General features: G+C 43.5%; 1 protein-coding gene across 2 annotated transcripts; it reads right to left on the reverse strand.

Annotated features, from left to right (window-relative positions):
* Positions 1-36,931: 36,931 nt before the first annotated feature.
* Positions 36,932-53,311, reverse strand: FAM50B (family with sequence similarity 50 member B). 2 transcript variants are annotated; one of them, XM_034660149.1, is made up of 3 exons: positions 53,232-53,311; positions 37,615-38,104; positions 36,932-37,581 (listed from the first exon to the last, which is right to left on the reverse strand). In XM_034660149.1, the coding sequence occupies exons 2-3, from the start codon at positions 38,019-38,021 to the stop codon at positions 36,999-37,001; spliced, it is 990 nt and encodes a 329-aa protein (XP_034516040.1). In that variant the 5' UTR covers positions 38,022-38,104; positions 53,232-53,311; the 3' UTR covers positions 36,932-36,998. The 2 variants fall into 2 exon arrangements, with proteins under 2 accessions (XP_034516040.1, XP_002924925.1); XM_002924879.4 differs by having other exon boundaries at positions 36,932-38,104.
* Between the last annotated feature and the right edge of the window lie 18,778 nt (positions 53,312-72,089).

Here is a 72,089-nt window from a genome sequence, read left to right on the forward strand (position 1 = left end):
GAAGGCAGACGCTTAACCAACTGAGCCACCCAGGGGCTGCCCTCTTTTATCTTTTCTGATCGGTACTTGCTCCTTTTCTTGAGCTTTTTGGAATATATTTGTGGAAGAAACTAAACTATTTGTCCTGTAGGACCTGGATTTTGCTAATTGCATGAATGTGATATCTTTTAGCCCGTGTCTCTGGCCTCAGGCTTTCTGGTAGTTAGATCTTGGGTTCTTTTGGGGTGTTTTTTCTTTTTTGTTTGTTTTTATTTTTTGAGGGGGGAGTCCAGAATACTTCACAGATGCTGTTTTGTACCTCAGCTGGGAACCACAGAATGCCTGGTTATTCATGCCTAGATTGTGTTGTTAAAGATTGCAAAATGGTGATTTTCTAATTTTTAAATCATTTTTCGCTTCATTTTGTTTGCTGGAATGCTTCTACAAGAGAAAATTTTCCTCATCAACTATATGATTATCTTAGCTACAGTTCATACAGGAAAGCCAGAGAAATGTTTCATGCTTTCTTCTTATTTACCAGTTTTTAAAACATTAAGTTGGTCTCCTATTATAGGAGCAACCAGCAAATTTGTGTAGTTGTTGCTGTTGTTTCTGAGTGTCAGAAAGATCAGACAGATTTGAACACAGACATGTGTTTCAGTCCATTGTGGTTTCAGTCCATTTTGGCTTTTGTTCTTACTGATGCCTAAATGGTCACAGCTTCAGCAAGTGGCAGCCTGAGAGATATAGGTTGTTGTTGTTGTTTGTTTGTTTAAGATTTATTTATTTGAGAGAGAGAGAGAGAGAGGGAAAGAGAGAGCATGAGCGCAGTGAGGGGCAGAGGGAGGATCAGACAACCCACCAAACAGGGAGCCCAACTCGGGGCTCGATCTTGGGACTCCAGGATCATGAGCTGAGCCGAAGGCAGACACTTAACTGACTGAGGCACCCAGGCACCTCTGGAGATATAGTTTTAATGATGCCTTCCATCTGGAGAGCAATGGAAGGTCTGTGGAGTTGTATAGATGTCATCCATATTTTGGGGATGTAGCTGTGGTTTGTTAATTCTCACTGCTGTGTAATTTTCCATTGTATGACTCTACCACGATTTATTTAACCAATTAACATTCAAATGGTTCCTACTTTTTCGCTGTTATAAATAACACTGCTATGAACATCTTTTCTCCTAAAGCACACGAACAGGAGCCTCTGGAGCAATGCTACATAGCTTTTTCATGTCCTGGCACACACAGAAAAAGGTATACTGTGTCACACGTGTGGGTAAACTGATGTGATATGGGGTTATCTGTATGGGCTTGGTGAAAAAAAATTCATCACATTTTTCATATATTTTCTAATTACAATGCACAATTCTCTCTTCTTCTGAATTTTTCCTTCTTCTTTTTACCCTTTTGCTATCTTCACCAATAACCCAATAACATTTCTACTCCTAGAATTTCTTTTTTCTTTTATATTTTGTTTTATTTTTTTTTATTTAAATTCAATTTAATTAACATATAGTGTATTATTAGTTTCAGAGGTAGAATTTAGTGATTCATCAGTTGCATATAACACCCAGTGCTCATTGCATCAAGTGCCTCCTTAATGACCATCACCCAGGAACCCCATCCTCCCCCCCCTTCCCCTCCAGCAACCCTCAGTTTGTTCTCTATAGTCAAAAGTCTCTTACGGTTTGTCTCCCTCTCTGTTTATATATTATTTTATTTTTCCTTCCCTTCCCCTATGTTCATCAGTTTTGTTTATTAAATTCCACATATGAGACAAATTACATGATATTTGTCTTCCTCTGATTTATTTGGCTTAACATAATACCCTCTAGTTCTATCCAAGTCATTGCAAATGGCAAGATTTCATTCTTTCTGATGGCCGAGGAATATTCCATTATCACATTTCTGTATCCATTCATCTGTTGAAGGACACCTGGGCTCTTTCCATATTTTGCCTATTGTTCAATTCCCAGAATTTCTGATCACAGGTAGGATATTAGGTACAAAGCCTTCTAAGCCAGTGTTTCTTCAAATGTAGTCTGTGAGCATCACGTAACACTCCATTACATAGTCACTGACTCATGGGAAGGGACAGATGTAGACCTTGTTCACGCCAGCCATAAGCTAGGTGGCATCAGTTTCAAGGACGAACAGAACCCCGTAGTGGTGTGAGTGAAGGGACAGTGGAGAGAGGACTGGTTATCATGCAACACATGCTTCTCTAGCAGCTTAGGTTGGGGGCAGCTATCAGCTTCAGTAAAATGATGTCATTTGCCCACCCCCTTAAATTAACGTTGACCATTTACTTCATTGGTCTTGTCTGTTTGTACTGAATTTATAAATTGGCTTTAGCTTTACAGCTATAGGATTATAGGAGGAAGAACATTATAATAAAGATAACAAAGTCCACATCCATTTTTTTTTCATTTAGAAGAAGAAGTTGATCACTTCTCAAGTTTGAGAGAAAGTGACAGTAGCGGTCTACCCAACAGCCATTACCTCTCTCTTTCTGTTTCCTAACAGAACCTTAAGTTTTTTTTAGTATTCCACCTCCCATGCAGCCATGTGTTTAGGGAGGATGGGTACTTTCATCACCCCAAAGTCCTGATGGGTCTGAGAAAATCAGGGGGACCCCATGTCCCTGGCCAGTGACTGGTTTAAACACCAGAGTGGGATGACGCAAGTTTGTCCAAGAAGACCCAAGGAATAATTTGGTGGGGGGCTTTCAGGAATGATTTCTTTACTCTTAGGAAGAGACACAGGAAGAGAAAGCCCCTTTCCTCTTTCTGTGAAGGAGTCATGACCGGAAGTGTCCCTTGAAAGTGCTGCAGCCGTCCGGTGAGCACATGGGGATAATCAGCCCCAGGAGGAAGCCGGCATGCTGAAGGGGAGGGGCAGGAAGATGAAAATGACCCAGGTCGTGATGAGCCTCTAACACTATCGTGTCATGAGCCCTGTCTCCTGACTTCTCGTTTTAAGAGATGATGTTTTCCCTGCTGCCGATCCCTTGAGAGTGGGTTTCTGTGACCCACACCTGAAAGTGTCCTAACCAGTACAGGAGCCTCGGGGGACCCCAGGAGGATGGGCTCCTGGGCCTTGGCACTGCTTGCTGTGGTGGATGGCTTTGCTGGCCCTCCACCCTCACCAGGCCGTGAGCGTGGGCAGGCCTAGTATCAAAGCTCCTGGCATAGGCCTGGCAGCCAATGGATGTCCAAGAAATAGCAGCATGATGAGGGAATGAGTACTGGTTAGAGGAGAAGGGACCTAAGTGCAGGCCACCTAAGATGTGGGCGTATGAGGCCGCTGCTACGTCCTCTTCGGCTGCAGAAGAGATGCTGAGTGTCTGGGTTTCCTCGTGCTGCACCGGTCGAAAGCAGCTGCATTGAGGCATAAGTTACTAAACACTGGAAACCAGCTGAGTAGAGGCCCGCGCTGAATGGCAAGTAGTCGGCACAACGAAGGGCAAATTAGAACGATTAATAAGAATGCAATCAGAAACTCTGCAGGAATAATGGGGAATAATAGATCATAAATGAAGTATGGGATTGGCTCTATGAGTGTATTTCCAGCCCAGCAAGCAGCGTGCTATATTCGCGCTTCTCATCAATAATAGTCGGAGAAAATAGATGTGATTTTACAAAACAATGGACCTAACTAAGGAGGCATATTTAGTCCTCTTCCAAAAGGAAGGAGGGAGCCACAGCTGACTAAAATAATTTGACACACTCCATTTCCAGCTGAAGATTTCAGAACGAGGCGAAAACGAATTTTTATCATTTTCATGTTAACTCGGTACAATTGGCTTTTATTCCCTCAGTTGGGTGAGAATTGTGATAGAAGGTGTTACAACTCTAACTAAAGGTGTATAATTAAGCATTATCAGTACTGCTTAATAAGTTTCAAAAAGTAGTAAGCAGGCAATTGCTATTATAATTATCTCTTTAGATAAAATATACAAAGAGAATGTGTGAAGGCCGTATTGTAGGCCTACAGCCTTTGCAGCTATGCATAAAACTCTAGTAGGGCACGGAGATGAAATAATCAAACACAGAGTCTTGGCCTTCACGTGGGCTATGGAACGAAGCATGCCAAGAAGAAAACTCAAGCACTTCCTCTTCGAAATAACTAGATTTTTAATTTAAAAAAGCAGTGAGGTAAGCAAGTTTGTATAAGAAACATTACAAAATGTGCAGACAAGACTCTGGCAGGAACTGTGGATGAGGACGGGCCCCAGAGCCCGGTAGAGAGAATCTGCCCCCCACCCCCGGTCTGGGAGGAGGCCGTGTCCTCATTGCTGAGTTAGTGCAGCTGGCTGAGGACCCGAGGTAGAACACCACAGAACCCGGGGCCCTGGGAACTTGATGCTCAAAAATTGCACCCCGAAAACACTGATTTTGAGAGTTGCCTCAGGGTTGGAAAAATTGACTTGACTCTGGTGAACGGAGAGCACTGTGGTTAAGAGTCCGGGGTCTGGAACCAAGAGCCTGGGACTGAGCTTGGCTCTGCCAATGACCAGCTGTGTGACTTTAGACAAGTTGCTTAAACTCTCTGTGCTTTGGTATCCCCAGGCCATGAGCTCAGCTAAGAGCAGAGTTTAGGAGGCAGGTTCTGGAAGGTACTGCGGATCTCAGCAGGCCCGGGAGCCAATCTGCCTCAGCCTGGCCTTGCACCCCTGAAAACACATGTGATGTGCAGGGGCCAGAGGGGCTTGTGTGCTGAGAAGCTGCTGCTGTCCCCAGACCAGTCTGCTCTAAAGTTGAGGTGGCTGCCATTGATAAAAGGCACCTTCTCTCAGCAAGCTGTTTCTTTTCTTTTCTTTCTTTTTTTTTTCTTTTTTTTTTTTTTGCTTTTGTTTTTTCCTTTAGTTGCCTAGTAAACATTTCTACTGGAAAATTCCAACCTTGCCTTGGATGAGCTAAGAGGAAAAGCAACGTGTCCACACCCAGGCCAGGCTGGCCAGGGAGGGCAGAAGGCCCCAGAGGACAGGCTTGTCAACGTGGCACTGAGGAGTCTGGAGAGGGGCATCGAGGTCGAGGGAGGTGGACACTGGAGGCGTTGACAGCAGCCATGGTCTCTCTTCTTCTCTCTCCAACTCCTTTGTACTTACTGCTTTTTGTGCGATAGTCATAGCACTTACCACATAGATGCATTTGCCTGTGTCTCAAAGCCAATGGCTCTCCCTATTCGTTTGAGTGTCCCCGGTGCCTGGGTGCTTTGTAGTATATAATAAATATTTCTGCATGAAACCACACGTTGTGACAGTGAAGTGGGGGATGGGCTGCATGAGCAAAAGAACAGTCACTCCTTTCGTCCCAAGCTGGGAACCCCAACAAACTGAGGAGAAAGGAGTCTGTGGGAAGACAGAAGTGGCCTAGTGCAACCTTCCAGGAGAGCGAATTGGCACACGGCCTCTGGTAGACCGTAGCAGGGGAAATTAGAGTTATTAGCTTTTACACGACTATTATTTTGGAAAACTTGAGGAAAGTTGTCCAATATCTGTCCCTAACGTGTTTGAGTCAGAAGGTGGTGAAGACGGGCGAGTTTGGCAGGTGCTTCCTGGGAAGAAAGGTGAGGGGCGGGCGGGAGGCCACGCGCACCTGCGGGTCTCTCCACAAGATGGCGCTCATCTCTTTTCTTCCTTCCCGTCCGTGAGGAACTTGGCACTTTTAAATTGCCGCCGAACAGTTAAGCCCGGACCCTTAGTTAGCTTCAGCACGGGTGTCTGTAGGCGCTGGCAAGGCTGACTGGTTAGAGGGACCAGCTCTGTTGGGTACTGTGGCCTCCGCGGGTGGGAACTCGTCACTCCTCGGCGCCGCCAACATGACCTCGCACTGACCCGCGCTCCGGAAACGCGCCCGCGGCACCTGCTCAACAGTGCCGTTTACAAGAGAAAGATCCTTGGTCCCCCAACGTCATGGGAGGAATTTTTCAACATGCAGACTGAACAACCCAGCAAAACCAATGAGGGGAGTCCCCCTACTACCCCTTGAACTGTGATACCATCCCTTTGGCTCTAAGGGGAGCACGGGTAGAATTGTTTCGTTATCAGAGATAACGTATGTCGTCACGTGTCTTCCCTTCACACAGTTTTTCAAACTCCCCCGAGGGAGCGGTGTCCAGGCATTTCATAGAACAATGGGACAAATTCCAAAGATGCTACTCCGACCTCGACAGAGCTCCAGAATCCTCAGGCCAAGCCGGGTTGCGTCGTTGCTGACGCCTCGCGGCAGGGCAGGCTTGGTGGCGCTGCAGGCGGAGGTCCTACTTGGCAGAGCAAACTTCTTCCCTGTGAATGCTACAGGGAAAACAGTTCCCAAGTTGAAAACATTCGAAACAGGGTGCGCGTAGGCGATTTTTCCAAATGTCACCAACTAATGACAACAATCTGTCATGTCTCTGCGCTGCCTTACAGTAAATGTGCCCTCACACCGCGATGAGTCCTCTAGCGATCCCAGCAGGCGGCCAGCAGGCGGACCGCGTGCCCATTGCGGACAGAAGGAAAAGAGGAGTCAGGAAGGCCAAGCGAATTGTACAAGGTCACAGAGCAGGGGAGTCCCAGAATTGGAATAAAAACCTATGCTGCCTGAATCCTGGCTCCCGCTTTTCTTTACTTGCTCTGCTATCTCTAGGTGCCAGGCACCGTTCTAGCTGTGAGGATCCCAGCAGCGAGGGATGTCGACAAGATCTCTGCTTGGGGGGGGTGCGAATACATGGACCAGTGATGGCAATAGTTGTCCTATGAAATGGGGAGAAGGGCTTTGGAGAAAAAGGAAGCAGGGAAATGGGGCACACAGTGGTGGGAGGGGTGGGGTGTGGTTCTAAACAGGGGGCTCCGGTGACATTGGAACAGAGGCCTGGAAGTTGGAGGGGTGGGTCATGCAGAGCTCTGGAGGAGAAGCTTCCAGGCAGAGGGAAGGAGGGTCACAGAGGCCTGCCATGGAGGTGGGCTGGGTGTGTCCTGGGAATGGCCCTGTGGGGAGGCGGGGGAGTGGTGGGTGGTGAGGTCACATAAATTTCCAATAAAATCCAAGGGAACAGTGACACAGGAAAAGACGATTACATTCACTATTACCATAGGTCGTCCTGAAGGAGATAACAATATTAAGTGCTGTTTGCTGGGCTTCAGCTATGAGTAGGTGCTTGGCAAGGGGCCTGCTTTATCCACATCATTTCATTCCATCCTTCCAAATGGCTGCATGGCGTAATTGTCATTATGCCATTTTATGGGTGAAAAAACCCGAGGCTCAGTTTCACAGGCTCAATGAGCCTAAACTACACCCTCTCTTACCTCTCTTGTGAGCGTGTGCCCATCACTAGTGGCCGAAATGACTTTTTCAGTGGAAAAAACATGATCCTTGCCAAAGTGCTTTATAAGAAATCCTCTTATAATAAAAATTGGTGACTATTTAAAATTTTTTTAAGATTGATGTACTTATTTCAGGGGTGGGAGCAGAGGAGAGGAGAATCTCTAGCAGACCCCCCACTGAGTGCAGAGCTCGATCTCAGAACCCTGAGATCATGACCTGAACCGAAACCCTGAGTCGGATGCTTGACCACCTGTACCACCCAGGTGCCCCCAAATCGGTGAATATTTTAAATGTTGTTTAAGACAATGGCATTTGTACATGTTACTCAGCCTGAAAATCTTATTTTTAAACAGTGAATCTAGTAATATTAAAAACTTTTTAAAAGGGAGCCTTTGATTAAGCCTTGGTTCTATTAGCAAAAGCTAAATAACATTTTAAACAGTATTTATAATCATGTGGCTTCCTTAATTGCCTGATAAACAAACAAATCTTCCCAAACACTTAAGTAATTATTATTCCTAGAAAGATAACAAAGAAAATCTGGACCCAGGATGACTTTCATATTCTCTTAAAATGTCAACATAAAAATCATAATCTAAGTCAACTATTTATTTACCTGCACACTTCAAATTAAAATTACAAGTTTGATTTGACATTCCAACACACAGCATCTTCTTAAACCTAACACAAAGAAAAATACCAAATAGCTGCACATTATTTCTCAACTTTAATATATAAAAAATAGGTTTGATTTATCTTTCTCATGTTTATACTTTATTCTGCATTTTTTTCAGTATTGAAAGTCATGTGTCCACTAAGGAAACAATTACATCATTCCAAATACATTTGGGATTGAATTCTTCAGTGAATTTTGGGGGACTCCTTACCAGCCTGCTGAGGTTTTATCATGTGCAGGGATAGTACGGAGGAAGTGTGGGCTAGAGGTCAAGATGTCAGGATGATTTTTCTCGATGCCATGCTGAGCCTGGTCCCATATGTACTCTGTCAATGTCTTGCAGTTGGTTGGGTGCACAGCCTGGCCTCCTGCATTCGGTTATGTGTTACCTACTTCTTCCTGCCAGGTCTCTGTACCACATGAATGGACTTTGCAATGCTACTTCTGGCTGACTTCTATTCTAAATTCTTTTCATATTCTACAAATGTGCCGCAACCATAACTTACAGTTATTTACATGATGTTGGGTCGGTTTCCCTGTCTCTGCAAGACTCTGTCTGACCCTAATCATAGTTTTGAAGTCAGGCCAGTGGAGAGACGTGGGCTTGTGTGGAAGACAAAGGAGGAAGTGAATCAGAAGGGCCTGGAGAGAAGCAGAGCGGGAAGTCTTAGAGACTATTTGGATGTGGGGGGAGGAAGGGCAAGGACACAGCTAAGTGGGGCCTCCAGCTCGGAGGCAGATCCGTCTGCCAGAGCGAGGATCGGTGACACAAGCGCTGCTGCCGCAGTTCTGCGATGAAGTGTGAAGAGAGGAGCCCGCTGCGGGTGGGTGAGGGTGAGCTCCTCGGAGACCAAGCTCCTTGGCACTTTGGAGAGCAGGAGTGAAGTCACAGCTGGGAACCTCTGCAAGAACCAGCGAGAGGAAAAGCAGGCGGGGGGCTGGGAAGGAGCCGGGGCACTTCTGCATGGAACAACGACGAGGCCGGGGCACTTTTTCCAACAGGGTGTAGGGGAGCCAAGAGGAAGGTCCGGGACAAAAATGAGGCTCAAATCTAGTCCATGGAGGGAGGTCAGGCACGGCCAGAAGGGCACAAAGAACCATGTGCATCCGTGCGTGCATGTGTGTCAGGAGTGCTCGGGGTCAGACACAGCTTGCTGAATGTTGCCGTGGCTCGTTCACCTCCCATGCCTGTGGGACACACGAGAGGAAATCATAGAAACAGAACATGTGCACATTTGAATAGCTGCGTCCTTCAGAAGTATCAGCTAATGCAGTGACATCATGGAGCTGGAATTCCTCTCCCTCTGGAGGAGGTGGGAAAGGACCCTTTAGGAGCTGGTAGTTGGAATTCTCCACTCCATGGGGTTTCCTTGCACCCTCAAGTACATTCAAGATATTGACGGGGCAATGTAAACGAACCCAATTTTTTTTTTTTTAAGTGAGAAGTCTCTTGCATTGGTGTTTGTTTTGCTATTTAAAACCAAGTCCCCAAGGGAAACCAATGCACATACAAGTTCTGCGATACTCAACACATTTCTGTGGTCACTCAACAGAGACACCAAGGCTTCCCACTGATGGTTCCCAACAAGGGGCCTGCACTCCACTTAACTCCCCTTCCCAGCTGTGCAGAGGACCTGGGCAACCGAAACCTGCTGCTGTGGCTTTTCACTGTGTCAGGACTCACAACTGCTTGCACTTGGCTGTTTTGCACTCACCTGCAGGGCTGACCACGCGGAGGGGGCCACTGAATGTTCCATTGCTGCCCCCGGATGAAGGCCTCTTTCAAAAGCAGAAGCCATCAGCATCATCGCTCTCATTCTGTTTGTAGAAGAGAGTTGCCATCCACACAGAAAATTATAGTTTCTACACATGTGGGTTTGGAATTCAAACAACAAGTTATTTTGTTCTGGAAACACTTTATCATAGCTTAAAATTATGACCTCTTGTGTAGTTATGATTTCTCTCTGCCACGTTACCACTATGCACAGAAAGCACAGTGAGAGGAAAGCTCTGAGTTTGCTGCTTGCGAAACTCAAAAGCCACATTAGCAACGAGGCAGTCGTCTGAGCCAGCATCTTGTCTGGAAATAATTATGCCTTGTGAACAAAGCGGTAGAAGTCTACAGTGTACGAAATAAAACATCCATACCTAAATGAAGGGAACAAAATTCCCCTATGGTTTGGACACAGGTGTGCCTAAGACTCCTAGGGTGTTAAAAGCAGGTTTTTATCCACAACCCACTGCTTCAGTGAGAAACCTTAGACTCAAAGTCATGTTTGTTACCCTATTAAGCATTGACAGATTTATGAGTAAGAAAGCTTCAAAAAAAAAAAAAAGCAACAACTAAAGAATTATCTTTTATTGTGCAATTTAAAGCCATAATTCTCATAGTATTAGAAGCATTTTAGATTATTCTAGTGTGTTACTTCTATCTATACAGGGGCCATGTGATTTTTAAAAAGTTGACTTTGCAGACCCCATTTGTTAGCTGGGAAACTGAGACACGGAAGAGGCACGAGGTTCCTCATTTGGTCTGGACTCAGTTCCTTTTCCAAATCAAAGAAAATGGACCACACTGCTGACTGTGAGAAGTTTTGATTTTAATGCATGCTGTGTTTGAGGTTGTGGGCAGTATGGGATCAGGCAGTGGGTCCTATTTCTATCATCTGACTCCTCTCTTCCTCTCTTTTCTGCCCAGCAAAAGGACCAGAGTTTACAGTCCCAGCCCTGGGGCTGAGGACACAAGGCTTTCAAAGAGCAGCCCAGAGGCATCTTTAATTTGAGTCGCACACAAAACTAAGCTCTGATGAAATTGCAAGCCTTTGAAGTGAGACAGGCAAATTTTTCATTTTACCTGATTTTCCTCCTGCCATCACTACATTGAGAAGCTGGGGGTGGCGGGGGGTACTGGGAGGAACAATACATTTTATGTGCATTTTATTACAATTAAAAATAAAATTTAAACAAGCTAGGGGGAAAGTCTACTCAAGTAATCAGAATTCTAAGATGGCCCATGAGTCCTTCCCCCATGCACACATTCTATATGATCTCCTCTTGAGTGTGGGCAGGACTTGTGAATACAATGAGATTTCACTCCTGGCATTAAGTTGCTTCTATGGTAAGGATAAAGGGATTTTTGAGATGTGATTAAGGTCCCTCACCAGTTGACTTTGAGTTTAGAAGGAAGACTGTCTTGGGTGGGCCTGACCAAACCAGTTGAGCCCTTAAAGGAGGACAGCCTGAAGAGAGAGGGTTGAAACAGCAGCTCCCTTTGGCCCGGAGCTGCTTTATCCTGGAGGGGCCGCATGTCAGGGAACAGGGGTGGCCCCTGGGGCCTCACTCATATCATCACAAGGACCTGAATTCTACCAATGGGCTTGGAAGGGGACCCTGGATCTCAGTGAGATTAAAGCCTGAGACCAACTCTTGAATTTCAGCCTGGGGAGTCCCTGCAGGGGCCCCTGCTACCTCGTACTTGGTCTCCTGACCTACAGGAACCACGAGTTCATAAGTTTTGTGTCACCGTAAGGGGCTAAGTTTGTGGTAAATTTGGTGGCAGCAGAAGATGAAGACAACCTCGTGGTCCCTGGAACGTTTCCACCAGACGTCTGCCGTGGTGCACCGTCCGTGTGCGCATGTCATAGTAGCTTCTGTGCTGGGGGCGAGAGGGAAACAGTGTGCTGCAGACGAAGGGCAGATGACCTTGTTTTATTTTGATTCACTAGATAGAGAGCTGAGGGGATCCAGAGGAAGAGCCCCAGGGACATCAGGGAAACATCTAGGAAACGCCTTTGCCTCTCTAGGGAGACAAAGGCTTGGGTTTTACTAAATCCTACTTTAATAAATCACACTAACTCTTCCATGTGTGGATCCACAGGGCTAGATCTTTTCTCCTTGTGTGGCCAGGCATGCAATTTTAATTTTGTGTATACGTTAAGAGGCATGCCAAGGACAACGGAGAGAGCTGAGCTGCGAGGGCTTGGAGCTGGGAGACATTGGCATGGAGGGTGGAAGCCAGAAGCAAGAGGACAGGGGTGACGCCTGTTACCCCAGGCAGGTCACTCAGAACCTGAGAGGATCGAAACAGAGCATGCGCAATACTGAGGGCGCCCGGACTTCCCTGCTAGGGACTCGTCCCACGTGCAGACTTTGAGGTGCTCACAGATGCTTATGACTCGTCCAGAAGGGACTGGGCCATGACCCAGGAGGGGGGAATGCTGGACAGAGAGTCCTGTGAAATCAAACCCCACATGTCACCTGACAGTGTCTCGTACAGAACAGAAGCTGAACGAGTGAGTGAACCAACACGCATTGTTGATTAATCAGGCATCGTAGCTTCAAGGGCTAGAAGTCAGGCTGGAGAGGGTAAGCTGGTCTGTGGCTTACTGAACACACAATGTGCTCTGCTCCTGCCTGCTGTCTGCTTTCGTTCCAGTTCTCCTGCAGCGCATCACCTCGCAGCAGCCCACATGATGCTTGGACATAGAAACCAAATCGTGGCACATCCCTACTTAAAACCCTCCAGTGTCTTCCCATCTCGCCTAGCATGACCCCCCACTCCTTCCCTCGTCTGTGTTGCAGGCACATGGGCCTCTCCTCTGTTCCTCACCCTGAGCCTGCCCTTTCCTGAGGCATTGCCCTTCCCACCCCTGTGGCCTTGTCATCCAGACTCACCTCCTCAGAGAGGCCTTCCCTGATCAACAGACCTAAAGTGGTTTCCCTACTTCCCCAGGATTCCGCATCATGTGTAGAATAACGTGTCAGAAAGACACAGGAGCTGGCTTGAAGGGGCTCTCACTGGCCAGGTTTGGAATAATTTAAGTATCAGAATAGGTAATTGGATTACCCATTGTATGAGATAGGAATCAATGAGTCCATAATGAAAAAAATTAGTAAAAAGGGGAGCCTGGGTGGCTCAGTTGTAACAGATGGTCTCTTGATTTCGGCTCAGGTTGTGATCTCAGGGTTGTGCGATTGAGCCCTGCGTTGGACTCTGCTGGGTGTGGAGCCTGCTTGGGATTCTCTCTCCCTCTCCCTCTGCTCCTCCCCCCACCCACACATGTACACTCTCTCTCTTCCTCTCTTTCTTTAAAATAAATAAATAAACAAACAAATGTGACGAAGGGAAATCTCTTCCTTATAGTAGAATGCCAACTAATAAAGGTAGGAGGAACAGTGGAAATGCATCATGACCGTTAGGCAACAATAATATTAGTAGTTGATACATGTGTATGTCACTGGTGGGTGGAGACTTCGTAAGAAATAGGATATTGGCAAAACATGGGACTATCTGCCTACAAAATATTAGTCAAATGCAAGGGGGAGGGTGGCAGACAGCTTGACTGGTGATCAAGGTAACACCACCACAGGTGGGAAAGGGCAGCGCCGTGAACCTTCTGAGGTGATGTGCTGAGCAGAGCCCGGCATCACGCTGATGGTATTCCTGCTGGTAGAGGGCCAGCCGTGGAATGAAAAGCCTGTGCTCTTGAAGACAGATCAAGGACACTAGAGGCAGGCAGAAACACGGGCTATTCCAGACAGAAGGACGCCAATGGAATGGACAGCTCAATGCAACGCATGCCCCGTGGGGGAGCCTGCATGGCAAAGGAAAAGGGACACAGTTGAGACTGTTGAACGAGGTCCGCAGACCGGAGAACTGTGTGTGTCAGTGTGGATTCCCTGACTTGGAGAGCGTGGCATAGGAGAGCGTTCTCGTTTTTAGGAGGTAAGTGGTGGAGTATTTAAGGGGTGATGGGGCATGACGTCAGAAAGACGATGTATCTATCTAATCTATCATCTATCATCTATCTATCATCTATCTATCATCTGTCTATCAATCCAGTCTGAAACATAACTAAACATACACAGTCATGTAATTACCTATATTCATCTGCATGATAGACTTTGGTCACTTCCCTAACGTAGGAGTTGAAGTCGCTGCCATTTAAAGAGCAGGTAAAGCCTGAGGAATCCGGCTGTACTTTCTAGTACAGACACATTCTCCAAGGGACCTAGAATGACATGGGCCATTCCCCTGCGAAGAACTGGGACTTGGGGTTTGTATTGTCACAGGAGCTGCCGCTGTCTGTCTCTGAAGACTATTTTCCATCAGATAGAATCGTCTCATTGTATCAGAGTTTGGGTGAATTTTCAAGGTTGGTGCAAAGTTGCAGCAGGCCCAGGGAAGGAAGGAAGAAAAGTGAAGAAACATTTGTTCCTATCAGAGCCAAATCAATGTGAATAATTTTCCAGTTTGTCGCTCCAAGTGCTAAACCATTCCAGGAACATGGAATCTGACCCATTGCTTAACTGGGAACAGTGTGGGCAGGGATGAGGATCTGGTTTTTATAAACAGACAACTTCAGCCCCTTAAGACCTAAGACATAGTCTGAATGCGTGAGAGAGTGTGTCTGGTACAAGACATAAATGGCATGATATAGCTTTTTAATTTTTTTCCTAATAAAAACACACTCTACAGAAATAGTTCTTTTAATTTTTTTTCTATTTCTCTTCAAGGTATCTTCATAAACCTCCACTAGCCCATCAGTCAAAATTCACCCCGGGGATTCCTCTCTTTTCCCATTGCTGTCCGTTCCTGCCTCTGACTCCAAAAACTGTTGCTTTAATCTAAGTATATGGATTTAAAATAATCTTAGGGAGAACTGAAAAAGGATTTAACATTACCGAGGATGTTAGTCAATACACTCAAACACAAATGTTTCATGATTAAACAGAATCATGCATTCCAGTAGAGAAACCCCTGGCACGTGAAAATTCTAATGTATCAATGAGTAATGGGACTAAAATCTCTTTTTCTGTGTCTTTGGCTCCATTTTGTTCCATGCTTATTTGGCTCTTTCCTTCTCATCTACATCTAATTTTTGTCATCCTGTTGAACTTGACATATCCCTCTAATTTGCCTTCAATTCTGTTTGTGTGTGTAATGCACACATCACCAACCAATTTGTGAGCAATCCTTAGTTACGTTTTATTGACTACACTCATCAATATACTGTAATATCAAAATCACTTTCACAAGCCATCTGTTGACCATATTCTTGATCTTCTCTGAAGACATATCTTGTTAAAAGTCTGATTCATATGAACCAGATGCCCAACAATAAGGAAATGGCTTATTAAATTATGGTACATCAAGATCACAGAATATTTTTTTTAAAAAAGATTTTATTTATTTATTTGACAGAGAGAGACAGCCAGCGAGAGAGGGAACACAAGCAGGGGGAGTGGGAGAGGAAGAAGCAGGCTCATAGCGGAGGAGCCTGATGCGGGGCTCGATCCCAGAGCACCGGGATCACGCCCTGAGCCGAAGGCAGACGCTTAACGACTGCGCCACCCAGGCGCCCCAAGATCACGGAATATTATGCCACCACTAACACTGTAATTTATGTAGTTGATTTTGAAACCTAGAACATTGTCATTAATATCTTGTGGAAAAAATAATAGCTACTAAAAGGTATGTGTACTCTAACTATGCTAAATATGTACTGGAGAAAGAGGTAAAGATAATATGCAAACATGGCGGGGATATGCTTTGAATGTTCTTAAAAGCATTTAATTTTGATGATACGTTATCTTTAAATTAAAAAAAAAAGAAACATGATTTGTGAAATTTCTGCAGGAAAGCGTAACCTGCAAGGTTGATCCCGAGCTTTACTGCGTATGCACTGAATGACATTTGGTCATAATGCTGTGCAAGAATCCTGGGGAGTTTTCTTTCTCTTGGTTTGTAATATTTTGTCTGCAAATAGAGTAAAGTATTTCTCATCTGTCCAGAATTCTAAATGTAGTGTCCCTGGAAAGAGTAGTGGGAGAAACAGTAGGCAAAATTTCTTCACGATATTCAGGATTTATTTATCAGGATTTATTCAGGAACATTTATCAGGATACTCATCATGTCCCCGACTCTGGGTGACACCAGGGCAGATACAGTCCCACCCCTCATGGAGTAAATGTTCTAACCAGGAAGACCCGTTCGTCCCAGGTAGATCTGTCACATTGCAACTCTACAGGGCTTTTTGTTTTGTTTTGTTTTGTTTTTCATAAGACAAGACATTTATTTTTCAAGAGCTTGGTGGACATTTGACATGCTTTACTATCTGGTGTCCATGACCCCAAATCTCCCCTACCATATGAGGTCTTGGTAGAGGGTGAATTCGGAGACTTCCTCATGTTGGGATGCATCTGTATGGGTGAACATGAGCCCTAAGCTTGGCCAATTAGACACATTATCTGGGACTCTGACTCTTGGGGGAAAGGGCTGGGTCATTCTCAGAAACAGAGCCAGCAGGCCTGGCTCCCTGCCTCTGTAGGGAGACTATTGCTGTATCTTAGGATTTCAAAGACTCCTTTTTTCTGCTGGTTCCCAAGTCTGGTCCTTCCCTCTCCTATTGATCCTGTGATCCTGTGAGCCACACTCATATCCTCCCCCACTTCCCACCAACCCCTTTTCCATCCAGTAAATTCCTCTTTCCTTATCAGAGCTGTTTTCCATTGTTTAGAGTCAATAATTCTGACACAAAGAGAAATGTCATCTATCTGGCTTAGCCTAGTGGCTAAGAAGAAGGCAGAGCTAGGGTCAAATCCTGCTTTGACCACTTAAAAATCAGGACAGGTTGCTAAAGCTCTGAATGCCTCAGTTTCCACATCCCATATTGAGGAGAATGGTATCTACCTCCTTAATGACGGCTAAATGAGAAAGTGTCTGGCTCATTTTAGGTTCTAAAAAGGTTTTCTTATTCCTCTTTCCTTCCTTTCTGTCCTTTTCCCTCAAATAAATCCTTGGTGATCTGTTGGCTGGTAGAACTTTAAAATCAAGCCAAGGAAATAAGAATTTAATAGTTCTTTGCTCCCTCATTTCCAGTTTTCTCTCCCCTAATAAATTTTCAGGATAATCACTGGCATGGCATTTATATTTCTGGAACTGGATAATTGGATTCAGTAATCTAAAATCAGCAATTTGCTAATGGAGTAATATATGTATTTGTCGACTGCAGTAAAAAGGGGAGTATACATTTTTGTTAACGATATTGAAAACCAAACTGAGTAACCCTTTCAAGCCTATGGCAGCTAAAAAAAAAAGGCGGGGGAGATACAGGGACTTTGATCCCTTGTCAAGAATGAGAATCGTGTGGGAAACACACAATGACAAAAACAAAAACCCCGAGCTACCTTGCCAAGATGTCAGGGCAACACACTGGCCCCAGAGCTTAATAGCAAAACAACAGGACGAGCAAGAGCCGGGCCGCTGATTTGTTGTTCCCAGGACTGACAAATTCGATTTCCCACCTCAGTGAGCGCCTCACTGTGGGAGCAGTGCATTCAGCCTGTTTAGGAAAGACATCTAGATTTGGTTTTTTAAGTAGTAAATGATATTCATGTTCTCTTTAAGCTGCAGAGGGAGGTAGGCCCGTCTATAATCAGTCTGAATTAGCATAAGCACCAGGGTGCTGTGACTCCTGAGTTCGCTTCAGGATGTATGCCTGAGCAAGGGACGGAGGCCCCCTGAGATACGTTATTAATTCTTCTACAGATCTGGCCAGGCAGGGAGTGGGGGTTCCTACAAATTATACTGTCATTGCTTTGGAGACAGGACCTGAGTTCACAAAAATTAGGATGCCATAGCTAAGACTTTCTCTTGAGCCGGCATCTCATTCCACCGCGCACCTTAGGGCTAGTGTTTGTAACATATTTTCTACCCACTAACTGAAATTTTATGAATAATTCAAGTTCACAAGATAATTTTATGTAGTAAGTTAACGATCATGCCGCTCTTCATTTTTCACCTAGACCTGAGGGAAATGTTCTCAAGAAAGAAAAAGGATTTAGAATAGCGCCTATCTACTCTATATGTACTCGGCATCCAAACATCAAGGATAATTGCTAAACAAATCAACTGAACAAATCACCCCAAAACTGAGTGGTTTTTAAAAAACATAATCATTATTATCTCTTCTGGTTTCCATGGGTTAAGAATTTGGGGCCGGTCCACCTGGGTCGTTCTGGCTCCCATGAAGTTTGCCATCGGTTTTGGCCAAGTCAACAGTCTTCTGGTGACTTGATCCACTCTCCAGGGGGCTCTCTTACAGTGATGGCCACTTGGTACCCACTATTAGCTGGGGGGTGGGGGAGGCCTCTGTTCCCCTCCACAGTGTGGAGGTCACACACAATGTGTCACAATGCTTGGCAGCTGGTTTCCCCCAGAGCCAGCAGGTCAACCATCTGGGTCAGTGGCCCTCAGCTGGGGGGAGTTTTGCCGCCTCACCCCAGGGACTTTCAGCAATGTCTGGAGACATTTGTTATTCTTACAACTGAGCACGAGCTGCTCCTGGCATCGAACAGGTGGAGACCAGGGTCGCTGCTAAGCCTCTTACGCTGCACAGAACAGCCGCCCGGCACAAAGGACTCTCTGGTCCGCAATGTTAATAGCACTGCTGCGGAAAACCGCTGGTTACAGGTGGAAGCTGCAATGTGCTTTCTGACCTAGCCTCAGAAGTTACACTTTTGTCGTGTTCTATTGGCACACAGGGCCAGTTCTGATTCTGTGTGAGAGGGGACAGCATAAGGGCAGGGATACTGGCAGGCAAGGACTATTGGGGGCCTCCTGGGGGTTAGTTAATACAGCAGCCAAGTCTTAAAAGTCACATCTTTGTGTGACTGTGAGTGACTCTCCCCCGTTTTCAGCATGTCTCTATTTGCTGGAATAAGAATGTACATTTCTATAATAATAAATACACATAAATTGCATATAATGCAAAATGAACATCAGAAAGCGATGTATCAGATCCCTCTAACACCACCTAGTGCTTTGTCAGATATTGTCCACTGAGAATCACTGGGTCACTGGCCCCAAGTTACAATCCAACATTGCAGGATGTTTTTAATAAGGGTTAGACGGCAGCCACGAGGAGAGGTTAAGATTCCAATCGTCCCCTTTTTGGTGAGATGATAGAGGCGTTTCTCCCGAACATCTAAGGACCACTTCTTCTTAGGAGAGAGTACCATTTGGGGTTTGACAACGAGAGCTCTCCTTGGTATGCATTTTGTCTGTACGTCCTATTTCCCTATTTCAGCACTTCAAGTAAGTTCAAACTACTAAGCGACACTGTTGTAGAGAAAGTTTAGAAGTCCATCTATTTTCTCTCATCTCAGAAGGTTATTACTGGGATTGCCTCCTGACTCAGAGGATAAACTCCCTTATTCCTCTGCAAAGCTGGCTGGTCATACACTGGTGATACACTGATCTGAGGTCTTCTTCCCTCTTCTGGGCCCTAGATTTCGGTCATCTTCTGTTCTCCTGTTTTTTTTTTTCAACCTCTCTCACTTTCATTTCAGCACATAAATACACTTAAATCTTTCATTCTTTAAAAAAAAAAAAGGACACACAATATCTTCCCGCTTTCCCACATCTACCACTAGCTACTGTTCAATTTATTCCTTTCCCTTTCTAAACATCTTTAAAAGGATGTCTATACTTACGGCTTTCACTTCTTCACCCCCAACCTTCTGGTCCTCCCCAAGGTCAACGGCTGTTAAAGCCAGAGGTGTTTTGCTTTACTCTGCAGTGTTTCTTGGAGACTTCCCCTCACCTCCTCTCATTTGCTTTAGAACCCCCTGGAGGTGTACTTAGCTGAATCTCTCAGAGCGGAGATCCCGCAGGACTTCATGGTTTTAAGAAGGTCTTATGACTCATGTTCACCAGACCTTAAGAGCCACAGTTCATCCCTCAACTCTGGCCTTGTACATGAAATACCTTCCTTTCTATAACTGCATTGTGGTGCCTCTTTCAAAGGCGGAACTGGGTCTGACTTGTAACAGAAATTCTTGTGACATGAAATCATATACAATGAGACAGGAAAAAGAGAATACAAACACACACGGATTTTTTTTTTTTTTTGGTCTGGAGAAAAATTTTAAAGTTTGATCTCATTTCCTTTTTTTTTTTTCCCCTAGTTACTTACAATTGAAATCGAGATTCATCTTGGCTTCTTTAGACTTTCAGTATGAAGATGGGGGTGGAGGAGATTTGAATCTCTACCAAATAACACAGGCCAGAATGACTCACCTAATATTTGGCACAAGGGAGTGTGGCTCAGGAAGGGAACAATGGTGCAAAGATTGAAGGAAGTAGGTTTGGAAGATCAAGGTGTTTAACTCTTGTCTGTCACTTCATACCCTACAGCGTGGGACTTCTATCAGTGACATTAAATGGTTGATACAGTTACAGATCTGGTGTCTTGAAAATCACAGCTTCCTTGAGAAAACAAAACTAAACTATTGTGTCAAACCAAACCAATGTCCTTATCTCCTGGTTAAAGATTTCTTAAACCTGTAGGTTGTAGATTGGTGGCTGGATTGGTGGCTGACAGAGCCGGGGATGCAGCTGTGGTGGAGACTCGGAGGCCGATTGAGCCCGAGGTCAGCATCGGCAGGAAAACACAGATTCCTGGGGTCACTATTCTCTCGGAAGCAATGCTTGGGAACTGTGCCAGGACCGGCCGCTGTGTCCTCGTCTGAGTCCCCTGTGACTCCGAGCAGGTAGGGTCCTGTGTGCAGAACGTTGGCGGTTCTGGGTTGCCTTTCCTCCCTGCAAACAGCCTTTTCCAGCTCGTCTCCTTGTCGCTCAGGCCCCAGCACTGTCGCCATAGCCTAGTTCTCCGGTGCAAGCAGAGGGAGGAAGACTTGGTATCTTGCAGCCCTGATCAGACAAGAGCGTCCTCGGAGGATACTGCTCTGCACCGGCTCTCAAAAGCAGTCCCGGGCCCTGGGTTCCTCGGCATCCATAGAAACACGGAAGGAATTGATCTCGTGGCACCTTATCTGGCCCAGGTGAAAACCCGGGAGCTGCCCAAGTACCGCCTTCTTCAACACACTCATCCAAAGCCGCACAAAGGACCCGTCTGCATGGCGTTTTATTCTCCCCCATCAGCTTTCTGATGGGTGCCATAAAATGGCCCAGAGGACTTAGTGTCTATTTTCTCTTATTTGAAGTCTACTTCATGTCGGAGAGACAGGAGTAAAGCTGCTTTACGTTCAAGGGTAGCTGGAAAAGGTGGCTGGATTGATAGGGAGGATGTAGAGATGATAAATGATAAATGAGACATTTGCAGTTTATTGCATCATTAACAGGAAGGAAGGGTGCGGTGCAATTTCTGAGCAGGGAGGCCCTCTGTCCTCTGCAGGTGGAGGGAATCAAGTCTGGGCCCCACACTAGGCTTCGAATGGGCCCTTGGGAAAAGAGGTGTGACTTGGTGGGGAGCCGGTTTAAATTCTTCAAAAAAATCAGAACAATATTGTAAGTGCACAAAGGGAGCTGGGTGGGGACAGGGAAGAGTTTTATAATTTTTTAAAAGTTTCCTCCCCCCTCCCACTTTCTATGCCTAAATTGAAATCAGGTATTTCCCCCACCCCCAGCAAAATCCATTGAGTTCAGAAGAATTTCCATTTCATAGCAATTTTATGGAGGGTTCTAGAGCCCTCTGTCTGCAAGTTTGAAAAGGCTGTGCCTCAGGGTTAGGGGACTACAAACTGTTTTTTAATGGTCCCAGAGAGAAACGTCACTTGACAATTACTTGATTTGAAAAGAGACTTTGTTACTCTCCCCCTTCTAAAAGATTCAGTGTTTAGATTAGTAGACCTTCAACTTTTTAAAAAGTAGGATTTTAATCCTTAAAAATGGGTTCTAAGCCTCTTTCCTAGGATTTATGATTGCACATCTCAATTACCACAAAGGAATGCATGAGAGATGCTGCCACCATACCGAGAAAGCCTAATTTCAAAGCAATTGCAGAGAAATAAAAGAGGCCTGTATTTTCTTTACTTTGGCCTGTCATTACTGAGGACACTAATTTTAAAAATCTAGAACACCAAAATACTGCATGTTCTAAATCTGCTTATCTTTGAATATATCAGTGGCGCACACACACTTTTTTCTATAAGAATGAAAGAGAAATTGAGATAAAAATATTCTGTGGGAAGTTCTTTGTAGATCTTGGATACCAGTCTTTTATCTGTAGTGTCATTTGCAAATATCTTCTCCCATTCCGTGAGCTGCCTCTTAGTTTTTTTTGACTGTTTCCTTGTCTGTGCAGAAGCTTTTTATCTTGATGAAGTCCCACAAGTTCATTTTTTCCTTTGTTTCTCTTGCCTTTGGAGATGAGTCATGAAGGAAGTTGCTGTGGCTGATGTCAAGAGGTTGCACCTATGTTCTCCTCTAGGATTTTGATGGATTCCTGTCTCACATCGAGGTCTTTCACCCATTTGGAGTTTATCTTTGTTTATGGTGTGAGAGGGTGGTCAAGTTTACGAGAAACAAATAATCAAATCAAAAAATGGGCAGAAGATAGGAACAGACACTTTTCCAATGAAGACATACAAATGGCTAACAGACCCATGAAAAAATGTTCAAAATCATTAGCCATCAGGGAAATTCAAATCAAAACCACATGGAGATACCACCTTACACCAGTTAGAATGGCAAATTGACAAGGCAAGAAACAACAAATGTTGGAGAGGATGTGGAGAAAGGGGAACCCTCTTACACTGTTGGTGGGATTGCAAGTTGGTGCGGCCACTCTGGAAAACAGTGTGAAGGTCCCTTAAAAAGTTAAAAATTGAGCTACCCTATGACCCAGAAATTGCACTACAGGGTATTTACCCCAAAGATACAGATGTAGTGAAGAGAAGGGCCATATGCACCCCAATGTTCATAGCAGCATTGTCCACAATAGCTAAATCGTGGAAGGAGCCGAGATGCCCTTCAACAGATGACTGGATTTAGAAGATGTGGTCTATACATACAATGGAATATTACTCAGCCATCAGAAAGAACAATTACCCAACGTTTCCAGCAACATGGACAGGACTGGAGGAGATAATGCTAAGTGAAATAAGTCAAGCAGAGAAAGACAATTATCATATGGTTTCACCCATTTATGGAACATAAGAAATAGCAGGGAGATTGATAGGAGAAGAAAGGGAAGAATGAAGGGGGTCCAAACAGAAGGGGAATGAACCACGAGAGACTATGGACTCTGGGAAACAAACTGAGGGCTTCAGAGGGGAGGAGGGGTGTAGTGATTGGGCTAGCCCAGTGATGGGTATTAAGGAGGGCACATACTGCATGGAGCACTGGGTGTTATACGCAAACAACGAATCATGGAACACTGCATCAAAAACTAAGGCTGTACTGTATGGTGACTAACACGACATAATAAAAAATTTAAAAAAATATTCTGTGGAATGCTTTTGAAGAAAACATGGAGACTATAATGGGAAATTTTAAAAGCAGATTACAAAATTGCATATATGACTTAATGATTCAAATGTATCTCAAGTATGCATATGCCTGGGATGAAATGAATGAAAGAAAAAAAATCACAACAGTAACCGTGGTCTTCTTTGAGTGGCACAATTATGAGTGATTTGTTTCCTTTTTTATATTAAAAGTTCTCCATAATATGCATGTTACATTTATAATATAAAAAATAAAACCCAATAAATGCCATTTAAATATCATATACAAGCATTAGAGAGGGCAAATGAATCCAGGTTAAACAATATGACAGGACAGTTAAGCTAGGATTTTTTTTCTCCTTAACACCCGTTGCTTCGTTACTTACCCTTGCCTGTGAACTGACCTACTTCACCCTCCAGCAGTGCCCCCTGCTTCCCTCTGTCTGCATGAGGCAGCAGGTCCCCGGCAGACTTGAGGTTATTCAAGCTCCATAAACCCACAAATGAGCATGCCCCATTTGTAACTGCACAGATGTTAGACACGGTCCATTAGAAGAAGTGAGACAATGCCATAGCAATTTAACCCAGGGAAGAATAAAGAAAGCGTAAAAAGCCATATGCTTCTCTAGAATCACAAAGAACATCTGTCTTTAAACTCATGAGGCTGGGTATCACATCTCTAAGAACAAAGCCCTTTGCCATCCTTTCTGGGCCATACTTGGTTCTTCTAGCCAGAATCCCTTTTCCAGTGTTGGCCTAGGACTCCCTTTCCGACTATGTTTACAGCTCTGGAAGAGATTCTGTAGTGGTCAACTTACTGGCTATTGGTGTCTGGTAATGAGGTCACTCAGAGTCTGTGAAGTCAGCCTTTTCAAGAACTAGTCCGAAGCCTCAGAGCAGAGGAACAATTGACAGAATGGGACACAAAGTCTCAAGTACAAGCTTGAGGGCAGGTATGGGGCTCAGAGGGTCCTAGGGCACGATTTGGGTTTCTGAAATAAGTGACTGATGGAAAAACATGTGTTCAGTAGTTTCAAGAGGGAGAGCTGTCTGTAAGATGTAAGTCTTTCCTCTGGTGTCTATCACTTGTTCTCATTCTTCTTTATAGCTAGACAGTTGACACTCACTGATCTCTGTTCTCTTACTCTGCATATTTGTATCTTTACCTGCTGGTCCAGGAGGTGACTCCCCTTGGCAAAGGGTGTCTTTGTTTCTCCCTCTTCTAGATAAAGTCTCAGAGATCTAGAGATATAGCAAGTCTTGGCTATTGAGAGCACAGTATCTTTCAGACTATGGCTTAAGACACATTAGTGGGTCAAGAAAGCCATTTCATGCATTGGAGCCAGCATTTGAACGAAAAAGGAAGAGGGAGAAACAGAAGGGAACATGAATGAATTGAACTGAATTGAAAATATCAGAGTATATTGCATATAATGAGGGTGAATATGATTTCCTAGAAATTAAGTAAAACTTTGGTTTTCTATATGCTATATATGTGTTCTATATGCACCTACATATATACGTCTGCGGTGTTTGCATACCTGGTTAGGATGTAGGATGTATTTCAGGGTCATGGCCAAAATTTTGGAAGTCACTGATTATTAGGTAGATGTTACTTATATAGGGTTGTGGTATAAGAAAAAAATATATATTTGGTCTTTGTCCCTGGAGCACAGAGCTCCTGAGATCTTTGGAATTTCCTGAGTAATCAGAGTGTATGTTATTCATAATGAGTCCCTTAGACTACACCTGATTTTATGTTAATGAGGTGACTCTTGGTGGTCCTCTAGAAGCTTTAGGATGCAGGCTGGCAGCCAGAGGAACCAACCATGTGATTAGAGGGTTAAAACTTTCATCTCTACTATCTGACCTTTGGAGAGAGAAGAAGGGCTATAGATTTCACTCACCAATGGCCAGTGATTTCATCGATCATGCCTATGTAATGAAACATCCATAAAATCTCCTAAACAATGGGGTTTGGGGAACTTCCAGATTGGCGAACCCATTGAGCCAAACTTCATGGCTTCAAACAACAATATTCAACAGCTATTTTATTACCTCTTATGATTCTGTGGATCTATTGGGCTTACCTGGGTGGTTCTCCTGGGCATGCTATCTGTGGGGGTTGATGTCATTTGGGACCTCATTTGGGCTGGAACATCCAAGATGGGTCACTCACATGGCTGGCAGTTGATGCTTGCTATAGGCTGGAAGCTCAGTTTGGAGTACAACTGAAGCACCTCGACATGGCCTCTGCATGAAGATTGGCTTCTCACAGCATGATAGCTAGATCTTATGTGTGTCTTGGGAGCAAGTATTGTGAGAGGCAGGAAGAGAAGATGTGAGGCCTGTTAAAACTCCATCCACGGAAACAGCATTACTTTCCCAATATTGCACTAGTCAGAGCAGACACAGGGCCCGCCACCCACCCAAGGAGGTGGGGAAATAAACATCACATTTTGATGGAGGAGATACAAGATCACATTCCTGAGGTGGAAGAGAGATTGCAGACAGATTTGGCAGCTGGTGAATACTGGCAAATCCCATCTCCCACCCCAACCCCCAAACCTCACCTCTGGGCTGTGGTAGCTTGCTGATGGCACCAGTTCCTACCTTCCCCACACACAGCTCCTGCTTGGTAAGGATGGTGCAGCTCGTAAAGAGTGAGTTCCCCATCTCCCCACCTCCCTGACTTCATCCAAAGCACAGAGATTCTGCCCAGGAAAAATGTTGGAGCAAGCCTTAAGACTGGGAATACCTTGACCCTGCTAAGGGGTGCTACTTTCACTGGATCAGACTGTGGAACAATTTATGTCGCAAGGCATTAGTGAAAACAATGGGGCAATTAACCAGCAATTAGTGGAGGCTAACACCTTGGTATGATACATATAGAGGCAGACTAGCCAGAAGCTTAATGAGGAGGTCATGGAAAGAGACAGTCAAATGGAGCTCAGCTGAATCTGCAGTCATCCCCGGCGATCCGGAACTCCGTGTGTACACCCAACGCTGAATCTTTCAAAGAGTAAATGGAAACAGAAATTCTGGACTAGTCCCTGGTTGAAAATGGAGCAACCTATAAACTCCCTGAAGTGAAAGCAGTCTCCAAGCCACACCCAGACCCCATGGTGACAAGTGAAAATCATTGGCTGGGGGCTTAATTACAACCTCTGACCAATCAGAGACTCACTGATAACCTATGCTGACCCAGGGGTGACTGGTAGGAAACCAGGATTAAAGGTAAAATTGAGGGGAAAAAGTTTGAGCAGAGATGTCAGAGGCTGCACAGTGCAGGGAAAATAGATTTCACTGAACTGGCCAAGCCAACTCACTGAGCAAACAACAGCAACAGTCCTCAGAAGGGAGAAAATCAGTATCCCTAGTTGCTACAACATATTATCTAAAATGTCCAGTTTTCAATAAAAAATATGAGGACATGCAAAGAAATAGGAAAGTGTGACCAACGCACAGGAAGAAAAGCAGACAACAGAAATTACCTTTAATGGGTCTAGATTTTGGACATAGCAGACAAAAACTTCAAAGCAGCTATTATAAATATATTCAAAGAACTAAAGGAGTCCATGTCTAAAGAAATAAAGGAAGGTGTGATGATGATATCTCAACAAATAGAAAATATAAAAAAAGAGATATAAATTATAAAATAGAACCAAATGGAAATTCTAGAGTTGAAAATATAATAACTGAAATGAAAATTTCAGTAGAGGTACTTAACTACAGATATGAGTTGGTAGAAGAAAGAATAAGCAAACTGGCAGATAGATGGAGATTACGCAGTAGGAAAAAAGAGGAAAAAATGATTAAAAAAAAAGAAAGAAAGAAATTGAGCCTCAGAGAAATATAGGACATCTTTAAGCAACATCAACATATATATACTGGGTGTACCAGAAGGAGAAGATAGTAAGAAAGAGAACTGAAAAATATATTAAGAGAAATAATGGTTGGAAACTTCAAAATTTGCTGAAAAGAATTAATCTACACATACAAGGAGCTCAGTTATTTCTCAGTAGGATTAAAGCACAAAACCACACCCAGACACATCATAGTCAAAGTGCTGAAAGCCAACAATAAAGAGACGATCTTAAAAGCCACAAGAGAAAAGTGACTCATCATATGCAAGGGAACACTAATAAGACTGACTGAATCCTCAATAAGTTGACTTCTCATCAAAAATAAGGGAGGGGGCCCCCTGCTCAGTGGAAAGCCTACTTCTCCCTCTCCTGCCCCGCCTGCCTGTGTTCCCTCTCTTGCTGTGTCTCTCTCTGGCAAATAAATAAAATCTTAAAAAAAAAAAATAAGGAAGGCCAAAGACCATATCCAATATGATGGAAAAACCAACCAACCAACCAACCAACCAACCAACCTGTGAATCAAGAAGCTTATGGTCAGCAAAACTATCTTTTAAAAATGAAGGTGAAATAAAGACACTCCCAGGTAAACTAAAAACTGAGAAAATTGATTGCTTTGAAAAAGAAGAAAAAGTTGGAGGACACGTTCTTCCCTATTTCAAAACTATCTAAAAGCAACAGTAACCAAGGCAGAGTAGTCTTGGCATAACAACAGACACACAGATGAACGGAATAGAATTGAGAGTCCAAATATAAGTCCATGTGTCTATACTCAACTGATTTGTGTCATTTGAGTGCCAAGACTATGGGGGAAAGAACAGCTTTTTCAACAGATGGTGCTAGGACTAGATAGCCACATGCAAAATAATTAATTTGGACCCTTACCTCAAACCATATATAAAAATTAACTTAAATGGATCAAAAGACATAAAGGTAAGAGGTGAAACTCTAAAACTCTCAAAGGAAAACAGGAGTGAATTATATAAGCCTGGATTCTTCAATAGTTTCTTAGATATGATATCAAAAGAACCAGCAACAAAATAAAAAAAGTAGATAAACTGAACTACATTAAAGTTAAAAACTTTTGTGCTCAAATAATACTATCAATAAAGTGCAAAGACAACCCACAGAATGGAAAATATACTGGCAAATCATATACCTGACATAGCACTTGGAATATTATATGTAAAGAATTCTTAAGACTCAATAATAAAAAGACACGTGATCCCATTAAAAACGGGCCAAGGATCTGAATAGAAAATTTTCCGTGGAAAATATACAAGTGGCCAACAAGCATAGGAAAAGATGTTCAACATCGAAGGCCATCCAGGAAATGCAGATCATAGCCAACGTGATCTAGATAGTACTTCACACCTCAAAGAACGGCTTTCATCAGAAAGACAGATGATAATAAGTGTTGGTGAGGATGTGGGGGAGTTTGAAACCCTCAGACATTGCTGATGGGAACATAAAATGGTGTGGCTGTTTTAGAAAGCAGCCTGGAAGTTCCTCAACAGTTTACGCATATAGTCACCATAAGATCCAGTAATTCTGCTCCTCTGTACATACCTAAGAGAAGTGAAAACATGTCCACACAAAAATTTGTACACAAATGATCACTGTAAAAAAAAAAAACAAAACACCAGAAAATGAAAACAACCCAAATGTCCATCAATGTCCAATAAATAGATAAAGGAAATGTAGTATACCCATGCATTAAAATATTATTTGGCCATAAGAGGGAATGAAGTACTGATACATGCTACCACATGGATAAATCTTGAAAATATTATGGTAAGTGATAGAAATCAGACACAAAAACTGCATTGTGTATAACTCTATGGATAGGATATGTCCAGAATAGGCAAACCTATAGAAACAGAAGGTAATTAGTAAATTCTTAGGGCTGGGGAGGAGGGTGATGAGTACAGGGTGTGTTTTGAGAGTGATGAAAATGTTAAAATCATATTATGGTAATGTTTGCACAGAACCATGAATATACTAAAAATCACGGAACTGTAAATGAGTATATTTTATGGTGTATAAAATATGTCTCAAATGATACATCTATATTAGTTATATACGGCTCAGGATCTCTCATGAGATCAGTCATGTTGCTGGTCTGGACTGCAGTCATCTGAAGGCTTGACTGGGGCCGGAGGATCTGACTCCAAGTTGGATGCTCTGTTTTTGTTGGCTGCTAGCAGAAGGCCTTGGTTCTTTATTTCTTGCCAGGTCGCCCTGTTCCTACAGCTGCCTAAATATCACAAAGTGATATCTGGCCTCCCCAGGAGTGAGTTATTCAAAAGAGTAAGTGGAAAAAAGGTACAATGCCTTTTATAACCCAGTCTTAAATGTTACACACTGTTATTTTATCCAAGTCTTATTGGTTACACAAGGGTATGAAATCAAGAAGGAAAAAATCATTGGGGGCCCTCTTGGAAACTAGCTCCCACACGTGGAGATTAAAATCCCATTGCCTTCCTAGTGACCTCAGCTTCTCCAGCTCATTAGCCGTAACTACTACTCAACACTGCCCTAATGAAATACACTCGGTATCTTGTGATCCCTGAGGCCCGTGAAGGAGCATTTCTTTTCTGCTGGAGATCCAAATAAACACACACACACATGCACACCACACACACACACACACACACACACCATGTACCTGCACAGATACATATATACACACAAATATAAATATAACTATGTCTTACAATTCAAAAAGTCTATAAATTTCCAGCATGGGATTGTTTTTTCTTCATCTGGCTTTTCTTTTTCATTTTAATATCATTTATTATTATATTTACCTGGCAAAAATATATGAATCCAGAAGAAATGCCTTTCCTTGCTGCAATCCTCCAGTTAGGAATGCAGAAACTCTGGTCCCTCATTCTGAGAAATAATGAAAAACACAAATGAGACCCTGACCCTGAGATCCATGTAATGGCTCTCAAATCAATACACCTGCTTGGCACCCGTGTCAAGCTAGTTGAAGCTCTTTCCTGTTCATTTATTAATACCTTCCTAAGTGACTCAACCAATTAGGGTGTTTGAAGAAGATGGGAGATCGTGTGGTAATCCCCAAGAGCTTATTTGTACATAGGCTTTCTCCTGTGTGATTTTATGGGGAAATGTAGACGTTTGCGTGGTCGTCACACTGAACCTGCATAAAAGCATATTTGCCTTCATTGCACGAGGATCTTCTTGTCTATCCCCAAAAGCAAGTGACAATAAATCAGGTGCTTTCTAGTTGGCAAAGGGAAGAAACACAGCAGTGCCCCACTCTGCTCTCACTGATGTTTAACTTTGAAGAAATTACTTAAGCCTCTCTGTTCCTCATCTGTAAAATGGGAATAACAACCTGTCTCATAGGATCCCCATAGGAATTAAGTTAGTTAAAATAGCTGAAGTACTTAGAACAGTTCCCAGCATAATCACATAATGTTAGCTCTCATTATGAATAGTCTTCTACAAGGTTTTCCAGGCTGAATAATAGGCAGTTGGCTAATAATACATAGACCAATAATAGAGGATGTTGAAATGCAGCACTTTAGTCAGAACACAGACTTCATCTTAGAGGTGGTGCAATGACAAGTGTGTCCCCATGGTGTTAGCTTGGGGTCAGCAGCAGAAGGGGGTTGGGCTGTCTCTCGTGTTCTGTGGAGCCATTTGTACCACTCAAGGAGGTAACAATTTTCTCCTAAATTCATTTGGATGGGAGCCTCCAAAATAATGCATTCTGTCTACTTCAGTCTTGAATTCCATCCAGAAAGATTTGGGCCAACTGATGTCTGTGCATGTACACTTGCATCGTGGAACAAATTTCATCTCCATCTAAGGCAAGTAACCAAAGTTTTTGTGGTCTAGTCACTCTGGGGAGACAGGAATCATAAAGACTTGACCCATGGGCTTAAGGAGTTTACAAGGGAATACATGGAGATGAGGGGGGAAAGCATAGCACAATACAGAATATATAACAACTACAAAGTGATTTGGACAATAAAGGGAGAGGACTTACTCTGGATGAAGACTTGCCAGGGAGAGGACTGGGAAATCAAATGACCCAACAAAGGAGGGATTTCTTCCTTGGAGAAGTCCTCTTTGGACAGGCAGGAGCAGAGCATCTTGAAACATACAGAGGAAGTGAGGGACAAGAAAATGGAGGAAGCCTCATCTCAGCCATTCCCCCACGGAGTGTCTGGGATAGTTGTCCTGGATTTTATGTAACCACCCCTACACTTGACCTTCTGCTAAATATATTAAACGGAATAATCAAGAAAGCAAACTATGAAACTATGGAACAATTCCTTCTGACAGAAAGTGAGTTCCATCTGCCAAACTTTCAATCATGTAGTAAGGTAAAATGAAGAAAAATTTTAAATATTCAAGCTCTTTCCATTTACCATAGAACCAAAAATCATACGTTATCTCAGAATTAACTTAACCAGAGAGGCAAAGGATCTATAATCTAGAAACTACAGATCACTCTTGAAAGACCTTGAAGAAGACACAAAAAGATGGAAAAATATTCCATGCTCATGGATCGGAAGAATAAGCGTAGTTAAAATGCCTACGCTACTCAGAGTAATCTATGCTTTCAATGCCATCCCGATCAAAATACCGAGGACATTTTTCAAAGAACTGGAACAAATAGTCCTTAAATTTATATGGAACCAGAAAAGGCCCCGAATCTCCAAGGAACTGTTGAAAAGGAAAAACAAAGCTGGGGGCATCACAATGCCGGATTTCGAGCTGTATTACAAAGCTGTGATCACAAAGACAGCATGGTACTGGCACAAAAACAGACCCATAGACCAATGGAACAGAATAGAGAACCCAGAAATGGACCCTCGGCCCTTTGGGCAACTAATCTTTGATAAGCAGGAAAAACCATCTGGTGGAAAAAAGACAGTCTCTTCAATAAATGGTGCTGGGAAAATTGGACAGCTATATGCAAAAGAATGAAGCTTGACCACTCTCTCACACCATACACAAAAATAAACTCCAAATGGATGAAAGACCTCGATGTGGAGACAGGAATCCATCAAAATTCTAGAGGAGAACATAGGCAACAACTTCTATGACATCGGCCAGAGCAACCTTTTTCACGACACATCTCCAAAGGCAAGAGAAATAAAAGATAAAATGAACTTATGGGACTTTATCAGGATAAAGAGCTTCTGCACAGCCAAGGAAACAGTCAAAAAAACTAAGAGACAGCCCACGGAATGGGAGAATATATTTGCAAAGGACACCACAGATAAAGGACTGGTATCCAAGATCTACAAAGAACTTCTCAAACTCAATACACGAGAAACAAATAAACAAATCATAAAATGGGCAGAAGATATGAACAGACACTTTTCCAATGAAGACATACAAATGGCTAACAGACACATGAAAAAATGTTCAAAATCATTAGCCATCAGGGAAATTCAAATCAAAACCACACTGAGATACCACCTTACGCCAGTTAGAATGGCAAAGATAGACAAGGCAAGAAACAACAATTGTTGGAGAGGATGTGGAGAAAGGGGATCCCTCCTACATTGTTGGTGGGAATGCAAGTTGGTACAGCCACTCTGGAAAACAGTGTGGAGNTGGTAATTGGAATAGGCTGGTGATGGGTATTAAGGAGGGCACATATTGCATGGAGCACTGGGTGTTATACGCAAACAATGAATCATGGAACACGACATCAAAATCTAATGAAGTACTGTAGGGTGACCAACATAATTTTTTAAAAAAGAGAAAGATATGAAATCCATACAGGAAAACTGTGACTGTTTGCAAATGACATGAAATCCCTAAAGATTCCACAAAAGAACCGTTAGNTTACTGTATGGTGACTAACATAACGTAATAAAAGATTATTTTTAAAAATAATAAATAAATAAAAATAAATATTCAAGCTCTAAAAACAAATACTTCTCAAATAACCATCATCATCAAGCAATGAGAGAATGTACTTCATCAAAAAGAGAAAGTAAATCCAGAAAGAAGACAAGAAGACCCAGGATATAGGAAACATGGAATTTAACATATAAGGCAGGTAGAGGGTATTTCCAGGATAATGGTGAAGGGAGGTTCCAGAATGTCAGCCATGGACCATGGAGAGAAACCAACCCAGACTGAAACAAATCAGAAGACTGCAGAAGATCTCTTTTTCAAGAGGCCAAACTTATTAGAATGCTCAATGCTTCCTAATATTGAAGGGCTAGGAGTACTCCTGGTTTCTGGTTTGGGCATGTAAAGAGCTTAGAAGTCTCCATTTCATCCTAATAAATAAATAAAAAGTCAAGCAAACTGAAAAATCAACAACTCTCATTGGAACCATTGGAGAAGTAAGGTCACAGAAGAGACTGCTGCCCTAGAACTAGAGAAACAGACAGATAAAAAGAATTCCAACTTACCAAAGAAGAAACCCATGAGCAGAAACCCCTGCAGGAATGTTGCTGGTATACAGAAACCTGAACTGTAGTTGACAATTACTTCAGGCTGAGTGTGGTCAACTCTTAAGAACTCCAAGGACCTCATACTTTTGTTTTACCTTCAGGAGGTCAGCCAGGTTCCCACAGTAAATATCAGAGAAAAATTCCTTCCTGCTTCCTGCAAGGAGAGGGGAAAGGAAACAATTTGGAATACAACAGAGTACTCTGTTCTTAACAAGGTCTGCCCTCAGAAGAAACTAGTTAACTAGAGCCTAATCTGCTGGGGTATTATCAGAGTTTATTGACTTGAGAGAAAGGAAATACTCAATTCCAGCCCACTTTTGCCATCCTGTTTCACTTAAGGGGGAAGAGAGAAAAACTGAGAAACACTTCTGAAGTTCACAGTCCAGGGGCACAGTCTCACTAAAAGACTTTTACCTGGTATATCATGTCTAGCTCTCAAGAAAAAAATGACAAGCCATACCAAAAGGCAAAACCATAATTTGAAGAGACAGAGAAAGCATCAGAACCAGATATGACAGGGCTGTTAGAATTATCGGAACTGGGAATTTAAATAGTCTAAGGTCTCTAACAGATAAAGTAAACAGCATGTGAAAACAGATTAAGCAATGTAAGCAGAGAGAGGGAAATCCTAAGAAAGACCCCGAAAGAAATGCTAAAGATCAAAAGCACTGTAACAAAAATGAAGAATGTCTTTGATGGGCTTACTAAGTAGACTGGACATGGCTGAGTAAAGAATCTTTGATCTTGAAGTCATTTCAATAGAAACCCCCAGAACTGAAAATCAAGGGAATAAAGAAAAAAAGAGAAAATAATAGAATGGCCAAGGACTGTAGGACAACTACAAAAGGTGTAACATGTGCATAAGGGAAATACCATAAGGAGAAAAAAGAAAGGAACAGAAGAAATATTTAAAATAATAGTGACTGAAAATTTTTCTAAATTAATGTCAGACACCAAACCACAGATCTAGAAAGCTCAAAGAACACCAAGAAGGATAAACCTTATATATATATACACATATACCCCCTAGGTGTATCACTTTTCAAATACAGAAAATCAAAGATAAAAAAAATCCCAAAACAAGCTGAAGGGAAAAAAAACACCTCGTCTATAGAGGAACAGAGAATTACATCTTACTTCTCAGAAACCCTGCAGTCAAGAACAGAGTGGAGTGAAATGTTTAAAATGTTGAGAGAGAAAAAAAAAACCCACATCACCCTACAATTCTGTAATCTGCAAAATTATCCTTCAAAAATGAAGAAGAAATAAAGATTTTCTCAAACAAAAATTGAGGAATTTTTGTTTCCCGGTAGACATGCCTTGTAAGAAATGTTAAAAGAAGCTCTTTAGAGAGAAGGAAAATGCTATAGGACAGAAACTCACATCTACATATAGAAAGGAAGAGTGTTGAAGGAATAAGTGAAGGTAAAATTAAATATTTTGTTTCTCTTATTCTTTTTTTTTTTTTGAAACTTTTTTTTTTTTAAAGATTTTATTTATTTATTCGACAGAGATAGAGACAGCCAGTGAGAGAGGGAACACAAGCAGGGGAAGTGGGAGAGGAAGAAGCAGGCTCATAGCAGAGGAGCCTGATGTGGGGCTCGATCCCATAACGCCAGGATCACGCCCTGAGCCGAAGGCAGATGCTTAACCGCTGTGCCACCCAGGCGCCCCTGTTTCTCTTATTCTTAATTGATCTAACAGGTAACAGTTTGTTCAAAATAATAGCAACCATGTATTTGATAATGTATGCTTATGTATATATCATATATATATGTGTGTGTGTATATATATATATATGCTTATGTATGCTTCTGTATAAGTTACATGAGTGACAGCAATGATACAGGGGCCTGGAAGGGGGAACTGGGATTGCTTTGTTATTGTAAAGTATCTCCACTACCTGTGAAGCAATATAACGTTATTTGAAAGTAGACTCGTGTTAGCTGTAAATGTATATTGCAAACTGGGCAACCACTAAGAAAAGTTTAAAAAAAAAACTATAACTGATATGCCAAGAAAGGAGAGAAAATAGAATTATATAAAGTGCTCAGTTAAAAACCATTAGAAGCAGAAAAAGAGTGGAAGACAAAAATAGAGGCAACAAATAGAAAATAATAAGTATGTAGACAGTAATCCAACTCTATCAATAATCAGTTTGAACATCAGTGGTCCTAATGCAACAATTAAAACACAGAGATTGTCAGAGTGGGGTGGAAAAACCCCAAAGCTCAGTAATTAAATATTTTAGGGGTACCTATATGGCTCAGTCAATTGAGCTTCTAACTCTTGATTTTGGCTCAGGTCATGATCTTGGGGTCATGGGATTGAGCCCCGTGTTGGGCTCTGCACTGAGCATGGAGCCTGCTTGGGAGTCTCTCTCTCTCTCTCCCCCCCCACCAGCCTCTCCCCACCCCATCTCTCAAAAAATTAAATTTTAAGATAAATATTTCAACGCAATATTTTTTAAAAATCAACATTAACGCAAGGAAATACACCGTGAAGAAAACCTCAAAATTTTAAATATTGACAGGATCTTTATGCGCAGAGCCATATTGGAGCTTGAGGCGCAAGACATAGCAGTCATCCTCATCTCTGGGCTGTACTAACCAACCCTTAACCCCTGGGGCTAAACAACCCAGCTAAAGGCCGCTCAAGAGGGGGCTGCCTCCCCAGTTAGTGAGCCACCCCCCCCCACTCCCCTGATCTTGGGGAAAGTTATGGGCAGGTCAACCTTTGTTCTCACATGGTTCTGAAATGGGTCCTAGCAGTTCTTTAAATAAATTAACCAAGACCATCAGAAGAATAACAGCAGACATTTATTGAGTTCTAAGTGCTTTACACGTACTAACTCATTGAATCTTCACATGGATCTTATGAGGTGCAATTCTTATCCCTCCTTACAGGAGAGGAAACCGAGGCACAGAGGTGCAATTAATCTGTCCCAAATTACACAGCAAGTAAAGAAGCTGACTTGGGAATCAAACCCAGGCAGTTTAGCTCCAAAGTCCATGCTTGTGACTACTTGCTAACACTTTTTTGACCCAGGTTAAAAATGCACCCGTTATTCTCATTCTGTCCCACAGTGTGCCCAGTGATGGTTTCAATATAGCTCAACAGAGTCACCTAATAAATCCACACAGTAACATTAAAAATTCGCACCCACCCCCCAAACAACCAAACACCCCAAAATAACATCAGCAATAGAACGCTCCCACACTCGAAAATAATGCGAACCCTCGGCTCTTTGTTAAATTTGGGGCAAGAAATTAAGGTCACCAAATTAAGCTGGAAGTTACGGGGAACAGAGATCCGGGTACAGAGTTTCCTGTGTTGGTTGTCGCTGCCCTGGTGCGGGCGGGAGGCCACCAGGGGGCTGCGAAGGCGACGCGTGCCAGGGCTCTGCAGGACCCGGGAGGGGTAGGACCGGGAGCCTCGGGGGAGCGGAAAGACGGTCATCGGATCGTGTACTTGTCCCACTTCTTCTCGGGGTCGTAGGGCTCCCAGCGGCTGGCGGGGAAGATGTGCTTGTTCTTCTCGTACCAGCTGCGCAGCACCACCTTGCCCGCGTGCGACTCGTCCTTCTCCATGGTGGCGTCGCTCAGCAGCCGCACGTCGTCGTGCACGTCGAAGTTGAAGAGCGGCCCGCTCTTGCCGCGGGCCTTGGTGACGATGAAGTCGTAGAAGGTGTGGTAGTGGGGCAGGATCAGGTCCTCCTTGATGTACATGAGCTGCTCCACGCCGGCCGCGCGCAGCTCGCGGAAGTCCTTGCGCAGCCCCTGCAGCGCCTTCTTCAGGAACTGCTGCACCGTGCAGCCCTTGTGGATGCGCACCGTGCGCCGGTGCCCCGAGCCGTCCCAGTAGCTGAACGTCACCTCCATCTCCTCGCGCTTCACCTTCTCGCGCCTGGCCTCCCACTCCTGCCGCAGCTGCTCCCGCAGCCGGTTCTCCTCCTCCTCGCGCTCGCGGTCGGGCAGGAAGCTCGTGTCCACGTCTGGATTCTTCCCCAGGTTCTTCTTCCTCTTGCTCGCCCCCGCGGACCTGGGCCGCTCTCCAGCCGCCGCGTCCGCGTCCCGGTCGCCCTCGCCGCCCTCGTCGCCCTCGTCGAGCGTGAAGGACAGGCTGCAGATCTGGCGCTTCTGCTCCTGCTTGCGCTCCTTCTCCCGCAGCGCCTCCAGCTGCAGCCGCCGCTCCTCCAGCTGCTCCCTCTGGGCCAGCTGCATCTCCCGCTCCTTCAGCAGGGCCTCCTGCTTGGCCTTCATGTCGCTCAGGGTCACCAGGCCCACCGTGCTCGACTTCAGCTCTGCCTCCACGGCGTCGTAATGAGCCGAGAATCTCTTGTCCACCTTGGACTTGATGATGGTCTCCTCGGCGATGCGCTGCTTCAGCACCTCCATCTGCTCCTTCTGCTTTTCGCGCTTCTTGATCAGGTGCATGGCCCGGCCGGCCTCGCGCATGGTGCCCTTGTACTGAGCCATGCTCACCGCTCCGCACACGCGCGGACACGCCCGCTTCCAGGTCCTTCCCAACGCCTGGGGTTCTCGGGGCGCGCTTATGGATTCTGCAGCAATGAGAAACACCGGAGTTAGAAAGGGACCAAAATGATGGATACCTGAATACTTCACGGCGGCGCATTCTAATGGAACTTTCTGTGATGATGAAGACATTCTGTAGCTGTGCTGACCCAGTGTGTAGCCGTATGAGGCCGTTGAGCCCTTGAAATGTGGCTAGTGCCTTCGGGGCCCTGGCTTTTTGTTTTATTTTAGTTAATTTAAATCTAAATAGCCGTATGTGACGAGGAGCTCCCATGCTGGACAGTGCAAGGCTGGGTTGAGAGCTGCACGTGGAGAGGGTGGGTTTACAGAGCAAACTCTTTCCTGTCTGGGTCCCCTCATCCGTCCAGGTATCCTGTCAAGCACAGACATGCACGAGTCGAGGCACCAAGAAAGCAGGCCTGCAGTGGCTTGGATTCGGCTGCTGACCAGAGGAAAGCAGGGTCTGAGAGGAAGATGTCTATGCTGGCCCTAGGGGGGTAGGCACCTATCCCCTCAATCAGACACACACCTCTTCTTGGGGATGCAAGGGAGTGAGGAGAGAGGAGTCAGACAGAAGCATCTTTAGTGCTTTCCCAGAGGGTGGTGATGTTGGCTAAGCTCCCGTTAATATGTTAGCAGTGAGGCAGGGGCATGGTAGTTGCTGTCCTTTCTTGAAGAATAATGTCTGCAGAGTATTTGTGGAGGCGGCCTTATGCCCGTGCTGAAGTGTGCAGAAGCAGTGTGGGTGCAGCCCCGCTTGTGGTGGAAAACAGGACAGCTAGGGATCTAGAAGGCAGAAGAGACCTAAGTACAAAGCTGCCTTGCTGGTGTTGCCGCTGAACAGAGTGAGGCTTCCCCCGACTTTTATTGGACTCACCTTGAGCTGACCATCCTCCCTCGGGACCAGTCTCAACCTGCCTGAGGCACCACGGCTCCATCATCCCCTGGACCCTCACCCCTATAAACTCCAGACAAAGTCTCCTCCAGCCATCCCCCCTGCCCCTTAAACTCTTCTGCTCTGCCCTCTAGAAGGCAGCCCCTCACCAGCAAACTCTTCTAAATCCTCCGCCACCTCGGGGAAGCTTCCCTTTACCTGGCAGCCTGCTGTTCCCCGAGAAGGCCGTTTCTCCCTGCTGTTCCCTAAAATACAGGTTGTTCTCCTCTGGCACCCACATCACCTCAAAGTCTAAAAGTGCAATGAGTGTCTTGCAGTTTCCAGAACATTTCCTCTACTTTTTTTTTTTTAAACTCCCAGCTCCCTTGAAGCTCATGCAACCCAGTGACACCACCCCAGCTGTTGCTGTCATCTCTGGAATTCCCTGTCCTCCTGAACCCTTGAGGATTAGCACCTGGTTCAGCTGCCTCCCCCCTCCCCCCTCCATCCATCCTAATGCTGGTGCCATCCGCAGAACCCACCTGACACCAAACCTCCTGTAATGACCTCTTCCTTTGCCACACCCTAGTTCTCATCACTACCAGCAAGTGTCCCATCTCCCAAATGGGAACTCTATCACCTCCTTTATTTTCAAATCACTCCAGTACCCCAACTCCAAGTGTCCTCTGATAGCTCGAGACCTCCGGTCCAAAGACCCAGCACCTCTCCCTTATCGTCAGACCCCCCTGTGCTCACTGCTTCCTTACCCACCACAGGTTGCACAGATTCCCAATCTCTCATGCTCCCTTCCTTCCTGTTATTCTTGCCTGGAAAAGCTCTCATCGTGGTTAAACCTAGCCCCCATCTTCTCAACTCCTAAAACCAGGCGGCTGGAGGAAATAGCGCTGCTGTTGCTGGCTAGTCTCACTTCAGTCATGACCTCAAACCTCCAGAGGGGACTCAAAACTGTCTGGCAATTCTAGCACGCTGCCCCAGTGAGTCTGCTGTCTCACTCTCCAAGACAACTAGTTCGTGTTTCCTCCTGTGTCTCGAACACCTCTGCTTTCTCCTACCTTCCCCACGTCCCCTAGGCTGGTGAGTGAACCTTTACAGCACACCACTGGATACAGTTCTGTCTTCTGATTCAAACACAGTGGTTCTTGGATAATCGAATCCTCCCCCCTCCCAAATTTTGTAACATAAAAACTGCATTCAGTCTAGTTAGATCCCCCCAAATGTGTCCTGTGAAGAAAGAGTTCTACACTCAAGTAACTATGGGAAATTCTGAGTTAAAGCGTTGAAGAGTCTCTTTACTGGGAATCTCTATGTTTCCACGGTGACCTTCCAAGAAGGGTATAGTATTTGATGTTTACCAAAAGTTTGGATTATTCAACATTTCTTTCTCTACAAAGTGCCCGTTCACATTTCTCAAAAATAGTGCTTCATGGGACCACATTTAGAAAAGCGGGCTTTGAACTCTATGCCAGCCTTTCAGCTAGCCCCTCCTAAAAGCAGTGGTGCCTGTGGACACAAACTCAAGAAGAAACCTTTTATGTTATGATAGTCAAATATGGCACCTACGTGCCAAGAAGAAAATACTGTGTTACCACTCACCAAACTGGCCAAGCAAAAAATCTAGGTGTTTTCCTAGACTACTGCCTTTCACGCATAGCCAATTAAAAAAAAAATCTTTCATATATTTTCCTATTGTCTCCTTTCCTACCACTGGCCTTAATGCAGGAATTGTGCTTTTTTTCCCCCCACCTAAAGCCTCTTCATAGGTGCCCCATCATCAGTCTATTCTTATTCTTGTCTATCTTCTATACACTATCCAGTGATCCTCATAAGAAATAAAAACATACCTGATAATGTCACTCCCTTTCTTGAAAATCTCCTCCCACTCTCTCTTTAAAACTGGAATGTTAAATTTTTCCTACTGGGTCCTAATCACTAAACCCACCCACCCATTTCCCAACACTCCACACCGCGCAGGAGCCGCCTGGAACATTTCAGTGTTCCTGACTACAGGAGGCCCTTTCATAAACTGTTTCTTTTGGACGTACTCTTCTTGGAACCCTGCTCTCCTGGTGCCAGCCCTCAAGATCAGCTCCAAGGTCATCTCCTACAGAAACCTCCAGCAGCCTCCACTGCCACCACCACCTGCAGATATGCAAAGTTACTAATACTGTCTTCTTTCCAGGCTCCCTGTATGATGACCTTTATTAGATATAACATAAATCAGATTGCTTGGCCACCTCCTTTTTCAATTAGATAATTCAACCAGCCACACTTTAATCCAATCAAATATAATATGTCCACATCAACTGTAATTGCCCTTTTTCCAATCTAATCAGAAGCCAAATGTCAATATAGTCCCCAAACCTCATCATTCCTATTCCTATAATCTAGCATCCATCCTCTTAACTCAATCACGGTCTTCAAATACCATAGCCAGCCAGCCTCCAGAATTAAAAAGGTTAGTCTGAAATTCTTCCAAAAGCTTGACAAGAAACACAAATAACAGAAGGAAGCAGATTTATCCTTAGAGTCTGAAATCCTGATTTTAAGAGCTTCCCCCAGAGGCTCCAAGATGATAGCTGCTCGTGGCCTCAATTCTCAATGAAAAGTACAGAACCAAGCTAAAAGCTACTTTTTCAACTCTTCTAAACTTTATCGATAATAACAATAGCAACAATAGATGGAAGGGAGCAACAGTCTGCTCCAAGGAATCCGAAATGCTGATTAAATATACAAATTTAATTCAGAGAAAACGTCACCTCCTTCCAACTAAGCCACAAGGTAAACCAAATATGCAAGCAAACAGCGGCAATTTTTAAAAATCCCACAAAACTCAAAAGCTACTGCCTCAACTATTTTAACAGAAAAAAAAGAGACTCTCATTTCCATTGCAAACAAGAAGAAACAAATCAAAAAAGAATACTTTGTGTCATGATTGGTTTGCAGCCTACCTTCTATCAGTCTGCCTCCTGATTTAAAATTATAATCCTACAAATGGCAGGTATCCTCTCTTCTCCAGAGTTAGCCTTGCCATGAACTGCTGATGGCAGACCAGTGTCTGTAAAGGGCAGCCCTTCCCAATCAGCCCACATTGGGTCTAAGACGTGCCTCCTGACAGCACCATCACTCAAGGATTCCTCCAGCAGCCATCATGTACCCTGAATTAGTTGTCCAAGCAAAGCATAGCCCCTCTCACTCAACCAGATGCCAGAAAAACCCCTCAACCAACCAGTGAATGACCTCTATGGAATTCTGTCCCCAGACCAAAAGTCCTTCATAGGATGTTTTAAAATGACTGTTAAGATTATTCTTTTGGATGCTTTCTAATGGGGGGCATGGTGTGTAGTTAAAAATGTCTTTCAACATTTGCTTGGGAGAAGTCCAGTATTTGGGGATGTTACAAGGTGGAGGGAAGAAGCTTCACGTGTTCAGAGAAAGAGAAGAGCAAAATGAACTGGTTGGAAAAAGCTTAGATATATAAGCCATGCCTGCAATATATGTTCACTAGAAAAAAGAAAGACGATGTCACAGATTTCAAAATAGATTCTGCACCAGAAATGTCTCTGAGTTTTGTGAGACCTAAATGTGTTCCTTAGTTTTTATCAAAGTAATACATATTCATGGTTTAAAAAGAAAAGTAATACTGAAAGGGTTATTTTAACAAATAAAATAGAATGAAAGCAAATTGAGCAGTTCCCAGTTTTGTTGCTCTTTTCTCTAGAGGCAACTCCTCTCAATCTTGTTGGAAGTTTCTTCTCATATTTACTTTCTTATTCCTAAGTAATTCTTATATTGATATTTTGTGGCTAATCCATTTTACTTTATTATTGACTTCTTCTCATGGTGGATGAAGATTTAATTTTTCCCTAAAATAAATTGAAATATCTGGCCGAGTCACATGAGGAAGAAGGCATTACAGAAGTTCTCAGTATTTAAACCAGATTTTTGAAAATGCAAGGAATTAATTATAAAGATAGTAGCAAAAATCTCAAAAAAATATTAACAAATTTTATCCAGCAGTCTATGAACATATACATATGAAAGTAGGCTTTATTCAAAGATAGTTTGACATTAAAATATCTACCTGTGTAATTCACATTAATAACATCTCAGATACTTGCAGATAAAACTAAAACAAAGAAAAAAAAAACATTAGCAAACTAGACCTAGAAAGGAATTTCCTTAACTTGATAAAAGCTATTTTTGAGAAACCTATGGCAAACGTCACATGTAATAATATACTTTTATGTTCTTTGCAATTTAATCAAATATAGAATCGTGGTAAGTTTGGGCCTGTACCTCCCTGGCAGTGGGCTGGGTGGGGGCAAACAGGGTTGCGTGGGCACTTGGGAGGTGAGGGCAAAGAGGAGAGGAAGCTCCGATTTGCTTTATCTTTCAAAAGTTATACATTGTGGGGCGCCTGGGTGGCTCAGTCAGTTAAACATCTGGCTCTTGGTTTCGGCTCATCATGATCTCAGGGTCATGGGATCGAGCCCCATGTAGGTCTCCAGACTCAGCATGGAGTCTGCTTGAGAGTCTCTCCCCCTCTCTCCATGCTTTCCCTGCTCACTTGCACTCTTTCTGTCTCAAATAAATAAATCAATCTTTTTAAAAATAAAAAGGTATACATTGTTTGTTTTAAATTGCATAGTGTCACTTAAAACACAGATTTTAGAAGTATTATCAGGGAAGTGAAGGGGCATGACGGAAAGCAGGGCTGAGGGATGGGTGGTAAGGAGCTCACACCTATAGAAAAAGTCAGTGAGAAATAAAAAGTCAAATGTCTGCCCAGAAGGGAACATATTCCAAACAAATCAGGATTGTCTCTCATTCCACTGAACACTTAGAGGAAAAGTAGTAAAGGAAAGTGCTATTTTATGCAGAAACATGTAGAAAGCATTACAATACCACACTGTCACTGTTTTTCTAAGGATGCTTTTTTTTTTTTTTGAAAGTGCAGTGAGTGTGTTTTTTTACATTGATCTTAGAAGACAGCGCCAAGTCAGTGGCAGGCCAAGTTCAGTCACCGGCCGTGTAGGTGTTAGAGCCAACCCTGGCCCTTGGTCGGTGTCTCCTCTTATTTTTGATACTGCTGTCTATGAAGATTACCAGTATCTAAACACCACCCCGTTCTTCTTGCTTTGTTGAAAAAGGATGGTTCAGGGGCAATGCCGTCGGGTCCCCTTCCGATAGCTGTGTACCATCACTTTGCTATAGCTCAATAAACCTTCCTTTGCTCCCCATGACGGGGGGGGGGGGGAAAAAGAAAAGAAAGAAAGAAAAAGAAAAAAAGAAAAAAAAAAGAAAGTGGCTGGTTCAGATCATAGCAAAGAGACAATAGTGGGATCGATTGATTATCTCAAAGCCTTTATTTTCTCCCACCTGGGAGTGATCATGGGTTGGAAAATTCATCAGTCAGAGCAGCACCTGCCACTTTGCAGGACCTTTGGCAGCGGGTCAGTGACAGCCATAACTGACGCTGTTCATAGCCAACACTGAGTCCCCAGTAGTGCCATGGGGTCCAGCATGCAGGGAGACAGAGTTTACAGCAGGAAAACCTGTGCCTGGGGTTGCTTCTAAGATGGCCTCTATAGGATTCATGGATAACGAGGTCAGTTGAGGGGAGATTGCCCTGAGATACCAACTTCTCGGCACTGGAGGTAGACAGGGAATGATTGCCCAATAGATTCAGAAAATTAGGTTCTGAGATAAGAAAATATCTGAACCTAATATTGACTTTGGGAGAACAGGGAAGGACCACACACTCTTGAGGAACCCTGAAGGAAAAGCAAGCCAGAAACCGAGAAATACCTTCTATGGTGTTAATATACTCATTAAATCAATCACAGTGTCACTGACAACATCATCACAACCGACAGACAGAAAGTACTAAATATTTAGCTCCATGTGCACTTGTTTTCTTCAGCAACCACTTTCTAGAGACCCTCATACCAGCCAGAGCTCCTGGATGTCCCCTCTGCTCGCCCAGGGAACCACTGCCCTGCAACGTCCTGGAGCTTTCTGTAAAAACGCACTCACACTCCAAGGCTGCGAACCACTCTGTGGGCTTCTATCTCACGGAAAGCCAGGCTGGGTAATAATTTGCCTAAAGCCATTATGATCCTCCAGGGCTCCGGCAGCCCCAGGGGAGTTTTGACATCTCCTGTGATCACTGTGATGTAGTTTACGTTGGTCCATCCCTATTAGGATTTAGTCCTTAAACAGCTTGTAGGCATGGACGATATTACCTGATCAACAGGGTGATTGTGAAATACGTAAACAGAACATTCAGTGCTGGGCTCCTAACAGATCAGACTCACTCCCCGTCCTCCATTTTTGACCCCTCTGCAGACGTGTGCTTATTGTTTCTGGTAATAAACTAAATCACAAGAGAAGAACCAGCCTCGTGGTATATATTCTTGCCACCCATCACTTTAATTTGAGCCCCCCAAAATAAAAAGACCCGAGCTAGTGGCTTAAAATTTGTCTTTAGTTACAATTTGAGGATAGGCTTTTCCCAAAGGTTATTATTAGTATTTGTTTTACTTATGCTAAATGTAATTTGCTCTTTTGGTGTGCAGTTCTGTGAGTTCTGATAAATAACTAATGCCTACAAATTTTGACAAATTCCTTTTCTTCCAGAGGCACTGGTCAGGGCATATGTGGTTAAAAAAAAAAAATCTCTGTTATTGGGGCACCTGTGTGGCTCAATTTGTTAAGTGTCTGACTCTTGATTTTGGCTTGGGTTGTGACCTTGGGGTCCCACGTCGGGCTCTGTGCTTAGCAGGGTCTGCTTGAGATTCTCTCTCCCCCCCTTCCTCTCCCTCTGCCCCTTCTCCACCCCCTGCACATGTGCTCTCTTCCTTTCAAATCAATCAATCAATCTTAAAAAAATAAAAAAAGAAAAGAAAATCTGTTATTAAAACCAGTTGACACCCACTTCAGAAGCCCCCATGGACTGATTTCCTGATGCTGAAATGTGGGACTCACAGCCTGCTAAAGTCCACAGAACATGGTTCAGTCTTTTGGTGGTTCTTGACTCTGTGCCATGGGATTGGGGGGCAGGTGATCACAGGAGCTGGTTAGATCCTACTCTTTGGTCTTTATGCGTTGTGACCCCATAGCTGTGGCCATAATGCTACATTTTGTTGTCGAGTCACCAGTTACTTAGTAGAAACTCTTGGCCCAAGCACTGTCCCAGTGTCTTGGTTGATTGCTTAACCTTCTGGGGAAGGGAGGGAAGGAGGATACTTTTTTTTTTTTAAATGATTTTTTATTATATTATGTTAGTCACCATACAGTACATCCCTGGCTTCCGATATAAAGCTCCATGATTCATTAGTTGCATATAACATCCAGTGGGAAGGAGGATACTTTATTGATGACTGTTATTATGTAACTATGAGAAAACATGTGAGACACGGCTGAAGCCCCACCAGAAAATACTCTTTGCAAAGTCTTTTAAAAATTTTTTAAATTTAAAAACTGTAAAATTGACTCTTTTTTTGCATATGCACTTCTCTGAGTTGTTTTATTCATTTATTTTTAAATTTTTAATTGAAGTGGAGCTGACATATAATATTTCATGAGTTTCAGGTGTACAACACACTGTTTCAACAATTATATACATTACAAACTGTTTTCCAGAGTGGCTGCACCAGCTTGCATTCCCACCAACAGTGTAGGAGGGTTCCCCTTTCTCCACCTACCAACATCTATCGTTTTCTGACTTGTTAATCTCAGCCATACTCACCGGTGTGTGGTACTATCTCATTGTGGTTTTGATTTGTATTTCCCTGATGCTGAGCGATGAGCATTTCTTATGTGTCTGTTAGCCATTTGTATGCTCTGAGCATTTTTAATTGAGTAGTTCTCTTACTATTGAGTTTGAGAGGTTATTTGGGGTTATGAATACAAGTCTTTTATCACATATGTGATTTGCAATAGTTTCTAGCAGTATGGATTTTTTTCATTAAGTGGCTTTTGCAGTTCCAAGGCTAATGATGTACCGTATGGTGACTAACATAATAAACTTTTTTTTAAAAAAGTGGCTTTTGCAGAGCAGAAGTTTCTAACTTTGATGAAGTCCAATTGGTCAATTGTTCATTTATTTTTTATTTTTTTTTAAAGATTTTATTTATTTATTCGACAGAGATAGAGACAGCCAGCAAGAGAGGGAACACAAGCAGGGGGAGTGGGAGAGGAAGAAGCAGGCTCATAGCAGAGGAGCCTGATGTGGGGCTCGATCCCATAACACCGGGATCACGCCCTGAGCCGAAGGCAGACGCTCAACCACTGTGCCACCCAGGCGCCCCCAATTGTTCATTTATGAATCATGCTTTTGATGTCTTATTTAGGAGTTTTTTGCTTCATCTAAGGTCACAAATATTTTCTCCTAAGATTTCTTCTCCAAATTTCATAGTTCTACATTTTCCATTTAGATTTACAGTCTATTTTAAATTTCATTACTATTATTTTTAAATTTTTACTTATTTTTTTTTTACAGGAAACCCACTTTATTTTTTTTTACCCAATTATGAAACCCACTTTATTTTTTTTTCTTCCAAATTTTTATTTAAGTTCCAGTTGGTTAACATACAGTGTAGTATTAGTTTCACGTGTACAATTTAGTGATTCGACACTTCCATACAACACCTGGTGCTCATTGCAGCGAGCGCTCTCCTTCATCCCCATCCCTGTTTCACCCATCCCCCACCCATTTCTCTTCTGGTGACCACCAGTTTGTTCTCTATAGTTAAGAGTCTGTTTCTTGGTCTCATAGCAGCATTATCAACAATAGCCAAATTATGGAAAGAGCCCATATGGTCTATTTTTTAGTTAATTTTTTTGTTTGAGATATGAGGTTTAGGTCAAAGTTAATTTGTATGCATATTGGTATCAAATTTTTCCAACATTATTTGTTAAGACTATTCTTATGCCATTGAATATTTTTTTGTACCTTCATCAGAAATCAATTGGCTATATTGTGTTAGTCTATTTCTGGCCTCTATTCTGTTTCATTGAACTATGTGTCTGTTCCTTTGCTAATATCACACTGCAGCTTTACAGCAAGTCTTAAAATTAGTTAATATGTATCCTCCAATCTTATTCTTTTTTTTAAAAAATAACTTCCTGTTATTCTAGTCCTTTTGCTTCCCCATATAGACTCTTAGAGTCACCTAGTCTATACAAAAAAATACTTGGATTTTTATTGGAATTGCATTAAATTTTAGATCAATTTGGGCAGATTTGCCATCTTAACTATATTGAGCCTTCCAATCTATGAACATTGTATGGCTCTCCATTTATTTAGGTCTCTTTGATTTCTTTCATTGGCACTTTGTAGTTTTTAGCATACAGATTCTGCATGTTAGCTTTACACCCAACTACTTATCTTTTTTTAGAGCTATTGTAAATGGCATTTAATTACTCATTGCCAATATATAAAAATAAAATTTATTTTTTCTGTTGACCTTGTATCTTTCCATCTTGCTAAACTCATTAGTATTAGTTCTACAAGCTTTTTGATAGATTCCTTGAGATTTCTATATAGACATCATGTTTCCTGAGACAACAACTATTATCTGAGAACAGCTACAATTTAATTTCTTCCTTTTCAATCTATATGTCATTTATTTCTTTTTCTTGCCTTGTTGCATTGACTAGAACCTCCTGTATGGTATTTCTTCCTTTTCAATCTATATGTCATTTATTTCTTTTTCTTGCCTTGTTGCATTGACTAGAACCTCCTGTATGGTGTTGATTGTGTGGAATTGGGTGTTTTTCTTTAAACATTGGGTGGAATTTGTCAATACAACCATCTGGGCCTGGAGTTTTCCTTTTTGGCAGGTTTTAAACAACAATCTAACAGATACAGGTAGAACTATTCAGGTGTGCCTATTTTTTCTTGGACAAGTCTTGACTGTGGCCTTTGAGGCCTTGGTTCATTTAAGTAGTCAAACTTATGTATATAGTTTTGTATTGTTCATTATCCTTTTACTGCCTGTAGAGTTTACAGTGATTTCCTCTTTTTTATTCTTTCTACTGTGTCTCCTCTGTTTTTTCTTTATGTCTGTCTAGAAGTTTATTGAATTTCATTGATCTATTTGAAGAAACTAATTTTTATTTTATGCATTGAAGATCCCATTAGATAATGTTACAGTTGCTGCTTTCAACTATCACCCACAGTTTAAAGAACTCATTTAGAAAAGGAGTCAGTTGATTTTATTTACCCAAATATTTACAAACCCTTCAAACTGAAACCCTGCCACTGGAAATGTGGCAGACAAAGATGTGGCACGGCAGAATGGAAATTATGCTACATAAGGAGGACTGGATTCTCATGTCAGCTCTAAAATTGGTCATGGCCTCAGGGGAATTCAGATAACTTATCTAAGCTTCAGTTTTCTCATCTGAAAAATCACAAGCTGAAACTGTCTGATCCTTTTGAGTTGTATGGCCTAGGATTCAACCAAAAAACTTTCTCGTAACTCATCAAAGTTGTTGCCAAGGCTGAGATAGAGGGAGCCTGAGGCTTATTCGTTTGTGTAATGCCTCCTTGTGCTTGCTATCTAGAACTCCGAACTTCAGGTTCTGGGGGTGGGAGCAGGGAGATGTCAATTTAGCCAAGGGCCTTAGTTCATAGGATCTTATCAGGCTTTGGCTGTTCATAGCAGTGCTGACCTGTTATCAAATTAGTCCAAAGGTAACTCCAAAGGGCCAGGAAGGGATGAGATCAGATGCAAGAAATTCCTGGTTAGTGGCAGAGGAGATCAGGCAGCCCCTGGCCTTCATAGCCAGAACCTGGCAAATGACTACTCATACTTTTCAAGCAGCCAATTCTCAACACCGCAGGTAGGAGTTCAGGAGAGTGAACATGAGAAGTGAAACCCCCTACTTCAACTGGAGCTGATTGCGAAATTTCTCCATTCCTAGTTTCCTGGTGGGGAAATCCTGTTTACTTGTCTCATACTTCCGTGGAAGCCCTTCTCTATGTCCTCTCTAATCCTCCAACCCCACTGTATGCACTATTTTGAGACAGTGGAGTGTGGATCTCAATGCTGCCCCCCTCCTGCCTTCCATGGTAGTCACTATCATCGGCCAGATGCTTCATCACATTGGGAAGCTAAGGACAAGGGGAAGGCATTCAACCGTTAAGGTGGCCACTTATTACCCAACCCTGATTTATTTCTCATTTGTGCTCATTTAATTATTTATTTTATAAACAAATATTTTTATACTATATAAATTTTATAAAAACTTTACATAAAATGATCTCAAGGTAACACTACACTCAAGAGAACTATTATTAGTACTTGGCATTTATTTCTAGACTGTAAATGTATATGTAAATACGTATTTTATTATAATGGGATCATTCTATACTTTGTTTGATAAACTCAAAATACATATCATACTTCTTTCCATGTTAACATTCAAGAGCCTATTGCATCCTTTTCTTTTACATTTACATTCTTTTTTAAAATTATGTTCTTAACCATTTTTTAAAGATTTATTCATGTATTTTTGAGAGAGGGGAAAGGGCAGGAGGAGAGGGAAGGAAATCCTTAAGCAGACTCCCCACTGAGAACAGAGCCCAACACGGGGCTTGGTCCCAGGACCCTGAGATCATGACCTGAGCCAAAATCAAGAGTCAGATGCTTAACTGACTGAGCCACCTAGGCACCCCCTTATTGGATCCTTTTTAATGGCATCAATGTATTTCAGTATAGGAATAAATCATAATATATTTTACCAATTTTCTATTGCTTGATATTTAAGTTTTTTTCATTTGTTTGAACTCTATAATGATCATTCTTATACCTACATCTCTGTTAGAGAAATCTTACAGCGCCTGGTGCTAGTTATTACATGTTATTATATGTGTTAGTTATTACAATTATTAGTAATCTCTTTTAATGATAGTTCTTGACTTTCTTTGATCTTAAGTTCAGCATCTTTTCTTATGGCCTTCAAATTTCATCATGAAATCTTTTACCTATTTTTTTTATTGAAGAGTTTTCTGTTATTGATTTATAAGAATTCTTTGTATGTTGTGAGTTTATCTGCCACATGAGTTTCAAACATTCCGCCTAGTTTGTCTTTCCATTTTAATTTTGTTTATGGTAATTTCCCCTGAATGATAGCAGTTTTTGTATTTTTATTTTTATGTAGCCAATTCTGACAGTCTTTTCTTTTATGACTTGCCAGTTTAATATATATTTTAAAATTCAGTCAGTTTTATAGGGTTTTTTTTATATTTGTTTCTTTCTATATATACAGATAATCTAGCTAGGATCTATTTCTGCACATACTGTAAGGCAGTGGCTTAAATTTTTTTCCAAAAGTTGGTACTAAATTAAAATGAAAACTTAGGAATTTTTCTCAACCTGCTCTATGGACTATGGGTATTCTTGCTAACTAGTAGGAAATAAAAATAGTAAGAACTAATGTTTTTATAGTGATCTCAAGTTACGAAGCTTACTCACATACTCTATCAGTTGGGAATCCTTCTGTTCCAGGTAAGAGAAAGCCTGACTAAAACTGGCTTAGATAAAATATTTAACGGCTCATATCTGAAATGACTAGGGGTCATGTGGGCTTTAGATGAGGCTTGGTTCAGAAGTTCACTAATCTCACCATGGCTCCTTTCTGCTTTATCTTTAGGCTGACCCTCATTAGGGCCACTAGATGATGTCTAGTGATTTCTAGGCATTACGTGCTGTCTCATTCATATTCAGGGCTAAAGAGATTGGTTTTTTTGATAATTCTGCCAGAAAAGTGAGGGAGTTTATTTCCCAAATCTCATAACAAATTTCTTCTTGCTTTTTCCATCAACATGTCCAGGAAAATGACAAATGGTCTCCTTGGATTTAGTCAATTGGAGCATACTCTAGTACAAGGCAGAGCTGGGGAGGTAGTGTGAAACCTGGGGTGTGTTGGAGAAGGGTGAATATCCATCCAAACAAAAATTGGGATGGCATAACTAAGAGAAAGGGAGAATGTAAACTGAGCACTCAAACTAGCAAATGTGTACCACATATTGTTCCCGTTTGGTATTTATAGGAATCCTATAAAGGTAGGTAGTTACTAACGTCCCCATTTTATAGATGAAGGTATGGAAGACTAGAAGAGATATAATTTGCCCTCTCATTTGCCTAGTAGGTAGCAAAGGTCAAATCCAGATCTCATGACCTGAAATTCTCTGCTGTTCCCAGGACTCCAAATTACCTCCCTATATGCCTCAAACCACTGCTGCAATATGGGACTGCATCAGCTCTGCAACCTCATTTTTAAAAATTAAAAGGTCAAAAGGAGGTATTTAGCTATTGGCTATATTGACGTTCCCAATGGGAGCAGAACATTATGTGAGGTCCCACAGTGGTAGCTTCAAAAGAACTTGACACGAAGATCCTATTCTAGCTTAGCCCAGGCTTCCCCAAATACGAAGGCTTATGCGTGGGTGGTCCATCTGGGGATGTAGTCACAGGGAGCAGGGGGGAGGATGAGGTGGGAGAGTGAAGAGGAAAGCCAATGCAGTCCAGGTAGCCATCTCTATAGTGACCATCTGACCCCACAGGGACTTTGGGAAACTCCATGAAAATATGTCACTGTGGGATGGGGAGAAAAGGGAAAGCCCACATCCTCAGTGGTCAACGGTTGCTGCCTAGAGTATTAATAACCCTGCATTTCTTAGTTGTTCATAAGTGAGTGCCCAGGGGGTGGGTTGGACACCCCAGCTAGCCACTGCATCAGATGATCCAGGGATAGGAAAGGAGAAGAGGCACTCCAAGGGGGCTCCAGCATAAAGCTGGTTGAATAAAGCTACTCACTGCAGCAGTGGCTGGAGGGAGATGGGACCAGAGGATTTAAGTGGGGCATTTTTAGTAGAGCTCTCCAACACATAATCCATTAAAACCTAATAATAAGAAACTTGAGTTAAAGAAGTCATATACAAATTAGCCCAAATCACCAGTTAACATCTGACAAGTTCATGCCTGGATTATTACAACCTCTTTCTGAAAAGATTTCTCTGGTTTTCCCCTCATTCGACTACTGCTGCAATCTTCCTAAAATACAATGAACATCTCCATTTTGTCATTACTTTTCAGGATGATTCATTACCCCCCACTGGTTGGAGGATTATATACAAATTCCTTTTCTTAACATTCAGCATTCTTCACAATTTATTTTACCATAATTAAACAGCTCTCCTCTCCATAACTGTCCCAGCTGGACTCAAGCCAATTTAATTTCCTTACCGTTTGATTAAACAGGCCAAGGTTATTCCTTCTCTGTGTCTTTGTTACCATTGCCCCTTCTAACTGACAGGGATGGTGTGCAAAACATGTACCAACTGCTGTGGGAGGCACTGACCAATCAGCATGGAGATTGAGACAATCAGAAGTGATGTCATGTATAACTGACTCTATGAGTTGACCAGTTGACTCAGCTCTGCCCTCAGCTTCCATTCTTCTTCTCTCTGTTGAAATCCCATCTTTTCCCTCGTCTTTCATGAAGTGTTCCTATACTATACTTGCTTGTGTTGGTCTTTCCTTCTTTGGGGTTTAATTACCACTTTGTGTCCTGAATATTTTTGTAGTTGTATATATGAGGATGAACAGGATAAAACACCTGTGCTTTTTGGGCAGCACGGTATTGTCTCTTCATGTGGTAACAATTTCATGATATTTTTGATAGAATAGAAAGATATAATTCACTCTTTCCTATTACATGGTTTATCAAAATATCTTTTTTTAATAGATGCTTTAGAAAAATTTCTTTCAGCTTTAAAAATTTGTCACTGATACACAAAATTTTAGGATTTCTATCAGGTATGAGGAAAACCTGTACTATGTCTCTTCTTTGTATGAACTAAAATTTCAAAGAGATTTTAAGTTTCCTTAGAATGTTCTTTGAACTGTCATTAGATATATTCTTGGAAGTCATTGTAACACCAGGATGGTTCACAATATTTTAGCCTGAGCGGTAGTTTTAAAACATAACCCCCCGATTCTTTAACCCTCCTCCCCCTGAGAGATGGAGCTCATGTCTCCTCCCGTAGGATCTCGGGGGGCTTGTGACTTGGTTGTAACCAACAGAATACTTCTGCTCTCCTTAGGGATTCTCGGGGATTCTCACCTTTTGAGCACAGATACAACACGTAAAGAGTTTGATTCCCCCATGGCTGCCATCCTTTGAGGAAGCCTGGGCCACATTGGGGGCTGCAGTTCACAGCCCAGCTGAGATCCCAGCTGACAGCCAGCACCAACCCCCTGACACCATTCCAGCCCTCAACTGCAGAGTCACCCCTACCATGGGGTCTTCTCAGCAGAGGCTCCAGGCATTGTGGAGCAGAGACAAGCTGTGCCTTGTCTGAATTTCTGTCCCTCAGAATCCATGAGCAAAATAAGATGGTTATTTTATGCCACTAAGTTTTAGAGCAATAGTTACACAGCAAAGTAGTGACCCAAACAACTACGGACAAAAGTTACTGTGATCCAGGTACACCCCCAGTATTGTAGGGTCCTGCGTTTGGGTACAAATGGTGGTCTAAAGAGTCAAAGATTTTAGAAGTTAGGGGTGCCTGGGTGGCTCAGTCGTTTAAGCGTCTGCCTTTGGCTTGGGTCATGAGCAGGGTCCTGGGAATGAGCCCCACATCAGGCTCTCTGCTCAGTGGGAGCCTGCTTCTCCCTCTCCTCCCTGCTCATGCTCTCTTCTCACTCTCTGTCTCTCTCCCTCAAATAAATAAATAAAATCTTTTAAAAAATAAAAAAATAAAGATTTTATAAGTTAAATATTAGAAATCACACTAATAAACTATTGAATAGTTATGTTTTCTTCTCCTTTGAAAAATATGCCTTAGAAAAGACTGGGAAGACTAGGATTGGATTTAGAATTCCCATTGAAGCCCGGCTCCTCCCTTTTCTTATCCATCCCAGGCTCCATCCAACACCTGTCAGGTCCTCACACATACACATGCTCACTTTCCAGCTGTGCTCCCTGGAAACAGCCACCCCATAGCCCTTCTTGGGCCTGGGGGAGCGCACGCAGCAGTGGTTTGTCATCCGTAAGAGGACAGATCCAGATGAGAGGCTCACAAAGTCCCCAGGTGTTGGCAGGAAATTGAAGGATCCCAGGTATAGTGTGGAATCTGGGGCTTGGGCCCAGGGGCAGGTCCAACAGCTTGGTCCTGCAGACTTCTCACCCCATGCCAGTCCACAGTCAGAGTGGGGAAGTCTTGCTGTGGCCCATGGGCATTACTTGTCCTAACCACACAAAAACATCCCTCTCAACTCAAACTTAATGTATCTTCAACTCATTTCCCCTTTATAGATCCTTGGTCAGTTCAGTGCCACCTGAGACAAGGGGAAATGTGAGAGAAGGGAAATCAGAATGGAAAGAGACAGCAGTTCTAGTCCATTGTGGTTGAAATTTCTTACTTGAGAAAACACTAAATCTATAGCCCGAGAGAAGGAGCCCAGGCAGGTACAGGGCTGAGGAGTACAGCTGCATTAACTGCGTGGAAATCCATCTCTATTGTCATTTCTCTGTTCGTTCATCCCCTCTCAATAGAGACCCTGGGAAAACAAGATATTCCTCATATATGGCCTTTGTGATCTAGGAAAGAGTTTCAGCTGGAGGAGAGGTCAAAGTTAGTGACCCATGAGCTGCATTTGACCTGCAAATGTGTTTTTATTTGGCCTGTGCAGTGTTCTATTTCTTTTTCTGAGTAAGTGGTTAGCGTTTTAAAACTGGGAGATTCCACATTTAACATCTCATTTTCTTGCCATTTCTGGAAGTTAGAAAGAGCTGGAAAACTGGGCCTGCATTCCCACAGAGTAACGAGTGGCTGCCCCTTCAGTGAGGTATGGGCTCTCTAAGTCTGCATGGCCTCCCCAGCTCGTAGACCCATCTTCATCACCGTCTCATTTCTGGGGGCATTTGCATTTGTAATGTGTGGGTTAGAGCAGTAATGCACAGACACAGGTCCGTACAGAATAAAACAGTAAATACTGAGTAACGGTGCCCACACAGATGGCAAAGGGCCTAACTTCGGGTGAGTGCGTGAATGACCCGGAAAATTAAGGGCCGTAGCGCAGTCTTGGTAAACGGTGCCGTGGGGACGGAAAGCAAAGCAACAATCAACGTCTTAGACTCTTTGAGGAGTAAGTCTATTAGAGCTTTCTTCTGTTATTTATTTTAAATTATAATACTGCATATCTGCTAATGTAGACTGTATGGGAATATAATAATAGACCCTAATTTGACTGAATCCTTAAAGAGAAGGAAGCTTATAAAATGTCTCAAAGAAGTGGATAAATGAGAAAAAAGGCAAGCCTGCAGCCCCATCAGTGAATTACTTCAGATTTGAAGAAATTAATGAAACTAAACTTTATTATGATTTTTTAAAAAATTTAACCACAGGAATTTGATAAGTCACATATCAGTCGTCTGTAACCCTTTAAAAAAATCAACACAACAGGGTTCCTCAAAAAATTAAACAGAGTTACCATATGATCCAGCAATCCCACTTCTGAGTGTATACTCAAAAGGATTAAAAATGGAGTCATGAAGAGATATCTGTACCTCTATGCTCACAGCAGCATTATCCACAGTCACTGAAAGATGAAAGCAACCCAAGCGTCCGTCAACAGATAAGCGGATAAACAAAATGTGAAATATACATACAATGGAACATTATTCAGCCTCAAAAATGAAGGGAATTCTGACACATGCCAGGACCTGGGTGAACCTTGAGGACATGATGCTCCATGAAATAAGCCAGTCACAAAGGACAGATACTGGATGATCCCACTTCTATGAGGTCCCTGGAGGAATCAAACTCACAGAGACAGAAAGTAGGATGGGGGTTGACAGGGGCCTCAGGGGAGGGAAGGGGAGAAGTCGTTGTTAAATAGGGACAGAGTTTCAGTTTGGGATGAGTGAAAGTTCTGGAGTGGCGGTGACGGTTGCGCAGTGTGAATGTACTGAATGCACAGAACTGTAAATTTAAAGTGAAGAGGGTGAATTTAATGTTATGTGTGTTTAAACACAAAAAATAAACACAGAAGATACACTTGTGATGTGCAGCTTCTCATTTAACATTGAGATTAGATTTAGCTCGCTTTCCCTTGGAGGATGTGGAACAGATTTCAGAGAGTTGGGGGAAACGGGAGGAAGAAAGGTAGGGTTCACTAGGCCAATAGGCCACTCGAGGGGGCCTCATGGTCCCATAATTAAAGTAAGCTACTGTCTGACTTCCATAGACCTCCTGGCCAATAAATACTTCCTCCTTCTAGACAGGTGCTGGGAGAGTCAGAATTCAGTGGTCACAACCTTTCTCAAAATGGCTATTATCCAAAGAAGATGCGAGAAAGCCAGTTCAATGTGGACAAGCCTGACCTAACCAACGTTTGTAGACAATAGCATGTTTTGGTCAAAGTCACATTGTAGCCCCGGGGGACCAGAGTGTGGAATCAGAACCAGGGATAAAAGATCTCGTCCCTCCCCACGTGCAACACCTGCCTTTGTGGAGGAACCAGAGACAGGCTGGGACACAGAGGCTCCTGGAATGCTAAACTGTAACATTATGCAGACAACGCACATTTACATTGTGTATGTACTAAGTTGTGTATTTTTGCACCACATAGATGTGTTATTGTACTAAAATATACGTGGAATTTCTGAAATATGTACATACATTTTTAAAAGCTGATATTCTTGTTTATACTGTTACACTCATATCACATGACACACATACACCCACAGGTGTTCGAATCCTCAGCATCAAGACAGGTCCCGGCACTTGCTAACCATGTGACCCTAGTCAAGTTACCTCTTAGTTCCTCAGTTTCCTCATCTGTAATATGGTAAAAGCAATTGCATCCACCTCATGGGGTTGTTATGAAGATGAGACGAAATAAACCTTTTGAACCGAGCCTGTCACACAAGTGCTTAATAAACTTAGCAATATGGGATTGCAAGCAGGTGAGCACCTTTCAGGTAGCTGAGTATCTGAGTAACTGCTGCCTCTGGCCCTCCCTAGTGCATCCTCATATTTATAAGTCATCAGTGTGTTAGTCTGAAACTCCTGGGTCTAAATACTTGGTTAGACATCCCCCTTCCTACCAACACTTTTCTTGGAGGGCAGGGATATGGAAATGCCGTGGTGGAGACAAGGAGGAAAAATGTAGCAAGGGGGAATGGCTAAACATGATTGCAGTTGTTTCTGCATTGGTCAAAGGCTTCCATGCAGCTGGATTTGCTTTTGTGGAAACCCTCCCCCTCATGCACACTCCGCCCCTCCAAGTGCCAGTGCTGGGCACGCACAAGTGCCCTGCTGCCACCTTGCCTGGGACCTTGCCTGCCTCGGGCACAGGGAGCGCCCAGCTTTTCAGATGAGATCACTACTGTCTGACCCAGGGAGCAGAGTGCTCGGCCAGAAAACTCCAAATTAAGCCAGATGCTGTGCTTTCTTTCAAGACAGGAGAACATGTGTTCCAGTTTCGCAAGGAAAAAGCAACTCGGGACTTCGTGTTTTGATTACACTTGGCTCCCACCTCCTAGAACTCCAAACGTTTGTGGAACAGGGAAATGAGCTCGGAGTCCAATGATAAAGCCGATATGATTCATGAGTCTGTCAGGAGGAAAGAAACAGGAAGCGGAGGGGGGGCTGGCTGCCTGGGCTGTGACATCATCACTTTGGCATCCCATCCCTGTCCTGCAAAAATGCAGCTTGCACCGCCTCAAGGATTTTGAGACACAGAAGCTATTTGGTTGCTTGGCCAACTCCCAAGGGCAGTGAAGTCTTATCCAGGAGAGTGAGGAAAGGGTGAAATGTCGGGATGTGGACTCTGTGGCCAAGAACCACTAGGAGAAATGAAGGAAGAAACAAAACCCTTCAGTTAAAACACCAGTGGAAAAACACTTCTTAAAAGCAAACATCGAAGAGCACAATGTGCTTTTATTGTGCCTGGGATTTTTTTTTCAAAACGGGTTTTAGAAAAATAGTCTCTTGATGTTTGCAAAGTTCCTCCTGAATCAAGGGCTACTCCAGGGCAAATGGTAATTGGCCTCCCAGCCTGAGAACTAGCATCTTCTGGAGCCATTTCTTAGGGAGGAGGGAAGGCGAGCGTGAGGGGTGCTGGCGAAGGACGGGGGAGGGAAGCTGACGCGACACTTCGCCCTCTGACTAGCAGCAGATGGTATTTTTATCTGCATTCTCAGAGCAGGAATGAGGTTCACGGGGCTCGCGCTTTGCCCAAAGTTGGACGGCTGGTGAAAGCGGACGTCGGAATGAAAGCCCAGACACGGGGACTCTTGAGATCTGTGCTCCACACATTAATCTGGGAGATAGATGGAGGAAGTTCTGCTCTCCTCCTTCACAACCATATGCTACCCGGAGCATCAGCATCAGCAAATAACCGGGCCCAGAACAGCGGACGGCCAGGCTCCTTGGTGGCACTGAGCCAGGGGCCACAGCAGAGTGCGGGATCCACAGCCCGCGGGCCACCACCCGCTGCCTGCTTCTGTAGTCGCTGCTCCACCGGAGCTCAGCCACGGCCATCCAGTGACCTGTGTCTAAGGCTGCTTTCGTGTTACCACGGGAGGGGTGAGCGGTTGCCACAGAGACCACGTGGCCCACAGAGGCAAACACGTTCACTCTCTGGCCCTTTACAGAAAAAGTGTACGAACCTCTGGTCTAAAACAAGAGAGCTGCCAGGAGAGGAAGGTGTCCTCTTGTCTCAGTGCCCACCCTTTACAGACCCCGAGAGCCTTCTACTCTCTGCCACTGTGGCCACCCTGCTGACTCTCCTCCTTGGCAGAACATGACACTCGTCGGATGGCAGTGGCAAAGGCGGTCTGGCTAAATAATGCATCGGCTGGGCTGCCTCTGTTCTGTTTCCCAGCAGCCTTTGCTGGGTCTTGCAGCAGGGCTGGGTTTTAACTGACTCCTGCACACACTGTTCTGTACTTGTCACGTCCCTGTCTCTGAGCTCGGTGAGGGCCGGATGGGGCTAACTCGTGTTTGCATTCCCAGTACCCTCCTATAACATAAGTGCTCAATACATTTGATTTTAATTAGTAAAGAAGGGCACAGACACTGTGTTAACCTTTTTGAATTAATAAATGAGTGAGGACCTAATCCTATCTGATGGGACACTTACCCCACGCAGACAGAACCTCAAACCAGCAGGACTGGACCCAGGCATAAGGGTTTCTGGGCAGCTACAAGTGTAATCCCCTTCAGGCCAATATTCTTTTAATATTTACTCCACATTTATTTAATGTTCCTTAGGAAGGAACAGATTTCCTTTGGGTAAAAATTGTATGTATCTTTCTTTCCATCAAGAGGTTTATTAGACACATTGCATACAACATAACATCCATAACATCTAAACTTACTGTGTTTGGAATCGTCCCTCAGTTCTTCTGTCGCTTGTGACTGAATTACAATTAGTCACTCACACACAGAAAGCATTGAAATAACACAGAGTCTTCGAAACAGTTTAAAAAATTCTTTTTCCTGTTTTTCACTACCCCAAAAACATGCCCCATTTTTTCTGGAGTCCTGAGTATCTCCTGGGTTTTCTTCTGAAATTTTCTGGACACAACCACTTCTTGAATACATACTAAGCAGCCTAAAATTTATGCAGTAAAACACACCACTCCATTCCAGGACACATCCCCGCAGCGTGCCTGATTTGGCTACAGGACTTCCGTCTACCATGTGGGCAACCTCAGCGGGCTGGCCTGGAATTTGGTGACGAAAGACCATTGGTAGCACCTTCCGTGGCCACTTAACTAAGAAAGACAAGCATGCACAGGACTGTAAATTCCTTGAAGGAATTGACCACTTTGGTGGGTGTAGGACCGATTTATACATAGCCATTTACCTAAAGGGTCATGCATGTGGGGGCACGTGGCTGGCACAGTCGGATAAGCATCGGACTTTTGATCTCAGCTCAGGTCTTGATGTCAGGGTCGTGAGTTCAAGCCCCAGCATGGAGCCTGCTTAAAATGAAATAAAAAATGAAGGGTCGTTCATGTAAACCTGAATTGTGTGTGATTGATCCCAATAAGGTGGAGACACGCCTATAGCCTGGTGCCTAGAGAAGTTGCCTGGATATCTTGTCTAGTCATTTGACTCATCCCTTACTTTAATCACCAAGATAAAATTAATTTACAGCGTCATTGTGGTAGACAGCCATGAAGTAATGATGACACAATGACAGCCACCACCGGAATTGAGCTCCATCAAGACGGGCATGTTGTCAGATCTGCTCACTCACTGCCTCCATGCCAGCCCTTAGGGCCGTGTCCAACACTGCTCACACAGAGGAAAGGAGGTCTGGCTAAGCAATGCATCGGGGTGCAATAAACAGGCACACAATAAATACTTGTTGAATGCATGAATTTGCTGAAAGATGACTGTGGGTAAAGTTCTCTCTGTGTCATTTAATTTAACCCTCACAATGTTACTATGAATAAAGTGTTGTTATGCCCATTTAACAGGTGAGAAAACTGAGATTCAGAGGTTAATTGACTTTCCCAAACATATACACCTGGTGAAAGGGAGCATTGAGTTGAACTTAAGCCTGTTTGATGCCAAGACCTTTGCTCTTTCCACAGTCCTCAGTGGGGGGGGGGGGGGGAGGGGGGGGGGATGGGGATGGGGTTTATTCTATCAGAGAACCAGTCACAGTATTCCAACTGGCAAGGCACAGAGAACACGCATCAGGGTATTTGCTCACCACAAAGTATTCATGACCGTGGGGAATAGGCTAAAGGCTGTTCCTGGGGCATCAGAAAGCCTTATCTTTCGCCCGCTGCGGACAAAGACCAGACAGAACGTCTAGCTTGTCACTGGCAATGAGGTGTGGCTTTATTTGACTCTGTGTGGGCTGGTGTAGCAAGGTAGAAAGGGTACAAAGTCTGGAAGTACAGAAAGCAGTCCATAAGCATGTTCTAAACCTTCTCTTATTCGTCTACTAAAACACTGGTTTTCTGACAGATGGGAGCCCTGGCTCACGGCTGTGTGGGCTGCCAGGGTGAAGCACGTACCATATGCAGGGTAGTCCATGTCTGCGCGGCTGTGCGGTGTGTGTATTTTCCATGTCGTGCGGTACGTGTACATTCCTGCAAGCTTGTGTGCGCATAGATAAGTGTGAAAGGCACACACCAAGCAGTCAGCACTAGTGAGCTCGAAGCAGCTTGTCGTCATGCAGAGTTCAATGGCCACTCGCATCAGAATCACTGGGGTGGGCTGGGGGCTTGCTGTAAGTGCAGATTCTCAGACCTTTAACCTAGGGGGTCCTTATAATACTGAACATAGGAAGAGGGATGTTCACCTTCACTCTTAGACATACGCAATATCGGATACTTCTGTCATTTAAAACATAGAGGTATGAGGGAAGACAGGAATGGAGGGAGAGCAGGAAAAAGTATGGTGAGGAAGGGGAGCTGAGGTACAGGAGCCCCATCTCCCAGACTCTGCACAGTCCCATTTAAAGTCATCTCCTTGTCTTCTTTAATCTACTTTTCCTTGCCATTCTCTGTCTCTCTCTCTTCCCACCCCCCTCACTATGGTCACCACCAGCAAGCAAACATCCCTACCATACACTCCCTACAAAACTGAAAACAACACAGTGTCTGGAAGGTCCCGGGTGCTGGAATTATTTGTCTTGCTCAAGAGACAGACCTTAATATTTTGCGAGCAGTAGAGCGAAGCCAAGCCTCCCAAGAATTGTTTACAACGTTGCCTTTCTAACACGAACAAAGAAACCCTCCTCTCTCAGCTTCCTGTTCGTGCCCAGTTTATTCCACCTTCTCCCTGATACAATGAAGGTTGCTTGGTTTCCTAAAATGAGTTTCTTTCACCCCAAAACAGAGAAAAAGGACATTCCAAAGAGGATCTTGCATTTGGAATTACTACGCTTTTTACATTTGGAGCCTCTCCAAGGAAGTCAGTCCTTAGGGTCCTGGCTCCCTGGCAGGGTAGAGCTAGGTAACCCGCCCAAAGGACCGAAGATGATGGAAAGGCCTGGCATTTGCCAGAAGGGATCTCTTCCAGTCTGGCTGTTTGGCATTGGCAAGCACTGACCCCAGCTCTCAGCCCCTGTCAATTGCTCTGTGGCTGGTCGTTCGGGCTTCTTGCTTCTGTATTGGTGAATAAGAGCTCCCAGTTACCGGGTCCAGCACGGAGCCTGGTACTTGACGCACCTTGCCTCTCACCAGCCTACCAACCCCCAAGATGGCCTGAAGATTCTCTCCGCAGGTAAAGAGGTGAGACAGAGAGGCTCAGAGCTGGGTCTGAGGTCACACAGCTGTGTATGCACATCTGGGCTCTGAGTCCTGAGCTCACTTCCCTTAGGGCACGTGGTTTGGCCACGCAGCCTACTGCTTCCGGCAGCCTTCTGGCTGGTTCCAGCTACACTGACGGGGTGAATGGAGCTCCTTTGCAGGGGAGGGGTCAGGCACAGTCCTCGCAGATGTGGCCACACCTGACTGCAAGTATAGCTCTCCCCCTTTCCACAGTGCCAAGACAAAGGCTGCCCATTGGAATGACTGAGGAATGTTCAGAAATCCCATCCCAGTCTACACCCCAGACCAATTAAGTCGGGATTTCCGGGGAGGGGAGCAAGACAGCAGCATTTTGGGAAGTTCTACAGGTGATTCTAACGCAATGCGCGGTGGGGCTGAGACTGCTGGTCGTTGGCTGTGGACATGTCGCCCTGGTATCCACTGGGGGCCTGCTAGAAAGGCAGACTCTCAGGAGAAATCCTCATTTTAACGAGGTCGCTGGGTGACTCACTTGGACGTTAGAGTTCCAGAAGCATGGCTTCGGATGGCAACTTCTAGCGTGCCTCAAAGTTTGACACTCCCAGCCTGCCCACGCTTCCAGACCCGCAGACGGACGTGCTTAAAGCCCCCATGAGCAACACCTTGGAATCAGAGGGAACAGAATGAGGGTGGTAATTCCCTCTGGGGCTCCCCTGAGTCTCCAGCATCCACAGGAATAGGAACGGGGCCTAAGCGAAATCCTACGTGCGCTGACAGCAGCATCCTGGTTCTTTGTGCTTTATGATTACCGTTGTGACAACAAGGGCTGTTTTCTTGTGTCTTAATGCTCTTCTGTCATGTCACGCAGCAGTCTATAATTTAGCAGCTTCAAATCATAACTTTTTAGTTTTTCAAATAACAACTATTTTTAAATCACAATGTATTTGCTCAAATTCCACTATTTATTTGAACCCTGTGGTTCAGCAATGTGGGCTGAGATCGGCTGGGAGGTTCTTCTGATGCTCTCGCCCGGGGTCGTTCCCGCAGCTGTGGCCCTCTGGTGGGTGGTCTCCGAGGGCCTGGGGTCTGGCAGTCAGCTTCAGGGCTGCCCAGGGAGCCTTGGCTCGGCCCCACGTGGCCAGGTGACCCTGGGCTTCCTACGTGGTGGCTCCAGAAACAGCTTCCACGGGAGCAGGAGTGCAAGGAGCAAGATCTCTTATAGCCTCTCCTCGAAGTTGTGTATAGTGTCACTTCCAGCACTTTCTATTAAAGCTGGTCGCAGGGCCAGGCCGGATTCAAGGGGTGGGGATGCAAGCTCCTCGTGATGGGGGGAGCTGCAAAGAACTTGTGGCTATTTTTAGTCCACCCCATGTGGCTCTTCGGCCATAATTATTTACATTGTCCACACAGACGAAAAGCCCTCGCTTAGCCTGAGAGTCCCCTAAGGCTCACCCCACAGGGCACTGGGCTTAGAAGCCGTCATGCCGCGCTCTGGAGCAGGCCCAGATACACATGAGGCTCCTGGAGGCGGCTCCTTTGGTGCATTTCCCAAAAAAGCTCAAAAGCAAGGCTGCTCCTCGCTTCCCAGCGTATAACGGGGCAAACAGGGCCCTCCCATCAAAAGTGGGAGGGTTGGGGCACCTGGCAGTCAGGTGCACACAGCAGTTCTGAGGCCCAGCTGGGCATGGGGGTCTGGAATGTTCCATGACTGAGGCCTAGTTCTGCTCCCCAGGACTGACTCTCAGGGCCACTGCTCTGTGGGCCCTTGGCTCGGCCCTGTGGACTCCTTATAACATGCCGAGAAGTCCTTCCTTTTCCATAAAGAGGGTCCATGGTGGTCGTTTAGTCCCTCTCTCAGCGGCTTCCTGCCTATAGAAGCTTGGGGGTCTGGAGATCTCTCACATCTGACCCGACTCAGCTGCTGCTTGTCTAAGCTGGTGGTGTTTCTGCCAGGACAACGCTCTTAAAGACTCAGGGGGGTTCCCATGAATCCGATACTCCCAAGCCACACCCGTGCACTCGTTCTGAGGCAGACCTCCTGCTGCTTGGCCGTGTGGGGCTGCTCTGGGTCAGTGGCCTCTTGGTTGGCTGGGTTTTATTTTCCAACCTCGTAAGTCCTGGGCCTTCTATATTCACTCTGAATTCTGCTTGCAAAACCATCCCAAAGATATTCTTGTGGGTTTTTATTACACGGGTACCTCACTTCCAGTGACAATTCCTCTCTAATCTAGTATTGCCGCATAATACACCATCCCAACATTTAGTACCATAAAGCAACAGCTGTATCTTTGCTCGAGATTTTACCATTTGGTCTGGGCTCAGTTTGGGGGGTTCTTCTATTAATCTTCTCCGTGGTCACTCATATGGCTGCAGCCATTGGGAGGGTCCACTCAGGCTTGTTGAAGATGGCCGCACTCCCACATCTGCTAGTTAGCTGGGGCTGTTCACGGGTTCTCCAGCAGGAGAGCCTGGGCTTATAGGGACAGCAATATTCCAAGACATTAAGTGTGGAATCTACAAGGCTTTTTGAGGTTTTATCTGGAAATTTCACAAGTTCACTTTATCACTGTATCCTATTGGTCCAATCAATGCATCCATCCAAGGGATGGAGAAAGAATCTGGGTGCCATTTTTACCCCACCACATCTTGGAAAAGAAATTGTTTCTTAATAAATATAATTTGTCACCCAAGACAAAAATTTTCAAATCATGAAGTCCATGAAAGTCAATAATTTTAAGCAGGTGCTTGGTAATAAATATTATGACTTCAGAGATTTAGGACTGGGGACAGGAGACCCCTCAGGAGAGGAAGGGGTGGGGTGTGAGAAAGGCCAGGACACCAATACAGAAAGTTCTAAAATATTAAAACACAGATTTTGAAATATTAAAACCAACTCTACTGTGACTTTATAAAATCAAAAGTCTAATTTGTTCAGGATTTGGGAATACAGATGTGTGTATATTATTGGTTTACGCAGGCACTCTTTCACCCAACAGGCATTTGTTAAACATAGAATAAAGCATTAGTTCAAGGGGTGCCTGGGTGGCTCAGTTGTTAAGCGGCTGCCTTCGGCAGGTCATGATCCCAGGGTCCTGGAATCGAGCCCCACGTCGGGCTCCCTGCTCAGCGGGAAGCCTGCTTCTCCCTCTCCAGCTCCTCCATGCTTGTGTTCCCTTTCTCGCTCTCTTTCTCTCAAATAAATAAATAAAATCTTTGAAAAATATTTTAGTCCAAGACCCCAAACCAGGGTTCACACTTGTACGATGTACTTGTTAATTCAGGACATCATCAGGAAACCACTCAGATTTGTGTATGTGTGTGACCAACATAGTGAAATATGAAATAGCAGCGTGTATCGTGACCCAGGCAAAATCACACCACCTCCCTGGGCCTGGTCACCACTCAGCTGGGAGATTCTGTGATTCTGGAGAATGGACCTTCAGTTTTTTATTTCGGCTTTAGTGATAACAGCTGCCAGCTCTCCCTCTCCACCAGCTGGGCTGCTGGGAGCCTGTCCCAAAACCAGGAGTCTTCACGTGTGCTCACTGAATTTAAACAGTGCCCCTCACTGGGGCTGGTGAAGATGCCCAGCATTGCAGCTCGCCTATGTGCAGTCAGTAAGCGCAGAACGCGGGGCGGGGAGGCCTCTCCCATGCCAGCAGGAGTGGGGCAGGCCAGCGTCCTCAGGAGGCCAAACTGCTGGCCCAGGAGCACTCCTTTTCCTTGTGGGTCCCACACTTTTGTGTGAAGAGGCTTCGACCAGGCCCTGACCCCCAGGACCGGGGCTTCATATTCCTGTCCTGATGGAAAGCTCCCTGCTTAACACTGAAAATTGAGATTCTCCGATTTTCTACTTTTGTCTGGGGTGGGACGTCAGCACCTGAGAGGGCACTAGGCCAGCCTGGAGTCAGTTATAAGCAAACGAGGGGAGACTCTGGTTCGACCTCACGGTCCTGTGCGCACCACTTGGACACGCAGCCCTGGCAGTCTGAGGTGAAGACTGCCCCTGTTTCATACTGTTTGGGGCCTGTGTGGCTTCCCACCAGACTAAAGCTCCTTAGCGATGGAAACAATGTCCTTTCCTCTCTGTATCCACAATAGCCAGCATGTCTGACATACGGCAAGGGACTGGTTACTTTTGGAAGAAAGGTGCACGTTTGAGGTGGAAACAACTGCCAGGGAAGCTGTGGGTGTGTTAGAACCTGTCTGAGTGCTCCAGCCTAGCACTGGGCAGTCTGGGACAGGGGACATAGGTCACAACACTGACAAGATGAGGCGGATTCCTGGATTCCATGAGACATCCGCCACCACGGCCACTGTCCAACATGAACTTTCATAAAGATATTCGGTGACGTCAAATTTACACAAAGTTCAAAACAGGATACCAGAAAATTCTAATAAAACTGTATGTCACCTATTCAGGAAAAATTGTGGCAGTTGACTTCAACCTTCAGCCCCTCGACACAGGGCAGGAGTGAGCATGACCTTCCTTACTGTTCGAGAGCAGTGTGAGGAAAACGTTGGACGATGCAGACCACTCTGGTTACTCTAGTTTAATCCGTGTGTGGATTTAGCCAGACCCTGCGTGTTTCTGATATATGAGCTCAGGGTTCCTTTATCCTTCCTAGCAAGGCGTAAATGTGGGAAGTGTGAGAGGTTAAGGTCCAGGAAGCAAACTAGTCAGTGACTCGCTGATCTCAGGTTTCTGATGGGAAACAAAGCCCACTTAGTTCAGTATGACCATCTACCATCCTCCAGTCGCCAGATAATCCTTCCCTGGTAAAGGCTGCCAAGGAACAGGCAAAGTACTAGTGGGCACCAGCTGAGAGCACACGAAGACGTTGGGCGGTCTGGTCACTTCCCTCAAGGATGTACGTATACTTGGGAATAAAGCAGTCACATTTGTCACATTTTTAGAAAATTTTAATTCCAGTGTGGTTGACATACAGTGGTTGTATTAGTTTCAGGTGTATAATACAGTGATTCAACAGTTTATGTATTACCTAGGGCTCATCATGATAGCTGTGCTCTTAATCCCCTTCACCTGTTTCACCCATCCCCCCACCCACATCCCCTCTGAGAGCTTTCTGTTTGTTCCCTAGAGTTAAGAGTCTGCTTTTTGGTTGTCTCTTTTTCTTTGTTGATTTATTTCTTAAATTCCACATATGAGTGAAATCATTTGATATTTGTCCATCTCCGACTTATTTTGCCTAGCATTATACCTTCTAGATCCATCCACGTTATTGCAAAGGCAAGATTTCATTCTTTTTTATGGTTGAATAATATCAACCATATATACACATTCCAACCAATAGTGACTAGGGTTCCTTTTTCTCCACATCCTCATCAGCACTTGTTGTTTATTACATTTTTTATTTTAGCCATTCTGACAGGTGTGAGGTGCTATCTCATTGTGGTTTGATTTGCATTTCCCTGATGATGAGTGACATTGAGCATCTGCCTTTTCATGTGTCTGTTAGCCATCTGGATGTCTTCTTTGGAGAAATGTCTGTTCATGTCTTCTGCCCATTTCTTTTTTCTTTTTAAGATTTTATTTATTTATTTTAGAGAGAGAGAGAGAGAGGGAGTGCAGTGGGGGAGAAACAGAGGGAGAGGGACAAGTAGACTCCATGCTGAGTGCAGAGCCAGAGGTGGGCTTTGATCTCACGACCCTGAGACCATGACCTGAGTCAAAATCAAGAGTTGGTTGCTTAACCAACTGAGCCACCCCGGTGCCCCTTTCTGCCAAATTCTTAACTGGATTATTTGTTTCCTGGGTGTTGAGTTTCGTAAATTCTTTATACATTTTGGTTACTGATCCTTTATTGGATATGTCATTTGCAAATAACTTCTCCCATTCCATAGGCTGCCTTTTAGTTTGGTTGATTGTTTCCTTTGCTGTGCAGATGGCTTTTATTTTGATGTAGTCCCAATAGTTTAATTTTGTTTTTGTTTCCCTTGCCTCAGAAGACATATCTAGAAAAATGCTGTTATGGCCAACATCAGAGGCATTACTGCCTGTGCTCTCTTCTAGGATTTTTATGGTTTCAGGTCTCACACTAGGTCCTTAATCAGTCTTGAGTGTGTTTTGTGTGTGGTGTAAGAAAGTGGTCCAGTTTCATTCTTTTGCATGTGGCTGTCCAGTTTTCTCAACACCATTTATTGAGGAGACTGTCTTTTTCCCATTATATATTTTCCTGCTTTATCAAAGATTAATTACCCATATAACCGTGGGTTTACTTTTGGGCTTTCTATTCTGTTCTGTTGATCTATGTGTCTATTTTTGTGCCAGCAGCATACTGTTTTGATTACAACAGCTTTGTAATATAACTTGAAATCTGGGATAGCGATTCCTCCGGTTTTGTTTTTCTTTCTCAAGATTCCTTTGGCTATGAGGGGTTTTTGTAGTTTCATACCAATTTTAGGATTGTTTGTTCTAGTTCTGTGAAAAATGCTGTTGGTATTTTGATAGGGATTGCATTAAATGTGTAGATTTCTTTAGATACTATAGACATTTTAACAATACTTATTCTTCCAATCCATGAACATGGAATGTCTTTTTATTTCTTTGTGTTGTCTTCAATTTCTTTCATCGATGTTGTAGTTTTCAGAGGACAGGTCTTTTACTTGCTTGGTTAAGTTTATTCCTAGGTATTTTATTACCTTTGGTGCAATCGGAAATGGGGTTGTTTTCTTAATTTCTCTTTCTGCTGCTTCATTATAGTTTATATATGTGTATATATATACATTATAGTGTATAGAAATGCAATAGATTTCTGTACATTGATTTTGTGCCTTGCAACCTGACTGAATTTATTTAACAGTTCTAGTAGTTTTTGGTAGTGTCTTTAGGGTTTCCTATATATAGTATCATGGCATTTGCAAAAAGTGAAAGTTTCACTTCTTCCTTACTAATTTTGAGGCCTTTTATTGTCTGATTGCTGTTGCTAGGACATCTAGTACTACGTTGAATAAAAGTGGCGAGAGTGGACATTTTTGTCTTGTTCCTGACTTTAGGGAAAAGAGCTCAGTTTTTCCGCATTGAGTGTGATGTTATCTGTGGGTTTTTCATATATGGCCTTTATGATGTTGTGGTATGTTCCCTCTAAACCTGCTTTGTTGAGGGTTTTTATCATGAATGGATGTTGTACTTGGTCAAAAGCTTTATCTGCATCTGTTAAAATGATCATATGATTCTTATCCTTTTTCTTATTGTGACATATCATGCTGATTGATTTGCAAATATTGAACCACACGTGCATAATGGAAATAAACCCCACTTGATCGTGGTGAATGATTTTTTTAATGTATTGTTGGATTCAGTTTGCTAATATCTTGTTGAGGATTTTGTATCTATGTTCCTCAGAGAGATTAGCCTTTGTAGTTCTCTCTCTTTTTTTTTTTTTTTTTTTTTTTTTTGTGTTTTTTTTTTGTGGTGGGTTTTGTGTGCGTGTTGAGCATGTTTNGCCTTATAGAATGAATTTGGAAGCTTTCTTTCCTCTTCTGTTTTTTGGAATAGTTTGAGAAGAATAGGTATTAAATCTTCTTTAAATGTTTGGTAGAATTTGCCTGTGAAGCCATCTGGTTCTGGACTTTCATTTTTTGGGGAGTTTTTTGATTACTGATTCAATTTCATGGCTGGCAATCAGCCTGTTCACATTTTCTATTTCTTCCTGATTCATCTTGGGGGGTCATATGTTCCTAGGAATTGACCCATTTTTTCTAGGTTTTCCAATTTGTTGGTATATAATTTTTCATGATATTTACATACAATCCTTTGTATTCTGTGGTGTTGGTTATTATTTCTCCTCTTTCATTTCTGATTTTGTTTGAGTCCCCTCTCTCTCTCTCTCTGTTTTTGTTTGGTTTGGTTGTTGTTGATGGTGATGAGTCTGGCTAAAGGTTTTTCAATTTTGTTTGTCTTTTCAAAGAATCAGCTCCTGGTTTCATTGATCTGTCTTATGTTTTTTTTGGGTTTTTTGTTTGTTTGTTTTTGTTTTTGTTTCTATGCCATTTATTTCTGCTTTAATCTTTATTATTTCTTTCCTTCTGTTGTTTTGGAGTTTTGTTTATTCATTTGCTAGCTCCTTCAGGTATATGGTTAGATTGTTTATTTGAGACTTTTTTTTTTCTTTTTGAGGTAGGCCTGAGTTGCTATAAACTTCCCTCTTAGAACAATTTTGCTACATCCTCAAGATTTTGGACTAATGTATCTTCACTTTCATTTGTCCCCATGTTATTTTTTAATTTTTTCTTTGATTTCTTGGTTGACCCATTCACTGTTTAGTAGTATGCTATTTAATCTCCATGTATTTGTGCTCTTTCTAGATTTTTTCTTGGGGTTGCTTTCCAGTTTCATAGCATTGTGGTCAAAAGGACGCATAATAAAACTTTGATCTTCTTGAATTTGTCAAGACTTGTTTTGTGGCCTAATACGTGATCTATTCTGGAGAATGTTCCTTGTGCACTTAAAAAGAATGTGTATTATGCTGTTTTAGAATAGAATGTTCTGAATATATCTGTTAAATCCTTCTGGTCCAATGTGCCATTCAAAGCCACTGTTTCCTTCATGATTTTCTGTTTGGATGATCTGACCAATGATATAAGTGGTGTGGTAAAATCCCTTACTATTATTGTGTTATTATAGATTTTATTTGTTATTAGCTGTTTTATGTATTTGGGTGTTCTCATGTTAGGTGCATACAATTTACAAAGGTTGTATCTTTAAAGCAGTCACATTTAACAAGTAAGGAGATCTGTAGGCAGTGCTCCTTGAGGTTATGGGCCTTGACCGATGTCAGGGTGACTCCTCCAAAGAAAGCCAACCATCCACA

This window comes from Ailuropoda melanoleuca, chromosome 5 (assembly GCF_002007445.2).
Source record: "Ailuropoda melanoleuca isolate Jingjing chromosome 5, ASM200744v2, whole genome shotgun sequence".
Classification (NCBI taxonomy): domain Eukaryota; kingdom Metazoa; phylum Chordata; class Mammalia; order Carnivora; family Ursidae; genus Ailuropoda; species Ailuropoda melanoleuca.

Excerpts from the sequence above, each read along its gene's own strand:
- FAM50B (XM_002924879.4), bottom strand. The coding sequence starts at position 38,021 with ATGGCTCAGTACAAGGGCACCATGCGCGAGGCCGGCCGGGCCATGCAC.